At 47.7% G+C, this 67,039-nt stretch overlaps 1 protein-coding gene and 1 long non-coding RNA gene across 2 annotated transcripts; both read left to right on the top strand.

Annotated features, from left to right (window-relative positions):
* Window positions 1-22,081: 22,081 nt before the first annotated feature.
* LOC133244052 (uncharacterized) lies at window positions 22,082-31,202 on the top strand. Its single transcript, XR_009735272.1, has 2 exons — window positions 22,082-25,957; window positions 28,148-31,202. It is a non-coding gene; the product is annotated as an uncharacterized LOC133244052 (long non-coding RNA).
* A 1,279-nt stretch (window positions 31,203-32,481) lies between these two features.
* On the top strand, window positions 32,482-48,057 carry LOC133244049 (uncharacterized). Its single transcript, XM_061410727.1, has 6 exons — window positions 32,482-32,556; window positions 33,302-33,392; window positions 35,091-35,304; window positions 39,901-40,123; window positions 45,717-46,144; window positions 46,710-48,057. The coding sequence occupies exons 1-5, from the start codon at window positions 32,482-32,484 to the stop codon at window positions 45,966-45,968; spliced, it is 855 nt and encodes a 284-aa protein (XP_061266711.1). The 3' UTR covers window positions 45,969-46,144; window positions 46,710-48,057.
* The last annotated feature ends 18,982 nt before the right edge of the window (window positions 48,058-67,039 follow it).

The raw sequence follows: 67,039 nt of genomic DNA, 5'->3' as shown, positions 1-67,039 counted from the left end.
CATGTGCATCTAAGATTTATCCCTTTCAAGGTTGATGTTTCATTTCTTTCCACTGTTGAGTGTTATTCCTTTGCAGGTATATAGGAGGAAAATAAATTTCCCTCTCCCCTTCCAGGTTCTTGGTTGAGCCCTCCTTCTCCATCATTAAACACAAATTATCAGGAGAAAGAAGTTTAATGAACATGTATACCTTTTGCATAGAGAGGAGATGCCAAGGAAAACTGAGTCACTCCGTGAAATGACCAAAGACTTCACCATAAATAGCTCTTCAACCCCAAACAGAAGAAAGACCTTGAGGGGAAGGCGGAGGCCATTTATGGCAGGTTATCATGCAAAGCACAGTAAATAAACAGATGATTGTTTGCAGATTTAAGTCCTGACTTCCTCACTGATAAGTGTTCCTTCCTTGAGATGTAAGTATTCCTCTCCTAGGTTCAAAGGGGGACACCCTTACAAATGGAGATTTCTCTCATAAATGTAAATGTACCTCACAAAAGGGTAACCTCAGTCTTCCCTGGCGAGCTAGCTGCTAAAAATCTGCCTGCTAATGCAGTGGACACAGGTTCTATCCCTGATCCAGGAGTATCCCACATGCCTCGGAGCAGCTGAGCTCATGCACCACAACTACTGAGCCAGCGCTCTAGAGCTGGGGAGCCACAACTACTACATGCAGGCGCCACAACTACTGAAGCCTGCACACCTAGAGCCCACGCTCTGCAACAAGAGCAGAACCAGCTCTCCACAGCTAGAGAAAGGCCTCTCAAAGCAACGAAGACACAGCATGGCCATAAAGAAATGAACACATTTAAAACAAAATAGGGGGCAACCTCTACTCAGGTTTTTATTATTATTATTTTAAATTAAACTAAACTAACTCATGTCAGACATAATTTGGGGTGGTGTTATCTGGTCCCCTTGATATCTGTGTACACCAATTTGCTTGCACATTCATCTACTGAAAGATATCCTGATTTCTTCAAGTTTGTAGCCATTGTGAATAGAACTGCTGTGCAAAACTGCATCCTCGTTTGCATTTGGATGTAGAATTTCAGAGCAACTGCATAAATACTGAAAGCATGATTGTTGGATCCCAAGGTGAAACCTATTGAGCTTTGGGGAAAACTACCAGACTGTCTCTCATGGGGGCTGTACATGCATTCCACCAGCAATGAGGAATTGCTGTTGTTCCTCACCCTCCAGCAATTAGTATTATCTTATATTTGAAGTTTAGCAGTCCTAAGAGGTGTGGTGTGATATATCACGATTTTCATTTGTAATTCCCTGACTGTACATGATGGTGAGCCTGTGTGCTATTTATTTTTAACAACTAAGGAAATTCTGACATGTGTTGCAAATTGAGTAAAGTTTGAAGTCATATGCCAAGTGAAACAAGCTAAACAGTAATGGACAAATAATCTATGATTCCACTGTGAGATGTCCAGATAAGTCCACTGCAAACACAAAGTAGAATAAGGCTGCCAGGGGATAAGGGGAGTTGGACCTGTTGGACTTGAACAAGGGCCAGTGACCGTGCACGATGATGGTGGTGGTCAGTCAGTCAGTTCAGTCGCTCAGTCGAATCTGACTCTGCGACCCCATGAATCACAGCACACCAGGCCTCCCTGTCCATCACCAACTCCTGCAGTTTACCCAAAGCATGTCCATTGAGTCAGTGATGCCATCTAACCATCTCACCCTCTGTGGTCCCCTTTTCCTCCAGCCTTCAATCTTTCCCAACATCAGGGTCTTTTCAAATGAGTCAGCTCTTCGCATCAGGTGGCCAAAATTTTGGAGTTTCAGCTTCAACATCAGTCCTTCCAACGAACACCCAGGACTGATTTCCTTTAGGATGGACTGGTTGGATCTTGTAGTCCAAGGGACACTCAAGAGTCTTCTCCAACACCACAGTTCAAAAGCATCAGTTTTTCTGCGCTCAGCATGAGACACAGGACACAGCCAGCAGTAACACCTTCTCACAGATTTCCAGTCAGTGCCTGTCAACCTTCTACACCCTTGGTTTCTCTCCTTTGGGTCTGAGAGCTCAAGGCCTCATGAAAGTGAGGTGTTCTCCTTCTCAGAAAATGGAACTTGGCACACAGCGCCATGCCTCATTCTGCCAGCCAAGGCTATCAGCTCCTCTTACTGAAGAGCCATGTGTCACACGTGTCCTATAAAAATCCTCAAATTAACAACAATGCCAACAAGAAGACCTAGGGTGGGGGAGGGCTGAGCTTAATGAAATTATCACCAGATGTGCCAGACTGCCAGCTGCTAAGGTATGTGGCATCAACTTCCCACTGGCCTGACATCTTGGAGGTCATATCCTCAAACTGGTGACAAGACACCTATGAGGGACACTGTGGCAACATGATCAGCAGGTAGTGAGACCTGGAGGGAAAAGTGGAAGTGGACAGAAGGTGGATCCTGCAGCAAGAGTAGGTTCTCCGAGTTGCTGTGCTTGGCATGTGCTATGCTTAGTTGCTCAGTCATGTCTGACTCTTTGTGACCTCATGAACTGTGGCCTTCCATGCTCCTCTATCCATGGGGATTTTCCAGGCAAGAATACTGGAGTAGGGGGTCTTCCCAACCCAGGGATCGAACCCACGTCTCCTGCATTGCAGACAGATTCTTTTACCGTCCAAGCCTTCCTAGAAGAGAGATTGTAAATGGAACTGAGTAAAGGTCAGGTTATTTGACCAGAGACCAAGCCCTTGGCCTCTGAAAGCTCTTGGATTTTTATTTGCTTTGCTCTCACTACTGTTTCTTGACTTTCCAAGAATTTCAGAAGGTTAGGGGGTAGGGAGAGGAAAGCAGTGAATGATCAAGGAGAATTGTAGTCCTACAACTAAACTATGATCCTAAGATATTGTCTTATATCTTATATAAGACTTATATAAAAAGACTTCCACCTCCACGAACCCAACTCAGGAGATATTCAGAGTTTGAATGTTGCCAAAGAAATTTTCATTTCCTTCTTTCATATTGCATAATGCATCCTCCTTAATTTTCAGTCTCTAAAATCTAAATTAATGGGGACATCTGCTTCTAGCAAATGCAGTCAGTGTTGTCTTGCCACCACCAGTATGCAATCATAAAACCAAAAGAAGAAAAAGAGGAGTAAAAAGGACAACACGGTACAGCTTCCAGAAACCAGACCCTTTCCCAAATCACCCCCTTTCCACACCCATCTTGCTTCTTCCCATGTGTCACAATCTGCTGTCATAATTCAACTGCAAATACACATGTGTGCTCAGTCATTTCAGGCATGTCCAACTCAGTGCATCCCTATGGACTGTAGCCCACCAGGATTCTCTGTCCATGGGATTCTCCATGCAACAATACTGGAGTGGGTTGTCTTGCCCTCCTCCAGGCAATCTTCCTGACCTAGGGATCAAACTTTTATCCCTAGTCTTCTGTGCGTCCTAAATTGGCAGATGGGTTCTATACCACCAGAGTCACCTGGGAAGCACCCTGATACAAATATACTTAACAGGAAATGCACTCCAGGCCTGTTTGGTCTCTCGTCAATCAAAAACCACCAAGATTTGGTCAGAACTGAAAAATTCAAACAATAAAATCTTTGTAAAGACAAACTACACTCAAGGAATCTATATGCCCCTGACCAGTTCAGCTACAAACGACTCCAAAGGGGAGAGTCTAACTCTTTCTGGGGAGAGGGGTGCCCCACTCCCAGCCCGATGGTCGTTAGGTCCCCCAGCATTGCTTTTGCTCTAGGCCAAAGCTGTCCAGTGAAGTGTACTATGGACTACAAACTCAAGCTCCATATAATACCTTAAATTTTCTAGTAACCACATTTAAAAACATAAAGAAGCAGATGAAATTAATTTTCAAATTATATTTTAATCCAGTAAACAAAAAGTATTATCATTTCAACATGTGATCAATATGTCACAAGTCATGGCTGGCGTGCAGGTAAGTCTGACCTTATTTTGATGACTAAATACATTCCTTTCTAAGACAAAGTGCCACTCCTAGGATGGGAAGCTAAAATGGGAACCCCTTTACCTTGGGAGTAAGCCTGTCAGGTAAAACACAAGACATCTGGTTAAATTTGGTTTTCAGTGAATAATTTTTAGTATAAGTACATCCCAAGTATTGCAGGAGATGGACTTCTACTAAACAAAAGAAAAAAAAAAAGTTTTCATTGTTTCCCTAAAATTCAAATTTAACTGGGATTCGTGTATTTCTGTTTGGTAAATCCAGCCACCTAAAAAGCATGATTAGAATGGATTCCTTCTTTAGCTAAAAGAGAGTACATCAGTGGTGGGTGAACACAGCTCTCTCCCATCAGGGCCAGAGTTAACGATCACGGGAGGATGACGTGTCATCAGGTGGCCAGTAGGGTTCAGAAGTGCAAAGGTGCGTCTTCCTTGGCCCAGCACAGACCACAAGGTACTGGCACCCCCACAAAAGACCAGGCGATAAAGGCAGAGGAGATGAAGGCAGAGGGAGAAAACATGGCCAGTTCAGGAAGCAGCAGAAGGTGATGGTGCCCAGGAGGTCACAGGCCAGCCTGCTGGGGAGCCTCACAGTTCAAGGTGTGAAGCGCTCTTCCCAGGGTTCAGTGGTGATCACACCTGCAGGAAGGTGCACAGCTAAGCAGTAGGGGGTCACTGAAGCCCAGTGGCTACTCTGCTCCACCCTTGTTTCTTTTCCATGAAGGTAACAAACTATCTGTACATCCTGTACTCCCATGAACCTTGTACAAGACCTTGATCTTAATGCAGCATCTGCACCTTTCCAACCTGCTGTAGGATTTTCTTTACCAATCAAATTGTTCTTTATTTTTACTTTATGTACTAAGAACTCTCACAATGGGTGACGAGAGAGAAGTATCGTGTCCAACTTATTAGATATTCCTTAGTATCTTCCAAGAGAGAGTGGTGAAACATGCCCCCCCAAATTCCTAAATTTCCTCAGAATTGCAAAACAGTAGTACCTGGTTAAAGCTAAGGGGCACGGTGGGCCCAGAACCTTGGGGGAGATGTGTTTCAGGTTAATTTAGTATTGAGCATGTGTATGGCTTGGAGGAATGATTCAGAGCGTCCCATACAGTAGATCAGGGTGGACCTTAGGAAACCCCAGTTTTAACCACTTCCCAGGTGATGCTAACACGGCTGGTCCAGTGATGACACTTGGAGAACCACTGACTTACGCAAGGAGACAGCTTCCACAGAAACTGAAACAGCACTTTTTGAGACACTTACTCTATTTTATTCTGAGAGCTTCCTCACATGGAGAACCCAGATGCCAAGTTGAAAATTAGCAGAGTAGCTCTTCCACAACTAAGGTTGTAAAGAAAAAACAATATGGAGATGCATTGGAAGGGAGAGATAGAGTCTAGTCAGGACCCATACTCCTGATGGGTAACCCAGAATTAGGAGGGGACATTACCAACTTGGTATCTTCCCTGGGAGGACATGCTGAGCACCTGAGCCCTGGTGACCTGAATGAGGAAGACAAGCCCCCATATCTTGATTTGAAACCAGCAGAGCTACGTCTGGGAGAGAGCTGGGGGCTGTGGTAAGCCAAGACCCCATGCTTAATAGGTTAGTGCCAAACTTACTGACACTGAATGTTGTCAGTAATGACGCTCAATGCAGCCACAGGTCACATGGGAAAGGAATTATATACTAATTTTAGGACACGTGCCAAAGGGGCAAGGATTTCTTGAAACTTTATCCAGGGATGAAATCACTTGACATTTAAAAAAATCTTCCCTGTACCCAGCTGTCCCAGTGCTAGAAGGAGACTTTTCTGACATTCCTCACTTACCTTGCTAGCACTGCTTGCCCTGCTATGTCTCTGTGTTCCCTGTGGAACAGACATATCCAGCCCAGCCATGCCCACAACGCTCCTCCAAAATGGCTTTGCCCTCAAGGGCCTGGATTCCCACACAATCGCCTCCTTTCCTACCATTCACGGTGGGTGGACTCAGCTGTGACTTGCATCCCCTCAAGTTGATTCCCACTTCAGGTCAGCTCCAGCCAGAACTACACCTGCAACTGTTGAGGTGGGGCTTACATTCAGCTGCACTGGGGGCCAGCCAGACCCACCAGCATGCCCAAAGCAACGCATGCACATCTAACAGAACACCAAACTCAGCCTACACAGGAGACACCCTGGATTTCCTGTCTCTGGTGACCTGGGGGAACTGTTCCTTTGGGCCGCATAGGAGACACTCTACAAAAATCCACTTATTCAGACATAGTTCATCTACCTAATATTAATGCATAGAAACAAAAAGGCAAAATAAAGAGACAAAGAATCTATGCTAAATGAACAGCTAAGACATAAACTCAGAAAAAGAACTAAACAAGATGGAGATAAATAATCTACATCAAATGACTGCAAAGTAAGGGTCATAAAGATATTTACTGGGTCTTCCCTGCTGGTTCATTTGTTAAGATTTTTCAGACAATGTAGGCAACAAGGGTTCAACCCGTGGTCTGGGAACTAAGATCCCAGGCTGTGGGGCAAGTAAAGCTGCATGTCACAGCTGTTGAACTCATGTACCCTAGAGCCTGTGCTCCACAAGAGAAGACAGAATGATGGGAAGCCCACGCACCATAACTGAGTGCAGCCCCCACTCTATGCAACTAGAGAAAGCCAATGACACAGCAAGCCCCAGTGGACCCATTAAATAAACGAATAAAAGATATTTACTTGTATCAGGGGAAGCATGAAAGAACAGAGTGAGAACTCCACAAACAGGCAATAAGTATAAAAAAGAACTGATTATAATGGAAGAATACAATAACTGACATGAAAAATACAGCAGATGAGTCAAGAGATTGGATGATTCAGAGGACAGATCAGTAAGCTGACATACAGAGCAGTGCCGGTGCACTGGGCTGACCCAGAGGGAGGGGGCGGGGCCTCAGGATGGGGAGCACATGTGCACCCGTGGCAGATTCATGTCAATGTAGAGCAGAACCACTACCGTACTGTAAAGTAATTAGCCTCCACTTAAAATAAATACATTTATATTTTAAAAAAAGACAAAGAAATACAGAGTAGTGGAAATCACCCGATCTGAGCACCAAAAAGAAGAAAATAAGCCAAAAAATTGAGGATAGTTTAAGGCATTTGGTGGATAATATCAAACATACTAACATTCACATTATAGGAATTCAAGGAGAAGAGAGAAAGATAAACTCTCCCTTGAAGAAACAATGACTGAAAATTTCCCTATATTGTTGAAGGAACCACACCCAGGTCCAAGAAGCACAGAGAGTCCAACACAGAGTAAACCAAAGGAGAAACATGCCAAGACATATACTAATCAAACTAAGAAAAACTTAGCAAAAAGAGAAAATATTAAAAGCAGAAAGGGAAAAACAACAAAGAACAAGGGAATCCCCATAAGTTTAACAGCTGATCTTTCTGAAGAAACGCTGCAGGCCAGAAGGGTGTGGCATGATATACTTAAAGTTATGAAAGGGAAAAACTTACCAGCAAGACTACTCCAACCAGCTATGACCTCACTCAGATTCAAAGAACTCAGTACCTTTACAAATAAGCAAAAGTTAAAAAATTCAGCACCACCAAAGTAGCTTTACAAAACAAATATTAAAGGATGCTCTCTAGGCAGGAAATAGAAGGGAGTGAATAGACATGGAAAAAAACAGAATAATAAAGTATATAATAGTATCATGCATAGCAATAATTACCTTACCTATAAATGGATAAAATGGTCCAACTGAAACACAGACTGGCTGAATGGAAACAAAAACAAGCCCCATATAAATGTTGTCGATAATACATGCACCTCAGACCTAGGGACACACACAGACTAAAACTGAGGGCCTGGAAAAAAGGTATCCCATGCAAATGGAAATCAAAAGAAAGCTGGAGTAGCAATTCTCATCTCAGATAAAACAGACTTTTAAATAAATACTATTACAAGAGACAAGGAAGGACACTACATAATGATAAAGAGATCGATCCAGGAAGAGGATATTGCAATAATAATACGCATCCAACACAGGAGCACCTAAATACGTAAGACAAATACAAATAACCAAAAAACAGGGAATTGACAGTAAGAAAATAATACTAGGGGACTTTAACACCCCACTTATACCAATGGACAGATCATCCACAAAGAAAATTAATATAGAAACATAAGCCTTAAATCACACATTAGACTAGATGGACCTTATTGATATCTTTAGCATATTCCATCACCAAACAGCAGAATACATTTTTTTTTTCTCAAGTGCACATGAAACGCTCTCTGAAATGGATCACGTCTTGGGTCGCAAATCAAGCCTTGCAAATTTTAAGAAACTGAAATCACAGCAAGAATCTTTTCTGATCACACTGATACATGATTAAGGATCATTTATAGGAAAATTTGTAAAAAACACAAACACATGGAGAAATCAAACAGGTCACTGAAGAAATCAAAGAGGAAATTTAAAAATACCTAAAAACAAATGGCAATGAATAAATGATAACCCAAAACCTATGTGATGCAATAAATCAATGCTAAGAGGGAAGTTTATAGCAATACAAGAAGCCTACCTCAAGAAATGAAAAGAACATCAAATAAACAACCTAATCTAACACCTAAAGAACCTAGAAAAAGAGGAAAATGGCCACAAAACCTCCAAAGTGAGCAGAAGGAAAGAAATCATAAAGATCAGAGCAGAAATAAATGGAAATGAAGGAAACACGAGCAAAGATCAATAGAACAATAAGATACGTCTTGGAGAACATAAACAAAATTGACAAATCATTAGCCGGACTCATCAAGAAAAACAAGGAGAAGACTCAAAGCAACTTGAAATGACAAAGGAGATGTTACAACAGACCACACAGAAAGACAAAGGGTCATAAGAGACAATTAGAAATAACTGCATGACAATAAAATGGATATCCTGGAACAAAAGGACAAATTCTTAGAAAAGTACAATCTTCTAAAGACTGAACCAGGAACAACTAGAAAATATGAATAAATCAAGCACAATAATTGAAATATTATTTAAATTAAAATAAATTAAATATTAATTTAAATAAATCAATTTAATAGTTAACAGTTAATGTAATCAATATAATAAATTACTTTATAATATTAATACAATAAATAATTTAATAATTAATAATTAAATTAACTCAATAATTTAATTTAATAATTTCCATTATTAAATTAAAAAATATTCAATTATTCAAGTACAAAGGAATCGTCCCATTGGGACAATGTGGTATCCATGTGGGAAGGTAAGTTGGATCCCCACCTCACAAAACACCACCAAACCAATTAGGCACATACTAAAAACCAACAATTGAAGGAAAAACTTTACAAAATTTTGAACAATTTTTGATGAGGGAATATCTTTTCTTTAAATTGAGGTATTGTTGATTTGCAATAATTTGTTTGTTTAAGGTGTACAGCAAAGTGATTCAGTGATTCAGCCTCTCAGGTGCTTTCTTGGACAAAATTCATTCCCTTTGGGAGGCCCCTGGGCCATGCCCTCAGAACAGCTGCTGCTGCTAAGTCGATTCAGTCATGTCGGACTCTGTGCGACCCCATAGACCCACCAGGCTCCCCTGTCCCTGGGATTCTCCAGGCAAGAACACTGGAGTGGGTTGCCATTTCCTTCTCCAATGCATGAAAGAGAAAAGTGAAAGGGAAGTCGCTCAGTCCTGTCCGACTCTCTGCGACCCCATGGACTGCAGCCTACAAGGCTCCTCTGCCCATGGGACTTTCCAGGCAAGAGTACTGGAGTGGGTTGCCATTGCCTTCTCTGTCAGAACAGCTAAGAATCCTGAATAGGCAAAGCAGCATATGGTGGTGCTTGTGGGGGGTTTTAGACTGAATAAATTATTCTAACAATATAAGAAACTGGAGAAGGCAATGGCACCCTACTCCAGTGTTCTTGCCTGGAGAATCCCAGGGACGGGGGAGCCTGGTGGGCTGCCGTCTATGGGGTCGCACAGAGTCAGACACAACTGAAGTGACTTAGCAGTAGCAGTGGTAGCAATACAAGAAACAAGTCCAGAGGTTAAGAGAGGGTCTCCAAACCTACCTTCAAACAGGAAGTCTTGCTCCCTTGAAAGTGGGTGTGTGAAACAGCGCTTGGGAAAGGAAGAGGTGTGTCATGAATATTTTGTCTGCAGAGGACAAAGCGGTGTGTAGAGAGGATGTGCAGGCATGTCCCAGGACACTGAGCACACGGACACATGGACTGGACTCTCAGCCCTGCTCTGGGGGCATCACACTATCTCTACCCCTGACACAGGGTGAGCAGCTCGCACGTATCCTGGAGAGTATGGTCACATGACCTGGACCTGGCCAATCGGTGTGTTCCATCCTCCCTGGCCACCGTGAGTGGCTCAGGACTGGGGTGGTGACCAATCAGGGCCCAGGGCGGGGCCTCACACTGGAATCAAGGGAAGAGGAGGGCTGGTTCTGCCGGAAGGGGTGAGGCCAGGTGAGGTCAGGCTACAGCTGTGGGAGGGGATTGAAGTCAGCCTGGGGCAGTTGGTGGCCTTCCTGCGCCCGTCAGGGCAGAGCCGCCGGCCTGAGAAGGAGGGCGCTGCTGAGCCCAGGGGTTGAGAGCGCCGGTTCCTGCTGTGGTCCCGGAGCTGCCCTGAGGCCAGAGGGAGGCCGTCTGCCCGTGAGTCCTCTCCTGCTTGTCTGTCAGCTTGTTTGAACCACACTGGATTTTCTGTCCAGCTGGCTACGTGGAGACCCTGGAAATGCTCCTCTGTGAGTTTTGGCTGGCTTCAGGGAAGAAATGCCAGATGACACTGGGAGACTCCAGTTTAATCAGGATTCAGGTCATATCTCTTGAAAGTGAAGTGAAAGTCCCTCAGTCGTGTCTAACTCTTGGCAACCCCATGGGCTATACAGTCCATGGAATTCTGCAGGCCAGAATACTGGAGTGGGTAGCCTTTCCCTTCTCCAGGGGATCTTCCCAGTCCAGGGATTGAACCCAGGTTTCCTGCAATGCAGGAAGATTCTTTACCAGCTGAGCCCCAAGAGAAGTCCAAGAATACTGAAGTGGGTAGCCTGTCCCTTCTGTAGCGGCTCAGCATGCCCAACCCAGGAATCAAACCAGGGTCTCCTCATGGCAGGAGGATTCATTACCAGCTGAGCTATCAGGGAAGCCCAGTATCTCTTAAGGCCAGCTATTCATTGATATCTCTTAAGGCCAGCTATTCATTGATATCTCTTAAGGCCAGATATTAATTGTAGGATTACCCTAATTAGTCTTCATGGGATTAAGCTGGCAACCTGCTAAGGTAGCAATTGATGTCCTTTATCTAGAGGACAAAACGGGGGCTCACAGAAGTGGGTAACACAGCTACAGCAAGGAAGTGTGTACCTAGACAAAACCCCCAGATCTTCTGTTAGAACTCAGGGAAGCCATGTGGTGTGGCTTGTCCATGTGACGGGGGCTAAGGCACCCAGCCCGCACTGGATACTGTGGGGACCTGACTTGGTAACTGCCTTCTGGCAGCTCTGAGACTCACAAAAGCAATTTGCACTGAAGAGAGGAGGGACACCTCTCTTCATCCTCCCCACCACACCCTCTGGGTACTCCCACACCCTGCCCCCTTTCTCTTTCTTTGTGAGGGAATAAGTGTCACGCTCATGTGACCACATTGGCTGTCCACTGTTCACCAGCTACCACCTGGAGCTGCTACCGGAGAGGCCAAGAGCCTTTGCCCCCGAGTACCTCTCTTTCCTTTGCACCGTGGGGGCCCTCCTCCACACCTGCACACCAGAGGCCGTTTCTGAGACATGCAGGGACCCTCCTTCAGTTTGCAACAGGTTGCATCCATTGCTGTCCTTTCAATGCTTCCCTTGACACTCAGCTCCTGAGCTCCTTTGTCTGCATTGCGGCCCACCTGGCTGCCACGGGAGGGACAGAGCTGACCATGAATCCAAAGCTCAGATCTGACAGGCAGGAATCTGTGTGTAAAGGGCCTGATTAATCATGCTGTAGAGGCTGTAGTGGGCTCTAGGGATCCGTAACCAGGGCTTGGGCCAAAGTGACTCCACAGCTGTTTTAATGCCTGGGGAGGGTTCTGGCTACAGTGGGGGTGGGGTGAGTCTCCTGAGGTTCTGAAGGCCCACTGTGCAGGTTCATGGCACACAGAGAAGAGAAGGCGGAGTCCTTTCCTGGAGCTGGTGGGCTGCGGGCACAGCCATGGATGACCAGGAGTCTGCATCTCACTAGGGGCCGAGGCTGGCGCTGAGGGAATCCTCAGTGAGGATTTTTTTCCTTAAAAGCCATCCTAAGTGACTTCAGCTCCATTGCTTTTTGCCAAAAACCTACAATGATCCCAAGAGCTTTGTACACACCAAGGGTGGTGACTGGACATGGAGCCCAGCACAGACGGAAGTCAGTCCTGCCCTGAGTCCCACGGGCCAGCCACACCTTCCCCCTTCCATGGCCTGGCTTTCTTCTGCCAGGACCGGCAGAATGGTGGAAAGGCAAGTGTGGTCTCAAGCTGAGGGGCCCAGCCTGGGCTCCAAGCCCCTGAGCGTCCCCTTGGGACGTCTGGTGGACCTAGTTCCCCCTGCCGTGGGGCAACTGTCTCTCAGGGAATGTCATGTTTCTTTGCTTTCTGTTGTGATGGGGCACTCCAGTTATCTCAGGGCGATTGGGAAGTCTGCTAGTGTTACATGCTCCCGCCTTAGATGGGAAAACATTATTGCTGCATTGACGCTGCTCACTCGATACTGGGTATCTGTTAAACACAAATGGCAAGGGGAACAGAGCAAAACAGAAAAAAAAAAATGGAGAGTTGCTGGGTTGCCTCAAGTCTCACCTGTGATTAAGAGTGTGTACAGCCTGCATGTGAACCCCGGTTCCCACACCTGCCAGCTACCAGGTGCCAAGCGCCGATTTTAGACCCCCAGCTTCACTAAGGAGTCATTGACGGATACAGTTTGTGTGTATTTCAAGTCTACATTGTGATGACTTGATGCCCATAGACGTCGTGGAATGATTGCCCCACATTCGCATCGCCTCACACGATTAAGGCATAACATAAAAGGCACACACACACACACACGATTAACTCTGTGTGTGTGTGTGTGTGTGTGCCTTTTATGTTGTTCTTATAATCCATGAACACAATACAGATAGCTCTCCATTTTTTTAGATCTTATTTATCTTAGAAGTTTATAGTTTGCTGTACGTTTTGCACATGTTTAATTAGATAACTTGATATTTTTAGTGCCATTATAAATTCCTAATAGAGATAGAATTGACTTGTCTATATTCCCTTGGTAAATCCACTTACTTCAAATCCTTCTAATTGTATTTTTTTTGTATACACAATTATGTCTGCAAATAAGTTCTTTTTTTTCCCCTTTGCAACTGTGATAACCCTTTCCTTTTTCTTGACTTATTGTACGGACTACGATCTCCAGTACAGTGGTGAACAGAAGTAGTGAGAATAAGTATCCTTGTCTCTGTCCAATTATCAGAGGAAAAGCTTTCACTATTTCACCATCACACAGGATATTAGCTTTTTTGTAGATATTTTTATCAAAATATGTAAATTCTTCTCTGTTAGTTTACTAAGCAGTTTTTTCTTAGTCATGAACTAAAATTATTACATTAAAAATTCTTAAGTTTATCTTCTGCAGATTTTGAAACAGGTGATTTTTCTTTTATGTGGTGATTTAACTTTTAAAAATTTTGTGATTCTAAAACAACCCCAACCTGATCTCAATGTATTCTCCTTCAGTTGGACTTTACTTGTTAGTGTTTTATTTAGGATTATTTCATCTATACTCAGAGTCTGTAATTTTACTTTCTTGTACTTCTTCCTTGTTGGTTTTAGTATCAAGGTTATGCTAGTCTTGTAAAACAAGTTTGCAGAGTGTTCCTTGTTTACCCCGAGAATTCCTGTGAGACTACTGTTTTCTTCCCTAGATTTTTGGAAAAACTGATTGGCAAAACCAGTTGGTTTCATTGTGGGGAGGCTTTTAATTTCAGATGTAATTTTTTTCATGCAAATAAAATTTTCTCATATTGTATGTCTTCCTGGGTCTATTTCAGTAAAACATTCCCCCCCTGCTAGGAATTTATTGAGATGAGCAGACTCTCCAGTTAGTAAGTGAACTGTGGTTCATAATATCTTTCTTATCTGCAAGATGTGTTGTCTCCCCTTTTAAAAACCCTCGATGCTGGTGATTTGTGCTTTGTCTCTTTTTCTTAATAAGTCTTTCTAGGGGTTTATCAGTTTTTATCATTCCTTTCAAAGTGCCAACTTTTGGCTTTCTTTTTAAAGAAACTTCATATTTGCTTTCTGTTTCCTTGTTTTCTGCTCTTTCTTTTTTTTTTTTTTCCATCTGCCTTGTGTTTCATTCGCTATGGTGTTTTTTCTGGTTTCTTGGGAGGGAGGCTTAATTGATTTTTAGCCTTCCTTCTTTTCCAGTGTACGTGTTTAAGGCTTTAAGTTACCCTCTAAACATAGTTCGCTGCATCCCACAGGTTTGAATAAGCCAGATTTTCATTATCTTTTATGGAAAAGTATTTTCTAATTTTCATTGTGTTTTTTAAAATTATTAATCAGGAAATTCTTCAAGCAGTATGTCATTTAACTTCCGAATGTTTGGGGAGGTTTTTCTAGTGACCCTTGTTTGATTTCTAGCTTAATTCCATGAAGAGCCCTGTCTTCGTCTTTTTGGGCTACTGTTATAAATCCCGTAGACTAGCTGATAAACAACAGAAAGTTGTTTCTTGTAGGCCTGGAGGCTGGGGAGTCCCAAGATCACCAGCAGGTGCCTCGTCTGGTGAGGCCTGTTTCCTGGTTCCTAGACTGCCTGCTGCTTCTCCCTGTTCTCGCAGCACAGGAGCCCATTCCCTCCTGGCCTGACCCCTCCCAGAGTGCCTGCCTCCTTGGATCATCACCACCTGCCGGATGAAGTTTGAGGGCCCATAAACCATCAGCCCATTGCAATCGCTAAGTATACCCTGCATTATTTCAGTCCTTTGAAATAATTTGTGCTTTCCTAATGGCCCAATATATATTCTTTTTGTTATATGTTCCTTTGGCTCTTGAAAATAATATGTATCAGTGGGATGCAATGTTCCATGTGTATCAGTCAGATCAGGCTTGTCACTCATGTAATTCAGATTCCAGTAGCCACATTGAGTAAAAGCAGAAGTAGGTGAAATTACCTGTAATATATTTTATTTTAGCACACATAAAATATCATTTCAGTGTGTAATCAACATGATAAAACCTAATGAAATAGTTCACATTCTTTTTTTCATGCTCAGTCTTTAAAATCCAGTATGTGTTTTAGGCTTGCAGCGCATCTCATTGTAGAGCCAGCCATATTTCAGGTACTTCATGGCTGCAGGTGACTACATACCAGGGGGCCCAGTTCCACGAGAGAGGTGTCTTTAATATCTCCCACTGGGATTATGAACTCGGCTGTTACTCCTTTTCTATTTCTGTCAGTTTTTATGTATTGATATTTTGAGGTTATGTTATTAGGTACATTCAAATTTAGAATCCTCATCTTCTTGCTAGACTGAACTTGTGTCAGTATGAGATGCTCCTTTTTATCACTAGAAATGCTTCTTTCTTTAGAGACTATTTGACAGTGATGTTGCCACATCAGTTTTCTGTCCTTGTTGGCCTGGGTATCTTTTAGTTTCACCTGTCTAAAAGATATTCCATCTTAACATGTAGCTCTGTGAATAGTGTACAGTTTTCATTGGAATCAGTATGACACTTTATCTTTTAATGAGAGTGTTTGCTGTGTTTATAATGTTGATATTCAGTGTGTAGACACCATGTTGCTGTGTGTTTTCTGTTTGTCCCACCTAGTCTGTGTTCTTTGCTCTTGCCTTCTTTTAGAAGTTTGAAGTGTTTCTCTAGTTCTGTGCTCCTCTGTCAGGTTGTTAGGTGCATATTTGCAGACACAGCGTGTGTTTTACACTCAAGCCTAACTTAGTACTTTACTGCCTCCCTGACTCGACTGTTTCCTCCTTGTCACTGTTACACTTTGAACTGTTAGATATATATTTGGCGTTAACATCATTGTTTTGTAGAGTTAATATTTACCCTCACAGTTACCTCGTTGTTGGTCTCTACTTGTTTTTTATATTTCCGTCATAGACTACTTTTCTTTTTCCCAAAGCACTGCCTGAATATTTTTTTAGTTCATGTGTGTGGGTGATGAATTGTCTCATTTCCATTTGCCCTCAAAGTCTCTATTTTGCTTTCACATTCGAAGAGTATTTTTGTTGAGTATAGAATTCCAGGTTGGTGGTTATTTGTTTTTCAGCATTTTACAGATGCCAGTCCATTATCTTCTGACTTCCTTGTTCTTGGAAAGTCAGCTCTCAGTGTTGCTGTGCCACTAAAAGCCACACCTTTTTCCTCTGAGCGCTTGAACATGCTGTTCTTGCCTTAGGCACCTGCAGAGCTGCTGAAACCAATGTGTGGTTTCATTTTTGAGTCAGTGGTCTGATTCTTGAACCAACTCTTGCCACTGTCCCTGTCAGCCAGTTCAGTCGCTCAGTATCTGCCCCGTTGCGACCCCATGGACTGCAGCACGCCAGGCTTCTCTGTCCATCACCAACTCCCCGAGCTCGCTCAGGCTCATGACCATCGAGTCATTGATGCCATCCAACCATCTCATCCTCTGTCGTCCCCTTCTCCTCCTGCCTTCAGTCTTCCCCAGCATCAGGTTCTTTTCCAATGAGTCAGTCCTTCGCATCAGGTGGCCAAAATATTGGAGCTTCGGCATCACTCTTTGCAGTGAATGTTCAGGTCTGATTTGCTTTAGGAGTGACTTGTTGGATCTCCTGGCAGTCCACAGGTCTCTCAAGAGTCTTCTCCAACTCCCCAGTTCAGAAGCATCGATTCTTTGGCGTTCAGCCTTCTTCATGGGGCAACTCTCACATCCATACATGACTACTGGAAAAACCATAGCTTTGACTAAATGACCTTTGTCGGCAAAATAATGTCTCTGCTTTTTAATATGCTGTCTAGGTTTGGCATAGCTTTCCTTCCAAGGAGCAAGCATCTTCTAATTTCACTGTCTACAGTAATTATGGAGCCCCAAAAATAAAGTCTGTCACTGTTTCCATTGTTGCCCCATTTATTTGCCATGTAGTGCTGGGGCCGGATGCCATGATCTTCATTTTTTGGAATGTTGAGTTTTGCCAGCTTTTTTACTCTCCTCTTTCACTTTATCAAGAGGCTCTTTCGTTTCAACCCCTGGAGGCATTTCTTATTCCCCTTTCTCTTTTCTCCACCATGAGGGTCCCCATTTATACTTTTTAACAACGTAGTTTAACATGGGGCTCCTTCAATATATTCTATCCTTTTTTTCTCTCTTATATATATTTTTACCTGACCCATCCTTCAGTTCACTGATCATCTCTTCAGCTATGTCCAATTTGATGTTAAGGCCAGAGACTGAGTTCTTAAATTCAGTCACTGTTATTGTAAAGTTCGAGAGTCAGTTTCGATTCTCAGAAAGTTTTCCTTTCGTCAAGTATATTTTTCAACAGGTGACATTTGCATCTAATACCTCTAGCATACCTCTGATATGCTGATATACATCTGATACCTCTGGATCTGGTTCAGTTTTTTTTTTTTTTCTCTTGGTCCTGTTTGTTGTTACACCCTCTTTTGCTTTTTTGATTGCATGTTGGACATTATGTTTGGAAAACCCTAGAGGTTCTGAGTGATGCTGTCTTCTCCAGAGTCTCCTCTGACACAGACCTCCAGTGGGGACAGAGCTGTCTGTTCACTCAGGGCCTGAGGGACTTGAGGCTGGGGGTTCCTTGTAAGCTCAGTTTCAGCAGCCTTCACCCACCTTTCCCCCCGAGCCCAGGGAGGAGCTTTCCAGCGTCTCCATCTGGAAGCCTGGGCTGCCTTCCAGGGCCGCCCTCTTCTCAGCACGTCCTGAAGCCCACCATCTGTCTCCTGAGCACCACGAGGTGACAGATAGTGCTCAACCAGTTCGGGCAGAGTGTTGGGTACATTTTCTGATATCCGAACTGATTCTCTAGGCCTGCACACAAATTTTTGTCTTCCCAGCCCAAGGAACCATCCAGAGCTGTGTTATCCAGTCCCCTCTGCTTGACTTTTTCCCTGCCTTTTCTTCGCAGAGTCGGCTTTGTTCAGATGGCCCAAGGGAAGGAGCGGGCCTCTCAGTCTTCAGTTCCCTCACTGGGCTTCCCTTTTGTTTGAAATCTTGGATTGTGGCTGCCTAAGGACCTCTTTTTAAACTGTATTTAGCTTTTCTAGTTCTCGGTAGGCTGACCTACAAGCTGCTTGCATCTGTCACTGGATGTGGGGACACCCTGGGTGTAGTCTGTCATCTGAAGCCACATGCAACAGTCACAGTACTTGTATTGATCAACTTTGATACTGGGGAAAACAAGAACCAGGTGTCCTTGCTTAGTACCCATGGTTGTGTTTTTGGTCAGAATCCCCAGCTTGCCCAGGCTGTTTCAGTGCCACGTGAACTTGGGAAGGAGGTGGAGCAAGCAGCCGACGTGGCCTGGAGACAGAGGAGCCGGTCTCCCCTCTTCCCTTGCCCCTGCCGGCCCAGGGCAGGCCTTGCGACGACGGGCTGCTGGTGGTGGAGGCCAAGGCTGAGGAGGGAGGGGTTACGTGACCTGTATTCTGTGACATGGTCACATGTGGGTTTTCTTTTTCAGTTTGAAAAAATGACTGCTTTTAGTTTTCCCTCCAGTTTTACTTTAAGGTGGAAAATGAAGATTTTATTCTTAAAGTTGAGCACAGTGATTTTACAGTCTTTTTGAAAGCAACAGTTGAGGTTTTAAAAACACATCTCAGAGAACTCCAGTAGATAAAGCCAAAAAAAGAGAACGTGTTCAGGGTGAACTGTGGGCAGGACCCCAAACTGTACTCTGTCTCTCCCAGAGTGTGTAATTGGTGAGATGGGTGGATATAGGACCCCAAGCACCCTGGGGACTGAGGCCCTCAAGTGACAGCAGAGGTCCAGGCTGAGCCAGGAGCAAGTGGCCTGTGCCCTGGCAAGTGGAGAGCCGCAAGGGTGGGAGTGGGGCCAGGAGAGGGGTGGGAGACTCGGGGGCGGAGGGTGGGGCAGCACCTGGTGGCGTCTGCGAGGCACTGGCTGTCACGGCTCGAGGCAGGGACATCCCTGAACCTCCACCTTGCAGCCCCCACGGAGCAGAGTCATCTGACAGCCCAGGGTTGAAGTTAAAAGGGTGAGTTCACAGCAGGTTGAATGAACCCCTGTACCCACTGTGGGTTCATTTTAAGTACCTGGAGCGAGGTTGGTCAAGCCCTTGCTGAGCTTGAGTGAGGGAGTCAGTCAGGGAGGACTGAGCTCAGGGTGAGAGTGAGGGGCAGCTAGCGTGGTGAGTCCTCCTCAGCCGGGTGGATTCTGGGGACGCCCTTGAGTTCATGGGTGCCCTTTCAGTAGCCTCACTGGAGGCTTGTTTGGGGCTTAAAGGGGTGCAGAAGCCCACTTAGAAGACGTGCTCATTCCCAGGGGTGGTGGTTTCTGAAGGAGTTTATACTGGTTGGTTCGACTGTGACCCAGTACCTTGCAGGGTCATGTTTGACAGGGGGCCTGAGCCATGGGCACGGCCTTCCTTCTCCCGCACCCCACACTCACCTGTCATCTTTTTGGCAGCCCGTCCCCCCTCTCTGTACCCTTGACGGTGGGCCTGAGCCCAGCCCCCTGTTACGACAGAGCCCCTTGTGACTGAGTGGGTTCCGGTTCTGGGCTCCTGGGAGACGTGCTGGAGGCAGAGCCTTCGTGCCATTTCTCCTTGAGACAGTGGTGCTATTGGTCATAGTGTGAGAGCAGTGGTCATAGTGTGGGAGTGGTGTGTGTGAGAGCGGTGGTCATAGTGTGAATAGCAGTGGTTGTAGTGTGAGATTGGTGGTTATAGCTCAGGAGCGGAGGTATCCTACCGTGAAACAGCAGTTGCCCCCGAGTGGGGGGCTGCCCCCATCCGCGAGGATGGGTTGCAGAAGGGCCCGCCTGTGGGCGCTTTTTCAGTGCTGCAACCCCAAGGCAAAGGCCAAGACAAGGAAGAACTTGGCCTCGGCCCAAGTCCTGTAAGGAGAGTGGCCTGAGGTGATGTCAGGATGCATTTAACAGGAGGCTTCCTGTGTGCTGTTTTGGATCTGTCAGGAATTCTCTGCTCCTTATTAATTCCTGAATACTCAGGAATTAAGAGGAGAGGCAAGCCTCTCCTGCTGGCCGAAGAATCCAGGCATTTCCTTCATTAATTTTTCTATACAGTGATAAGTACCCTCTTCCTTCTTGTGAACCATACGGTAAAAGTGACTGTTTACAACTCTCTCTCTCTTTGATATGGTTCGCCTATGTTTTGTAAGTCTGGAATTTTAATCTTTATCTTTGCTGAGAATAACTACCTTGTAAGACAGTATATATTTCCACACCATGTTGATTAAAACACCTTTGTTCCATCAGAGCTCTGGTCCCCGTGTCTTTCTCTCTCTCTCTCTCTATCTCTTTTTCAGGCTGATCCCTTGGAGCTCTGCAGAGGCTCTCTGAATTCACTTTCCTGCCTGGGCTTCTAAGACCCTCTCGAGAAGGCACTTTGCATGTTCACTCCATTGAGAGGGCACCTGAGGCCTCTGTGAACAGAGCAAGCCCTGTGTCGGGGGCTTTATTGGCTTTCTGCATAAGCCAAGGAATATCAGCCTCTTTCTGTCCCTTACCTTCTTATCGTCAACTCCGGACCACCAAGTTCCGGTCCATTAAAGGACCTCAACAAGTGGCACCCAGAACAGGGACTTGGTGCACGTAGGCAGATTCTTGGACGGAGTGACCCCAGGGCCTATTGAGGCCGGTAAGTACTAAGACATGGGTAAAAAGGCTGGAAAGCCCCATCACTTTTCTACTTTAATTCATCACTTATTTAAAGTTCAGGGATCTAACGAAATGCATGCTGATTTTTTAGCTAGATTAGAAACTGCTATTTCCCGTAGTGTATTTGGAGAAGCCAAAAGGCACCTAGAGAAATTATTTGCTTTACAACTCTCTCTCTCTCTTTAATATGGATTGCCTATGTTTTGTAAGTCTGGAATTTTAATCTTTATCTTTGCTGAGAATAACTACCTTGTAAGACAGTATATATGCCCACACCATGTTGATTAAAACACCTTTAATTACTTGCAAATTACCTGCATTATGTGATAATGCAAATCAGGGATGTCAAAAAGCTATGGCTCCAATTCGTGAGAAAGGGACTATTGATTATTTGAAGGCTTGTCGCAATCTAGGATTAGAAACTCAAAAGATGCAAATGGTAGCTGAAACAATAGCTGCTGCCTTAAGAAAGGGAAATAAAGGATGCTTTACATGTGGAAATAAGAACCATTTGAAAAGGGACAGCCCTAAGAAAGCTTAAAAAAAAAAAAGAAAAATATATAAAGATAAAAGACCTCCAAAAATCTGCCCTCGCTACAGTAGAGGAATGCATTGGGCAAAAGATTGTAAGTCTAAATCTGACATTGAAAGGAAACCTATTCCAGAAAACTGCAAGCAGGGACCCCCCAGGTCCCCTTCAGCAAAAACCTGAGACAAATTCCATCTTTTACCTGAAACCCTCAACATCTGGCAGTGCTGCCATCGATATACCAGCTTTGGTTTTAGATACTATGAAGTTAATGAGCTCTATTTAAATTCAAATTCACATGAACTGAAAAATATTAAATATATATAATTATTTACATATGAGTATAATTTAAATATAATTGTTTGCTAATCTAATTAAGACATGTCTTAAATCATCAACATTATATAATACTTTTATTATGCCTAGGTTTAAGGTAAACTAAATTTGTCAAAAAGGTAACTCTTTATATATATATATATATATATATATATATATATATATATATATATATATGAGATAAAAACTTTTGGATAAACTATTAAAAGTTATTATATTTTTAGTAGAATAATCTATTATTATAATCTGTTATAATAATCTAAAATAGTCTCTTAGGATTGGAATAACTTAAATTTCTAGAGTTCTACTAAACTAAATAATAAAAGTTTATTAAAATAGCTAGGTCATTTCCAAATAAAATAAGATTTTAAAACATTAATTACTAAACATTAAATTCCTCTTACAAAAAGTTTTTCTTACAGAAAGACTAAAGAGATTTTAAACTATTAATAAATATATTTTATAATGTATAATATATTGATATATATAAATATAAATATATATTTATATGTAATAAATATATTCACCAATCTATAAAATGCTAATGTACAAGACACTTCATAGTTGCTAAGGAAAAGTGAGATATATGCTTTTAATAAAAAGATATAAGATATGACATACTCAGATATACATTCCACATTTTCCCTGGGGGCCCCTCCTCATTTAACAAACAATACAATTATTAAAATAACTTGGAAGAATGACGAGCCTATTTGGACAGAGCAGTGGCCCCTCACGAAAGAGAAATTACAGGCAGCTAAGGAACTTACAGATGCACAACTAGAATTAAAACATATTGAAGAGTCTTGTTCTCCTTGGAACTCTGCTATCTTTGTAATAAAAAAAAAAAAAATCCTAACAAATGGCGTCTCCTAACAGACCTTAGAAAAGTTAGTGCATCTGTGAAACCTTTGGGTGCATTGCAACCAGGACAAGATTGCTTTTTTAATAAACCTTTACACCCTTTAGACCAATAGAGATTCGCTTTCTCTCTCTCTTATCCTAATCATATTAGACCTCATAAACGGTACCAATAGACTGTACTGCCACAAGAGATGATGAATTCTCCCACCATGTGTCAGTACTACGTAGCCAAAACCCTTGAGCCTGTGAGAAAGCAATTTCCTAACTTTCTTGTTATTCAGTATATGGATGATATATTGTTTTTGGCTCCATCTATCTTAAACACTGAACACATGTTTGATATAGCTCAACTATGCTTTAAAAACTCTAGATGAATCATTGCCCCTGAAAAAAATTCAAACCTCTACACCATACTATTACTTGGGGTTCGTTGTTAATAGGCAACGCATTACTCCCCAACTAACTCAGATCCGTGCTGATAAATTATCAACCGTAAATGATTTTCAAAAGCTCTTAGGGGATATTAATTGGATTAGACCTTCTTTAGGCATTGCTAATTATCAACTGAATAGTCTATTTAGTACTTTAAAAGGAGATCCTGATTTAAATAGCCCTTGTTCACTTTCTCAAGAGGCACGAGAAGAACTCTGTTTGGTGCAAAATAAATTACAAAAACAATTTCTTACTCGCATCAAAATAGATTTACCTCTAGAATTGTTTATACTCCCCTCTCATTCTCCCACAGGACTTATTGCCCAACAAGAAGACCCAGTAAAATGGATCTATATCCGTTTTATGGAAATAAAGTCACTTACACCCAACCTTGATTTAATTGCTCTAATCGTTATCAATGGAAGAATTAGGACTAAAACTCTAATTGGCTCCGATCCTCATAAAATTGTAATACCTATCAATAAATACATATTACAGGTATTCCTTATAATCCACAGACACAAGACATAGTCAAAATAAACACATCACACACTAAAGTTACAAATAAAAAAATTAAAAAGGGGAATACACAGGTACACTACTGTCTTCCTTATCTAAAGCAGACTTTACTAGCTTCTAACATATTTTCTAAACCTATAACTATTGTTACTACAGCTTTATTTGTTTTAAATTTTTTAACCTCTTCTTAAGATTCAACCCAAGGGGGCCCCCGGCATTCAAAATGGAGATGAAATAAGAACCCCAGGAAGAAGAAATTCCAATACGGGCCATGTCTGCTCCAAAGATCTCCAGAAAGCACCGCCTTCGACGGCATCACCCCGATGATCTCCTCACTTGGAGACAAATAAAAGCCCTACTAATCAAGCTGAAAATTTGGTCTCTCAACAGGGGTTGCCTCCGAGTCCTGAGTACATTCTCCCGGCAATGCTCAGTCTTTTGGCCTGTACCTCCCCCTGCTCAAGCTCAGACTAACACCCAACCCCCTCTATTGCAGGTGGTCGAATGGACGGAGAGAGGACCAATCATTTCAACTAATGACTCTATACATATGCTTTCTCCCTAGTACATGAAAGGGCCTTCATACCCTGGGCAGGAAAGAAAACTTATTAATATTTCTTTAGGCTATGAAGTCCTTCCCTTGTGCACGGGCCCAGCAAAATTGTGCATAAACGTCAGCCGACAAATTTGGGCTGACAAATTTGGGCTTTCATCCTACCTCCAAAAGAAGACTTTCAGACACTGCTTGGATTATTTACTGCCCTTTCGTTGTCTGTAAACCATGTTTATACTACTGAAACTTTCGGGAAAGAGTTAGGGAAAGAACAAAGAACTTTATGCAAAGGGCAAAGGGTTTACTTATAAAAACTTTACTTATACTCCCATTCCTTGGGACAAATGTCAAACCAATCAAGAAAATCAATGTTTGTGGCTAATCATACAAGTGTTGCTTGGGGACCCCATGGTATGTGGTTATCTGACTGCTCAGATGATATTAACAACACTGTGTGTGATATGGAAGGTCACTGACACTATGATGGAACATTACTATGACAAACGACTTCTTGAGTGACTTGACCATGGATTAGCCCCACCTCCTCCTAAGATCGTCCTCCATAAACAGAGTGGGCCTGAACAATGGGCCATTTGGAAACTTGCTGCAAGCATCAGAGCACAGAACAACTTGGAACTTGGACCGGACATTTCATAGGGACCGGTCGTCACAATAACTATTTCTTTCGCTACAGTCAGTCATATTTTATACAGGCCTGTGTCCCACTTCCTTTTGTTATAGCCATAGAAAATTTACAATTTAATAAGACTTTTACATTCTGTAACTTGTATTAATTGCAAACTATATACTTGTATTAACACCTCTATTTCTTTAAGCTTTTTGTGTTATTCCTGTTCACGTCAATCACAGTGCCTACAACTGGGAACAAATCAAATTTCATTTAATAAATATACGTGATAATGCCTCTCTGAATGTACAATTACTATAAAAGAAAATCTTTAAAACTTTTTTCTAAAAATCTGCCCTCTTCCCCTAATTTGGAAACTTTAGCTGAACAAATTACCTGGGCTAGACCCACGAGGATGGTTTCAAAGTATTACCCACAGTATCGGGTCTGGAACTGTAGCTTTGGTGATTGTCTTGATAATTTTATTTGTTGTTTACCGTCACCTTTCTATAAGGTTGGTTAATACTAACCAAATTCATTTGGTCAAGACCTTTTTTTTACAAATATAATAAAATAGAGGGAATTGTCAGGAAGCATTTAACAAGAGGCTTCCTGTGTGCTGTTTTGGATCTGTCAGGAATTCTCTGCTCCTTATTAATTCCTGAAGAGGAGAGGCAAGCCTCTCCCACGGGCTGAAGAATCCAGGCATTTCCTTCATTAGTTTTTCTATACAGTGATAAGTACCCTCTTCCTTCCTGTGAACCATACGGTAAAAGTGATCGTATACAACTCTCTTTCCCTTTAATATGGATCACCTATGTTTTGTAAGTCTGGAATTTTAATCTTTATCTTTGCTGAGAATAACTACCTTGTAAGACAGTATATATTTCCACACCATGTTGATTAAAACACCTTTGCTCCATCAGAGCTCTGGTCCCCATGAATTTCTCTTTCTCTCTCTCTCTCTCTCTCTTTCAGGGTGATCTCTTGGAGCGCAGAGGCTCTCTGAGTTCACTTTCCTACCCGGGCTTCTAAGACCCTCTCGAGAAGGTGCTCTCCGTCTTCACTCCATCGAGAGGGCACCTGAGGCCTCCGTGAACAGAGCAAGTCCCATGTCGGGGGCTTTATTGGCTTTCTGCATAAATCAAGGAATATCAGCCTTTTTCTCTCCTTTACCTTCTCATCATCGACTCTAGACCACCAGGTTCCAGTCCATTAAAAGACTTCAACAAGGTGAGAGCAGCCAGGGACTACGCCCGTCGGATTGGCCCTCACCCAGTGAAGCGTTGGGGTTGTGTTTCATTTTGTTAGCATAGTTGTGGGCCCTGCTGGCCAGGGCATTTTGGCCTTAGTGGGCAGGATCGACCCCAGCAGTTTACCTTGTAAGAGGTTGTGCAGGTGCTGCATAGAGGATGGGCGGGGGCCCCACAAGAAGGGAAACACTGGCTGGAGGAGTCACGGGGGCATGTGGACTGAGCTATCAAGTCAGTCCTTGAAGCAGAAAGGCTAAGCCCCTTAACGTCTCCCTTCTTCCAAGGAAAGAATACACTGGCTGGAAGAGTCTCTGGGGCATGAGGATCGAGCTAGAGAGTCAGTCCTTGAAGCAGAAAGGCTAAGCCCGTTAATGTCTCCCATCTTACAAACCACGGACCAATGTGTCCAGTATTTTAATGACGGGTACCTACTGCTTACGTGTATGACATACACCCTCATAGCTTCACATGTCTACTACATGCCTCTTACAAGTGCTGGGCACTGTTCTGGGTGCTGGACACTCAGTATGTAGTAGGGGATATGTAGTCCAAGATCTTTCTATTTCTGCAAAGAAAAATAGAAGAACAAAAGACTCCGTGTGGTTCAGCTTGAGCAAGTTCACCACGTGGACGGCCCTGCATGCATGTAAATTGTGGTAAAATACATATAACATAAATTTAACATTTTAACCAGTTGACTGAATGACTGGGTGGCTTCAGTGGAGTCAGGCTAACAGATGGCCTTGGGGTGCCATCCACCTTTGTCCCAGAGGAACACTCCAAATCTTGGTGGCCTTGTAGACCTTCCCTTTATTCTTCACTCTCCCCAGTGGCTCTAGGTCATTGGTCTGTGTGTCATTTAAGAATCTCTTTATCCACTTTGTTGTTAGGTTTATGTTTTGGAAAGCTTCTCAGACGTCCCTGGGACTTGAGAAGGCAGGCTTGGATTCTGGGTTCTCCCCTGCCACGTGCCTGCCAGGTCGAGGTGGAGGCCAAAGGCCAGTCTGAGTTGTGGTGGTCTATGTGGTCTTGGGGTCAGTGGACCCCCTCTTCTCTGGAAGGGCAAGGAGATCCTTTGTGTGAAGCCTGGAGAGACTTGACAGGGTCAGTCTTCACAGTCTCTCTCTCTTTTTAATTTATATTTGCATTTAGTTTCTCCTTTAACTGTTTTCTAGGAGTTTCCAACTCCTAGTGTAGAACTCAAAATATGCAGGGAGCAGCTTCTTAAAAGAGAAGAGGAAATTGCTGAACTGAAAGCAGAAAGAAGCAACACCAGGGTCAGTAGGGGGATTCTCATGTGTTGACATTTGCCCCACGTGGGTCACCGCTAGCCTCCGTGTTGCTGTCTTTAAACTCTGTCTGATTTTCAAGTCATTTTTCACATCTTCCCACTGAGCAGACCAGGGTGGATCAGTTCGGGGTTCTCATACCTTACTCCAAATTTATGATGAGAGCTAATGTAATTTTAGTACCTTTGAGAGGGGAGTTCTCAACTTACATTTTTGTCCACGCTACACTTTGTGTGGGATCTTAGTTCCCCAATCAGGGATTAAAACCCATGACCCCTGCAGAAGGGTGGAGTCTTAACTACTGGGCCCCTGGGGAAGTCCACTCTTAACTTTAGACTGAACTGGCAGGATTCCAACGTGCCTTAGCATGTTTCCAGCTGTAGCGTGAGGCTGAAAGGAGTTATCGGCCCTGAAGTCAAGCATGAGGTTGAAAGTGCCCCTTTGGCCCTGCCCTGCAGCTGCTGTTGGAACACCTGGGGTTACTGGTTTCCCGGTACGTTCCATCCCTCTGGATTACAGTGGGCAAGTGGCAGGCACAGTCCCCAGCTAACATGACCAGTGAGGTGGAGGTGCTCAGGGCACTGAAATTGCTGTTTGAGCACCACAAGGCCCTGGACGAGAAGGTACCAGCCACCCATCCATCCTGGATTTGTACACTTAGTGCCTTGTTTTGACCTCACCGATTGCCTGGAAGTGCTGTGTTCCTTCCCTGTCAAAACAAGGCTAAGGCTTCCTTTCCCCCTTAGAGACCCTCCTACGGCTCTCTAAGCCACGAGTAAGACCTGACTAAGGAGATCGCACTCAGGAAGTCATAGAAAAGCAGTCACAGGAGGAGAGCCAGTTGAAGGAGTGCCTGGCAGCCCTCTCTTTCCACGTTACAGATCTGGAGGAAGACCTGGACACGGCCAGGAAGAACCTCCTCAAGTCCAAGGACATGAACACGAAACTGCAGTGGGACATCCGCGAAGTGAGTGATGGCGGTCCTGTCTGCCTGAGGTGGACTGTGGGTCCCTTCTTCTCCCGGTGATCTCAGCCTTGGGATGGCTGCGTGAGTAAGAGCAGAGCACTGGAGAGACCACAACTGGCTGCCTCCTCACCTCTGCGTTGAGGTCTCTGGGGTAGAAGAGGCCTGGTCCAGGCAGTCCGTTGGCAGTGGACCGACATGAGGGCAGCCCTGGCGCTGTGCCGCACCCTGGGTGTGGACTCCTCCTTTCCACAAGTTCTAGGGGGCCCATTGTGCTCCTTTTGTAAAAATTCATTCATCCATTCATTCATTAATTGGTGTATAGTGGCTTTACACTGCTATGTCAATTTCTGCTGTACAGCAAAGTGAATCAATCATCTATCTATCTATCTGTCTATCTATCTGCCTCTCTTTTAGATTTCCTGCCCATTTACTTCACCACAGAGCACTGAGTAGACTTCCCTGTGCTGTACACTAGGTCCTTACTCATTGACTTTATGTGTAGTATCAGTACTGTATATATGTCAACCCCAGTCTCCCAGTTCATCCCCGCCTCCACCTGCCTGTTGAATGCTGAAATTTCCTTCTGATTCCCTCAGACGAGTCTGGTGACATCTGTGGAGCCCGTTCTCTCAGAGAGATGGGAGCATGCTGTGTGGGCTCTGCTGAGGCAGCTTGCCTGGCCATCTTCTCGAGTTTTCTGAGGTTCCGCTCCTTGAAGGGATGTGTGACAGTGATACAGTCAGACAAGTCGAGTGATGTTTGCTCACCCTCAGATCTTCAGGCCCGAAGAAATGTGGAATCATGATGTTTCTGGCGGTCGTGTCTGTGGGGGTCATGATTTATGAAAAACATTCCAGGGATGTGGTGCTGCTACGGGAATCGTCCCCACTGCCAGCCAGCCAGCCAGTCAGCCACCTTGTCCTTCTGGTGGGAAAGTGTTGCCCCGCACTGCCGGTGGGCACTGGCTGGTGATGAAGAGTCAGGCGGGGTTGTGCTGGCGTGGCTGTTGGGAGCGTTGCCCGGAGCTCAGTGAGCAGCTGAGGGGCCGTCCATCCGTTGGTGGGTGGTGGGCGGTGTCGGGTGCTCGCAGACCCTCCCAGAGCAGGGTCACTAACAACCGCCAGGGGGCGCCCTTCTGCCTGTGATCTTCTCCAGGCTTGGTTTCTCCTCCCCGCTGGCATCTCTGCTGTCCTTCCCCGGTTGGCCTCGTAGTCCGACCTTTTGTCTTCCAGAAGCTCTGCCACTAAGGAGGCTAAACGGTTCAAACTTCCTTCCCAGCTTAGGAAGGTAGAATGTGTGCCTCGCGCGTCCTGCACTTGGCGCTGCCTGCTGCCTGCGCTGGCTTGCCACATGCAGTCCGAGGAGGGGGCGCAGTGGCGGCGGTTGCGGCGCCCAGGGCAGAGGGGAGCACGTCTTCTCTCACGAGCCGGTCACCAGCACCCTCCGTGAGCCACGCGTCACACACAAAACTGCACAGGCTGCGTGAGCAGGCATGCGGGCATGCCCCCCACGAACCTGGGGCCGGTGGTCCACACAGAGCATGGTCTGCTTGCCGCCCCTGCGGTCACAGCCCGCGTGCCGTCAGGACAGGGTCGTTGAGAGCGGAGCTGATGCTGTTCTTGGCGGACAGGCGGGAGAGAGTCATGGCAGCATGGAGAATAGGCTGTGCCAGATGGAGGCCCAACTGGAGGAGAACAAGGAGCTGCAGCGGGTGCCTGTGCTGACGGGGAGGCGACGTCTGGGCAGGAGACACGGCTTGGGCAGGGGCCAGAGCTGCCTTTCTCCGCCGCTCCCTTCTCTGCCGCCGAGTGTGTGCATGTGTGGCCCCATCTGCTGATCCGGGCACCCACCTCCTCGGGAGCAGGGCCAGAGGTGGTCGCCCATAGGCGGTGGGCAGGAGCCAGGGCGTCCCCACGTTCAAAGAGGCTGCTTGTTGCTCTGACCAGCCAGTCTGGGAGCTGCTTGGGATACAGGTGGACCTCCCAACTGCCCCTCAGACAAACCTGAGGGTGCCAGCCCAGGGCCCATGAAACTGAAGGCATGGTGCCCAGGTGTGGAGCCTGCTTGCCTCGGACGTGGCGCTGGAGTCCCACATGCCAAACTGCTGGTCCAGACACGGTGTATGTGTAGGATGGCTGCTCCTAGGCAGGACGAGAACCGTAGTTGCGCTGCGACAGAAGGTGCGTCAGGAAAGGGTGATGGTGGAGGCTCACATCACCGAGTCCTGAGAGAGGTTTCCTGGAAAGGTTGGCCACACGGCGATACAGACCATTCAGGAAATGGAGTGGGGATCCCAGGTCCAGCCTCACATGTTAGTACTGTCCCCACTATGCCTGTGTTCTTGGGCCTGGACTGCAGAGCCTCAAAGACGGGCTCCCAGGGGGCAGTGGTTCTGACTCCCATTGTGAGACCTGTGGTGAGGCGCCTTCCCGGCTTAGGCAGAGAGCTCAGTGGCTCCGGATCAGGGGTGCTCTTCCTTACTTTCAGAACTGCTGTTCAGAGGCTGTTGAGATCAGGATGCTGTTTATGACTAAGCCAATTCAAAGTCAACTTTTGTTTTGCTTTAAAAATCTTTGAATGCCGATGCCTTATTGTGGAAGCTGTGACAGGTTTTATTTCCTTGGGCTCAAAAATCACTGCAGACGGTGACTGCAGCCATGAGATTAAAAACTGCTTGCTCCTTGGAAAGCTATGACAAACATAGACAGCATATTGAAAAGTAGAGACATCACTTTGCTGACAAAGATCCATATAGTCAAAGCTATGGTTTTTCCAGTAGTCACGGATGGGTGTGAGAATTGGACCATAAAGAAGGCTGAGCCCTGAAGAACTGATGCTTTCGAATTGTGTTGCTGGAGAAGATTCTGTTCTAACAGAAAATAAACTGTTTTTAAATGTATTACAATGGAAAATTTCAAACATGCACAAAAGTGGATGGAGTAGTATAATAAATACCCATGACCCATCAATTAATCTCAGCAATTTTTAACACAAAGCCAATCTCAACTAGATCATTCTTCTCTCCATTTCTTTATACAGTAGATTCTAAAACAGCTTTTTAAACCTTGAAATTGAATTGATGCTCATTTTATAAAACACAGCCTTGCCAACTTTGTTATTACATTTAAAAAATGCTTGAGGTAATTATTTCCAGTTTTTTAATATGAATTTTCATATTGGAAAAGACCCTGATGCTGGGAAAGATTGAAGGCAGGAAGAGAGTGGATGACAGAGGATGAGATGGTTGAATGGCATCACCAACTCAATGGACATGAGTTTGAGCAGATGCTTAGCAGAAGTCAAGTTACATTTTCCTTATGCTAATCCACTGCTGTAACACGTATAGCATTTCTGGTTTTGAACACTGAATGTGTTTGCATTATAGTTGAATTTAGAGTGTGTGGCTGTTATGTGTGGTTCAGAATTCTGAGTAGTCCTTTCTGGGATCACCTGAAAGCTGAGACAAAGCGTGAGCCCTTCACGTGGACTGTGCTGTGCGTCAGAAAGATAATACGAGCCACCTACACAATCAAAAATTTCCTAAAACCCAATGGGCTCCTTGACATCCTTCTTTCACTGTGAGTCTTGAAATCTTCTGTGTGATTTCCACATCTAGTGTTGCACCAGCCTGTCTCACGTGCTCAGGGGCTGCACGAGGCGAGTGACTGCCATGGCCGACAGCACAGAGCTTCCAGGTTGAGTCGAGTGACTCGGAAACTTGGCCCGTTTGACTTGTTTTACCCCATAAGGAAGTGAAGTGGGCTGTAGAGGAATGAATGTGAGGAATGCCCAGGAATGCAGGTGAGCTCCATGGAGACCGTTTAAAGCAACGAGAGGAGTGAGGGCAATAGAGTGAGTTGTGTCCCCCTGACCCGAACCCCCGCCTGAAGTCGAGCTTCTCTCTACAGACTTCATCGTTGTTAATGGCTTGCCATGTTTCCTCCAGAGAAACCTTTTCTGCGCCTGAGATGGAACTTTCTCCTCATTGTGGTTTATGGGTGAATATTGTTCTGAGTGTTTATATTTTCTAGGGACTCCTAGAGAACATTTTCTCAGAATTAAAATGTTCGGAGTGGATACCTACTCACATAACCTGTTCTGCACATTTTGGTGCAAGTCATTTTACATCAGGAAAGCAAGCGGTGCAGGCTGTGTCATTTGCTGTTTCGTAGGACCAGCTGATTCTAAACCTGGAAACCCTGAGAGCTGAACTGGACCAGATGAGAGTGCGAGGGGCTCCCTTCCACTATGGGTAGGCTGCTCCCCCGGGCAGCTCCCCTCAGCGCTGTCGAGTGTGACAAGGGCCTGTCTGGTGTGTGGACAGTATGACTGGGTGTTGCTCATGGTCGCACCTCAAGGAGCCTGTAGCTTCGTGGCCAGCGAGAGGGAAGAGACAAGCATCGTTCCTTAGGGTCAAACTTGGTACCATGGAGTGGTAGTCACAGTATTGACAACACTCAAAACCACAGGCAGAGATTTGGAAGTGTGGGGGCGACCAGTTGATATTTGGGTGTATTCATTTGAGGGGCCTGACAGACTGTGACACTGATGTTTCGGAAGAGTCGCAGAAGGTTAATGACCTGTAGTCTTTTTTACATGAATGGAGACTGAGACATGACTTGCCGTTGACTGTGGTGGGAGGAATCACCTGGCTTGTGAATGAGGCGAGCAGATTACTGAGCATCCTGATTTTTTCTTCCTCATTGTTCGAGGGGTGGTAATTCTTATTAAGTATTTAAATGTTTCTTTGGCTTCTTCACGGAAAAATGGTCACAAGTGAGAGACAAACTTTAGCAAAGGTCATTAAGTGCTTAACTGGTGACATTCATTCATCTGTAGGAAATCGACTACTGCTTGAAGCCTGACTTAGGAGACAGTTTGGAGCCCATACGCATATTTCTGTGTTTGTGTACTTAGGGGATCCTCACAGTCCAGGGCCCCAACCCAGCCTTCTTCTAGAGTAAGGGGATATCATTTGAGACAAAGGCAGAGCCAGAAACTGGCAGGTGGAGTCCGAAACCACAGTGGGTGGAGTTCAAGGAGAGCACGTGCCCTGCAATATGGATAGGGGACATGGCTGGACTTGCTGGTAGAGCTCCCCCAAGGTGAGAGGCTGGTGCTGTCAGAAGTGGGGAACCCCTGCTCCCGGGATGGACAAGGTGAGTGTGAGGCAGACTGTGTAGACAGTGGAGAAAGAGGAGGTGGACATGGCCTCCTGCTCTTGGGGGTTTTTGGGTAATGAGGAGGGCCCTGGTGCCAGGACCCGAGGCCTGGCATGGTTGGGGGGCTCAGATGGAGAAACCTGGGGCCTGGTCACCAGTCCCCTGTGTGTCAGTGAGTGTGAGAGACAAGAAGAGGAAGCAGCCGCGGGGCAGGAGGGCCTGCTGTGCTCTGAAGACAGGTGTGTCTTCAGGGGTGTCTCCAGGAGGCAGCTCTCGAGGGGTCACGGCAGTGACGTAGCAGCACAGGTGGGGCTTCGGAGTGGGGCTTGCGGGCACTGTGGGCTGGGTGGGGAGCACTATGCTGGCTCAGGAGAAAGGGAGTGGGGACTGAAAACCTGGCTCACAGGCAGGGCAGGCACAGCATATTTAGTGGGCCTCCCAGAGGAATTGGTCACCTTGTCTCTGAGACCTTCTCCGGGGGGGATAGAGCTTCGGGTGATGAGGGGGAAAGAGATGGAGGCTGCATCCCGTGAGGGGACTGGGAGGTGATGGTTGGGTGGCGACCCAACCCGGAGGCCTCTGTGGCCCTCAGAGGACCCTCGAGGGTCCGCAGTCCACAGTGGGACTGTGTCGTACCCCCTACCCAGTTCCCAAGTGTGTTCTGGCCCCAGGCCCTTGGGTGCAAGTGGGGCAGAGAAGGGAGCAGTTCTGTCAGGAGGGAGAGGAGACAGGAGGGAAGACAGGTGTGGCTCCGGGAGATTCCAGACTTCCATCTCCTATGCAACACAGTGTTCCTTGCAAAACCGTCGAGCAGAGCAGCGGGTGACCCCGAGCAGGCTGAGCTGGTGGTCGGCCCTGGCCACTCTGCAGACGTATGGGGTGTCCTGTCCTCGGAGGAAGGTCCTGTCTCCCAGGTTTAGGGACTCCTGCACGTGAAGGCACCACCCTCTTCCCAGGGACAAGACTGAGCACAGCCCGGGCGGTCCTGCAGTGCAGGTGGCTCACAGTCAAGGCGGGGCCACCCTGCCTCTCAGCAGGCCCCTGCTGAGTGAGCTCCTGGCACCTGCAGGCCCAGGCCTTAGTGCTCAGGGCCTGAGCATCTGTGCTGGGCCTTGTTCAGCCCAGAGTCCAGTGACACGCTCGCCTTTGTTTTAATGGGAGACACCAGTGGTGCTCAGCTCCGAGGTGTGGGTCCGAGCCCTTTCTGCTGCGGGTTGTTTGAGACACCTTTAAAAACAATGAGAGCAGTGCAGACAGTGTTCCAGGCAGACTGGTGATTGTGATCCACAGACTTCCCGTGGGAGAGGGAGGTCAGAGCAGGCGTGGGCCGAAGGGGAGGTGGGGTGCCAAGGGGAAAGCAGAGCAGGTGCAGGCCCCGCCCTGGGACCTGAGAGTGGGCTCCAGAGGGACCCTGGATGCCCCAGCCTCAGACAGCCGATCCTGTCCTAGTCAGCTCCACACCCTCGCGTCAGCACTGCCTTCCCCACATATGGGAGTTTTCCAGCTGCTGGGGATGAGCCCTGAGTGTCTGTGGAGCAGCGGGTGGCCTGTTGCTGTTGGAGCCAGAGGGCAGTGCCCTCCCGGGGGCCCTTTCGCTGTGAAATTGCCAGTCTTCCAAATGGACAGGCTCTGGCTCGACTGACAGAGTGAGCTCTCTTTTCTTCTAACAGCGCTGCTCTTTGCCGTGTGTTTCAGCTGACCCCACTTGGGCAGTGCTCTGGACCTCAGGTTCCCTGTGGCACACTGGTCAGCAGACTACTCAGGAGATCGGGCAGTGCTACAATGCCCCCAGAAAGGCCAGCTGGCAGCGCTGCACGATGAGCTGTCAGAGGCAAGGACCCCGCGGCCCTCTTCCCGTCCCTGGTGGGCACCTTGTGAGGCACCTGCCCCCTCACACTGTGGTCCTGAGGTGGGTTTGGAACAAAGCGCTGATAGGTCGCTTTATGTCTTCCCATTTTCCTTTTTCTGGCTAAGAGTTTACTTTTAAGGCATGCTTTTTTTTTCTTAAAATAACCAATTTGGATAACTTGTGGCCTACTGTGAGCTCCAGCATGGTACTAATTACCACAGTTTTGAAATCATCCTACGAGTAAATGGATACACATATCCATCAGCTTATAGTGAGAAGAATTCTCATTGGGAGTTTAAGTGCCTTTATCTTTTCACCTCATTCATGCCATGTGTTTGTTCATACATGTCTGTGTTTTGAGCTTCCATATTCAGTGAGCAGTTAGTTTGGGCCAGACATGGTCAGAAGTAGGACTCCAACAGTGAATTAAAAACCGTGTGTGTCCTTTATCCACTGCTACGTAACGAATCATTGCAAAGCTTAATGACTTCCTAGGGAGCAGCTCACAGTCCACAGTGCCTGTGCATTGTAGCAGGCGGGCCTGGTTCAGGGCCTCCTGAGGGCACAGACACAGGAAGGCCCCCCAGGGCTGGATGGCAGGCTTTCAGATTCACTTGGCTGCTGGGGACAGGCCCAGGTCCCTGCCGTGTGGCTTTCCCATATGGCCTGACTCTCCTCGGAACACCCTCTGAGAGTGAGAGCGTGGGGTTTAGCCCGGGGCCTTTTGCACCCTGATCCCGAGGCCGCACACCTTCACTTCTGTTTGCAAGAGTGAGCTGCACAGTCCTGCCTCGCTTAGGGGCTGAGCAGGAGTTGCCCCTTCTGCCGCTTGAAGGGAGGAGGAGGGAAGAATTTGTGGACCCCTTTTTAAACCCGCACAGCCTGTCGAACAGTAATGAGCAGGGAAAGGAGACCAGAGTGCCCGAGTTGTCCAAGGAGGAGGGGACGATTGTGTGTGAACAGGGTGGCCAGCAAGGTGACACCAGGAGGGTGACCTTGAACCAGAGACCCCGAGGCAGGAAGAGAAGTAGCCACTTGGAGATAGAAAAAGGGTCGTGTCAACCAGTGGGGACAAGGGAGAGAGCGGGCCGCATCAGGGAGGAGCCCGGGCTCAGGCCTCAGCAGCTTGAGGCCAGAGCCTGTTTCCTGAGGTGAGGAGGGCTGCTGGGACGGGGAGCTAAGAGCTGGGCCTCGGCCCTGTTGAGGTGGACAAGCCCATGGGGGTGTCCCAGGGACTTGTGAGGAGAGCAGCTGAGTGTTCCGGCCTGCATCCGGGAGAGGACTCACTCAGCTCAGGGTGGACTTGGGGTCGTGGGCATACAGATGGCATTGAAAGCCACGAGCACGGTAAAGTCACCAGGTGGGTGCCCGTGGAGAGAGATGGGGTGCAAGGGTAGAGCTGTGGGGAACCCTGCATTCCAAGGTTGAGAAGGGGTGCAAGCGACAGGAATAACTGCAGGGAGGGCAGGGCCTGGATCCCAGGGAGAGACATGCTGGGGCGGGTGTGGGGGAGGGCAAAGAGGGGAGGGGGCTTGGTAACATGGGTTCTTCAAACCCCCGGGGAGCTGCCCTGCAGGTTGGGGCACACCCACCGCCTGCTGGCAGAGAGCTAGGAACCGGGCGGGAGGGGACCATAGAGGCTGCTCCCAGGGAGCTTTCAGAGACCCACAGTGGGTGCTGCAGGGAGCCCTGGAGGAGGACTCTGCTGGTTCCCCTTGTGCTATTGGAAGGCGAGAGAAGGGAGAGGATTTGCTGACCGGGCTGATGGGGGTGAACCCATAGGCAGCTGGTTTGCTAGAGCGGAGCAGGAATGATGGCAGGTGGTCCTGGAGCCAGCGAAGGGGGTAGCCCAGGCCTGGGGTGGGGTTGTGATGAAGACAGGAGGCGAGGGCACTGGCCACAGGGGACAGGGAGCCAGCAAGCCAGCACCTCGAGGCTGCCCCTCAGTTCCTTTGAGGTCATGTTTGGGAAAGAAGGCAGGACCTGGGTGACAGTGTGGCAGGGGGGACGTTTTCAGAGAGAAGGGTGTGAGGTGTGAGAGCCGGAGGGCGGGACGGGGCCCCGTGGGCCCTCTCCCGTGTGTCTCTGATGACAGAGCCACACTTGTGGTGCGAGGGGCCGTCCCCCAGAACAGCCCGAGGGCCTGTGCCCAGAGAGGAGAGCCGCAGGGGGGCTGGCCCTCCTGTCTCCTGGCTGACCCTGCTCGCTCCTGTCTGTGGGTGTTCAGACCAGCCTGGGAAATGGAGGGCTGGAAGCCTGCGAGGATGGCACTCTCTGGTGAACTGGTACCAGAGGTGACCGCTGATAGGGACCCAGTGGCTGCCGAGCTGAAGGGATCTTTTTTCTTATTTTCCTCCAGCCTGGCTGATGGAGGCATGGATGTATTTTTGTAATTTTCAGTTTCTGTCTCTGACTCCATCAGCCCACCCTTTTGAATAACCTCATAGAATGCCTGCCGTCCTGGGTGTCACCAGGCCATCTAGGAACTGGATTCTCCCCCTGCCCGTTTCTTCAGTCCTGCTCGATTAAGAGATGGCAGTGTCTCATGAACATGGCCCATTTATCCACAGTCAGGGTTTCCATGTAAAATTGGGTTCAGTTCCTGATAGACTTGAGCTGCCCTGAATGTTGCTGACGAGACGTGGTCCTCTCGTGCCCAGATGCAGACCCTGAAGGAGCAGAACTGGGAGCACGCGGAGCAAGCCAGCATGCTGGCCGACGTGGCCCAGGCGTTTGAGAGTGACGAGGGCGTGTCTGACGACGAGGGCGACAGGGTCACCCTCTTCAGCTCGGCCACTCAGCTGTCGCCCAGCGGGCAGGCCAATGCCAAGACTCTGACTGTGATGCTTCAGGAGAAGCTGGACACCATCAATGAAGAGATTCAGTGGGTGATTGCGAACTCGGCTCCCCAGAAACTCTGTTTCTCTGAGGAGCTGTCTTCTAGGGACATCTGAGTGTTCCATAGCAAGAAACCTGACCTCAGGTCTGCTTCAAGAATTTTCAGTTTTTAGATTGCCCTTGCTTATAGAGCTCGGTCAGCCAGGGCGTTCTATCCACGGTGTGGTGTCAGCACTCTGTGGGGGGGCGTTGTGGGGTGTTCCCCGTCAGCTCTGAGCCCCAAGGTGGGTGAGGTGCCGAGGCGGTGTCCCCTATGGCCCTTGCACCCTCCTGTGTCCCTCGGAGCCCCCCACGTTCTGGTGAAAAGCCACCTGGTGAAAGCTGGAGTTTTGGGGTTGGCAAATTCCCACTCAGATCTGCATTTTCCTTTTTAACTTAATGCAGTGTGAAGATTGGCTTGTTGTAAGACAGTGGTCCAAGGACATGTGTTTGAGTTTTTCACATCTCATCAGTATATTTAAGATGTTTTCTTTAGACACCATCTTGGCAGTTATAACAATTTTCAAAACGGGATAGAATCCAAAGGCCTCCCTCGTGGTGAGCAGGGGGCCTTGGGTCTGGGTGCGGCCGGGTGGCTGGGGGCCCCGAGGCCTGCCTGGTGCCACACCCGCACAGCTATGCCCGTGTCCCGAGTCCACGTTCAGAGTGGCCGCAGGCTGGTGACCCTGCACAGGACCAGGCAGAGCTGCTGCTCAGACTGTTCTCGCCACGTCAGCCCAGGCTGAGGTGCCCGTTCCTGTCGGCCGAGTGCGGGGATCCCGGGGAAAGGCAGGGGGTGAACGGGACAACCAGCAAACGCAGGTGGTGTCGCCTGCCCATTTGATGCCAAGACAGACAGCTTTGTGGGCCGTGTTTGAGCAGAGACGAGCTCAGAAAGATGATCTTTCTGCATCCCTGCAGGAAGTATGGAATGGTTATATATTAATATTTTTATTTTTACAGCAAGTTGTCAGGTAAAAGTGATTTTTCCTTATTTGACAAGTTGACTTGATGTAAATGGTAAATTCTGTCCATCAACTTGTAATCAACAGTGAAAAACTTTCAAGATGTATGAGTAGAAGTGAAGCTGGAGAGTTTACTGTCTGTAAGAATCTTGTATTTTAATTTGAAAATCATTTTATTTGCATAATCGTGTATTTAAACTGCTATATAAAAACATCCACCACACATTAGGGGAGAAGAGCAGAAACTGTGAATTCTAGGTTAATGCAGCACATTGACATGAACCCAGAAACTCACACAAAGCTGGTGGAGAACTTCATCAAGTGATGCGTTTGTATATACACAACCTTAAAAAAAAAAAAAATCAACTCAGCACTTCATCTGGTCTGGAGACTTGTGTTTAGAAACTGCAGCTTGTTCGTGAATTGCTGTTTTGATTATACAGAGTTCCTGATTCCCAGTGGAAAAGACTTGAGGCACTGACATGCATCTCTGCCCTGAGAGCAGGGGAAGTAAGGGTTGTCAACTTGAGGTATCTCCTCAGAGGAAGAGAGTTGCCACCAGGGTCCCTGCAGAAGGTTAGAGTAAATAAGTGAAATCAAGCATGAATGATCAGGGGCCAGTAAGACTCAACGCTAAGTTATTCTAAGTTTGAGAATATTCAAAAGAGGAAACGTAGAACCTTTTGGCTGAGATGTTCATTGAGCAACTGTTTCTGGAATTTGCTAATCATGACACAGAATGCCAGCCCAAATTTATTGTCCAGATAGGTTCCTCTGCTGACAAAGGCAGGTGACGTATTTTATTCTATTTTAGGTTGATCGAAGAAGAGAAGGAGAACACGGAGCAGCGGGCCGAGGAGACTGAGAGCAGGGAGGGCAGGGGGAGCTTAGGCAGCCTCTGTCGTTTTAAATCAGTGAGCTCCCTCAACCTGCTTCCCACCTCCTCGCATGCTGGCTCCTGCCCGCCCCTGCCCAAGCCCAGAACGAGGCGGCACAGCCCGGCACAGGAGGGAGACCAGCTGGGCATCATGACTCTGGTATGTGTCTGCCTCCTCCCTGCCGCATCCCTCCCCCAGCACGCTGTTTTTTGTTTGTTTTTTGTTTTTTCTCTTTATACCCAGAAGAAAATCAGGTACATTTGCTACGCTCAGAGGTCTAAAAGTTTTTAAACCGCCTAGTCTTTAATCATTCCACAATGGCACAGTGACAAATTAGTCTTGATATTTGGACCACTACTTAGCACGTCATCATGAACTCAGCCAGAGCCTGCCTCTGTAACGTTGGGCCTGGCCTGTGCTGGGCACAGCAGCTGCAGGGAAGTTTCTGTTCTCAGGGAGCAGACAGCTTTGTGAAAGTAACTATAGGCAGCTGTCATGGCGTGGGAAAGTCGTGCAGCACATTTTCCATTGGGAATGCCTGGCTACAGGGTACAGGGCATGCGGTGGGAACAAAACCAAGAATCTACACTGGTCTGCTTGCTGATGGACCTGGCCACGCACTCCGGCCAGCTCTGCGTGTGAAACCAGGTTAAAAGCCCAGTGCCCCAGGGCCCCAGGGAAGATGTCAGGCTGCCTCACTTTTCCAAGTCTAAAACTGGGATGACGACCTAGGGCTTTTGGTGACAAAGTGTGCAGCTCTAAAGCACATGTTCCAGCTTTCTTGGGTGTTTAGCGTAGGTGTTGTGAGTGCATTGCTGTTTACCCCATGAAATCACGTGTACAACACTCTGCTTTGTAACTGGACTTGTATTATCCCTTTTTTCTGTTACCACCCATTTCATGTTAGCTGCATTGTTAGTCAGCTTATAATTAAATTAACCGTGAATCATTTTAGAGGCCTGTGAAGTGGTAACTAGTCCATTTTGTGGTCTTTTGACACTGTTTTTATAATTTGCATCATTGGCTAATTAGTTGATATTTTAAATTCTTTGACGATTTCTCTGTGGTTTCATGCTTGATTTCTTTTCGAATATTTATGAAAAGAACAGTTCTGTATGTTTTCCTTGCTGTTGGAGTTCTCTGACAGTGTGTCTGCTTTCATCATTGGTTTTGATTTCCTGTCTCATCCTGTTGTCTGCTTAGTCGTCCTCAATCCAGATCCCCCCCAGCCCCCGAGGCTGTAGTTTACTCATCCATCTCCCCTCCCCCGTCCCCCCACTTCCGCTGGTCATAGCAGTGCTGTGGTCCACAGCGTGAGTCCCCTTAGTCGGGTTTGTGCTTTGTCTTCCTGTCTCGTTAAATGGTGTTTTTCCCCCATAGCAGTAATTTGAATTGGTGTATCACTATGCATTTACAGGAGAAGGCAATGGCAACCCACTCCAGTACTCTTGCCTGGAAAATCCCATGGATGGAGGAGCCTGGTAGGCTGCAGTCCATGGGGTCACACAGAGTTGGACAGGACTGAAGGGACTTAGCAGCAGCAGCACGCAGGTATAAGCATAATGTAGATGGATCCTAAACTACATATCATGTGTAATTCATAAATGAGATTGTGCTTACATAAAGAAATGATCCTCTTAAGTGTAGAATTAATGGACTTTTAGATATGCAGATGACACCACCCTTATGGCAGAAAGTGAAGAGGAACTAGAAAGCCTCTTGATGAAAGTGAAAAAGGAGAGTGAAACAGTTGGCTTAAAGCTCACCATTCAGAAAACTAAGATCATGGCATCTGGTCCCATCACTTTATGGGAAATAGATGGGGAAACAGTGTCAGGCGTTATTTTTGCGGGCTCCAAAATCACGGCAGATGGTGATTGCAGCCATGAAATTAAAAAGACGCTTACTCCTTGGAAGGAAAGTTAATGACCAACCTACATAGGATATTAAAAAGCAGAGACATTACTTTGCCAACAAAGGTCCATCTAGTCAAGGCTATGGTTTTTCCAGTGGTCATGTTTGAATATGAAAGTTGGGATGTGAAGAAAGCCGAGCGCTGAAGAATTGATGCTTTTGAGCTGTGGTGTTGGAGAAGACTCTTGAGAGTGAGTCCCTTGGACTGCAGGGAGATGCAACCAGTCCATTCTAAAGGAGATCAGTCCTGGGTGTTCATTGGAAGGACTGATGCTAAAGCTGAAACTCCAGCACTTTGGCCACCTCAAGTGAAGAGTTGACTCACTGGAAAAGACTCTGATGCTGGGAGGGATTGGGGGCAGGAGGAGAAGGGGACGACAGAGGATGAGATAGCTGGATGGCTTCACCGACTCGATGGACATGAGTTTGGTTGAACTCGAAGTGTTGGTGATGGACAGGGGGGCCTGGCGTGCTGCGATTCATGGGATCACAAAGAGTCGGACACGACTGAGCGACTGAACTGAACTGACACAATATCCTTTCTGTGTTGGTGCTTGTATTTAAGACTGTAAATCTCATCAGCTTTTGCACAGTTAATGTCTCTATTAGACTCGTTAAGAAAGTATCTTCTATAGTTAATAAAATGTAAAGACTGCACCTGCTATTATGCTAGCTTTCATTCTTACATATTATCACAGGGAACTTGCTTTAATGAATTTATTCTGAGAAGTTTTAAATCAAATTCTATGTCAGGATTTTACATTAATGTCCAAGAGCTGGTTAGATTTGTTCAATGTTAAACTAGGTATTATGGTAACTTCCTCATCAGTTAAATTACTAATTTAAAGTATAACATGTTTTTGATTAAGAGAAACTAACTTATAGAGAAATTTGGCTGAGAATAGACACCTGTTAAGGCCCTTTGTTGTACAGAATGCTGTGCTTTAATAAATCATGATGTTGTAATAGAATGGTATCTTCCTGAGTAATAATTTATAGTGTTTCTCTAGTAAATCTTGAATAGCTTATTTATCTTCTGTGGTCAAAAAAAATGTTCTGCTTCCAGTCATATGTTCTGTAAATCTTCATGTCACTTACATGTTTGCCATCATTTTTGCTTTACTGTATTTGCCTCTACGGATTCTTGAAATTTTAGCTTCAGAGTCGCAATGAATCTGGTTTCTCTTCATTTCTTTGCATGCATCTATCAGCCTAGTGATTTAAGGAAGCAGTGTCGAAAGGTAAACTATTTAGTAATGTAGCACGCCTTTGTTTCTCTGTGAAGTATTAAAGAGTCCTTATCGTTTAACGTGAATGAACACTGTGTGATTATGTCCTGGTGAATAATTGACGTTTTAATGGAAGTGATGAAACTCACCCACCACTTAAAATGTGCTGATGGTTCTGTTGGAAATAGGTCATTCGTTGGGACAGTTGTAACAGTGTGCCTTTCTCCCACTTGTTTGCCTTCTGATCATCTCATGCATGTTTATAATAGACATAGTATTATTTCTTATTTTTAAAATGTTCTTTACTTATGTTTTTGGCCATGCTACGCAGCTTATGGGATCTTAGTTCCCCAAGCAGGGATCAGACCAGTGTCCCGGCAGTGAAAGTGCCAAGTCTTAACCTCTGGACCACCATGGAATTTCCACTTAGTGTTTTCATGTAAGAAATGACTGAATCAGAGCCATAGATGTTAGATTTGCGGGAAGCCAATTTAATGATGGTGGGTAGCAGTGTGCAGGAGACTCTGTGTGCCGGGCACGTGCTTTCCGAGTCTGTCATCTCAGCCCCAGGTGAGATCCAGATTGCTGCTATCCCCATTCAGCAGACATAGACACTGAGGCTTAGCGAGGCCGGGCACCCTGCCCAGGCTCTCACACCCAGCAGCACGGTGCAGACTGGTCTGATCAGAGCCTGGACACTTAAACGTGGTGCCATCCAGCCACCTTTCCTCCAGAGGCTCTCGTGTGCATCACGGCATCCCTGATGGAGGGAGCATCAGGAGGGAGCTCGCTGCCTCTCCCCTCGGGTCACTTGGATGAGCCCCTGTTGTTGGAGTCCAGTGCCCCAAGGGCTGGCCTTCCTTGTCCCTCTCCTGCTCCCAGCCCACTGACCGAGTACTCCTGGGCCTTCCCGCAGGACTGGGGTGGCTGTGCTCCAGTTCAGGCAGCTCAGTGCCCAGGAGCCCTTCTCCTGGGCACAGCAGACCAGCGCTGTCCCCCTGGGGTTGGTGACCTGGGTGTGCTGCTCGCCTGCTCTGTGGCCTGCTTTGCCCTCCTGTTAAGTGGACACGGTGCTGCCCATCCTGGCCATGTGGGCACCAGTGGTGTGGCTCCCATCCTGGGTAGGGCAGCCAGGCTGTGGACCCAGAGGCCTTCCTCAGGAGAAGGCCCAGGCGAAGGGGCTGGCCACAGTCCCTGACTTTGAGGCAGGTGTTTGTCTCCACTGAGTCCATAGTCAACCCAGGTGTGTCACTTCCCTGCTCTGTTCGTTGCTGTTTTCTGATTTTTATAAATGCTTATTTTAACTTGAATTTGAGATCGATCCCTGTTCAGTTCCATGTGGATAATTTCTAGCCTTTGTAGCCTTCTGTTGTCTGAGGGTTGTTGTTAGAGCTCAGGAGAGGGTGCCCAGTTTATCCAGCTGCTGTTAAACGAGTTCAGCTGTATTTTGCACTGTCACTTTGTTGTCACCAAGCTCCCGTGGGACTGCATGGGATCAGTATTCTTTACAGAATCCCACTAAAAAGGCACAGGTTAGTTGGTTAAAACAACACACTTATTGTTTATAAAAATACATGCCATGCATGTCTCCTAAAACCTCCCCTGGCTTAACCACACACCCAGATGTGTCAGTGAGACCTGTCTGGACCGTGAGGGGTTAATCTGTTCCCCACACTGTTGCCACCACTGTCTTTCCTGTCCTCACACCCAGGACCAGCAGAAACGCTGGGAGTCCAGGAGAGATCATCTCTCTCTCTCTCTTTTTTTTTAATTTGTTTATTTTTTAGTTGAAAGATAATTGCTTTACAGAATTTTCTTTTCTATCCAACCTCAACATGAATCAGACATGGGTACCCATATATCTCCTCCCTCTTGAACTTCCCACCCCTCTAGGGTGATACAAGATCATCTCTTAGTGAAGACCAGGGGGTGCTTTATGGAAACCACTGTGAGCGAATGACACTCAAACTGCGTGTAAGTACTTCAGTGAGTAGCCCCGAGTCTGTATGTTACCGAGAAATACGATCCAGGCACATGGTGTTCTCGTGGAGGGGTTAGGTACCTTTTCTGTGTTTCTCTTGTTGTCATGGGTTCCAGTAACCTGCATCATCACTACAATTGATCTTGGATGGTGGCACAAGCTGTATCTTTTTCTCCTTCAAACAGAAAGTTCTGGACGGCTTTGCTGAGAGGTTTTGTACTCTAGCTGTGGTGCTTCTGAGCAACATCTGGCAATGAGCAAAGTCCTTTCATCAGGGCAGTTCATGCCGTGCAGGGTCCACAGTGCTGGCGTCACTCTGCTTTCCTGCCCGGCAGGGCCATCTGGTCACTGGATTCTAGAGAGGGTGGAGCCCAGCTGCAGGGAGGCTCCCATCCAGGGTCTCTGCACTCAATCGGATGCTCTCGCTGCCCCATAGCCCTGCTTCTCTTGAACAAGACAGTCCTTTAAGATGGCATTAAGCTAGAGCAAGGGTTTTTTTTTGTACTTGGGGGAAAGCATAGCTAATAGATTTTCAAATAAGTTTTTGGTTATAATGTAACGCCTATGTGATTGCCATTTTCAAAACAGTCTATTGTTAGCCAGTTGGACACTTACCTCACTCCCTCAGCTGCCAGCTTTATGGGAAGAGGTAGGAGATGACAAGACCACCATCAAATGTGAAACCTCGACCCCCGCCTCGCTGCGGTCCCTTTGGCTGGACCGCCTGCACACGGGGGCGCTGCGCACAGCCCACCCACGAGGACCTCAGGGATGCCCACAAGTAAGCGGCCTGTGTGCGCGTCATCAGTTTCAGGAGCCCTGCGCCTCTTGTCTTGAAGGAGTTGCAAGGATGATTTTAAAGGAATACCCTTGGGTTTAGTGCCTGTGTTTAGTGGTGAACTTCAGGTGCTGGGGAAGAAGAGCTCAGTGACCTCAGTGATTTTAGAAAACGTCCTTCTCTACAGATTGACTCCTGTGGGAGCTTCTTCCTGATCTTGGTAGAGGTCTGCCCGGCCCGGGGCACGTTCCTGACAGTGATGGCCCTGTGCCTCTCAGGTTCGCTCTTGAGGGTCCCTCCCTTTTCCTCAGGGGTCTCCTCTCAGGAGACTCTGTCCCCTCCTGTGACTGACACTGTCCTCATTGAGACCACCACCTAAGCTCCCGTCCTGAGCCAGGCAGCACTCGATGGAGGACACATGTGGTCACTTGGCCAGCAGACCTGCACGGTGACCGTCGCTCTCCTGCCATGGCCGGGGACAGTCACCCTGCAGGAGGTGGGGGGAACTGCCCAGAGCAGGGGAGCTTGCCTTCTGCTGGAGTGTTTTCACCTGCTGAGCAGTGACCCTGATGGAGGGTCGGAGTGCCCTCTGCACCAGCTGGCCTGGAGTCAAGCCCTCCTCGGGGAGAGCTCGAGGCAGAGAATCTCAACTTCCTGGGGTGGTTCTCTGTGTCTCGGAGCCTGCATTGCTCGTGTGGAGTGTGTTTGGTGAAGGAGACTCCACTGTCTGCTTCGAGGTTGAGGTGCGGGTGTTGCTGGGTGCCCATTTCTATCAGTAGCTCTTGTGGAGGGGTGTGTGTTTGCACGAGGGTGCCAGTTAAAGGTCCTTTTCTCTCCCTAAAGCTCGACAGGCTCTCAGGACAGCCCCGGGAACAACCCCAGCAGCGGCACCAGCAGGCAGGACTCGCTGCACAAAGCCCCAAAGAAAAAGGGCATCAATTAAGTCCTCCATCAGCCCCTTGTTTCTTGTTTCTCAAGAAGGAAAAGGGCCGTCCTGAACACCCCAACAAGGAGGCATTAGGACCAGGTGGGTGCTTCACCTTTCAGAGGGAGGAGGGCCTGCAGGCATCTCCCTTCTGTGTCTCCCCTGTTGTCCCCACAAGGCTCCAGTCACTCACGCTGGGGGTCCTCCTAGGAGCAGGAGTGGAAGAGGCGTCTGTCTTCTCAATGGGTCTGAGATGGTCAGATGAGTTAATGAGTGGACGGATGGATTGATTAGTGAGTGGATGGTTGGATGAACAGATGGCTGGCTGGATGGGTGGATGGACGGAGCATGGAATGAATAAAGCAGATGATTGTACTCCAATGCTAGAAACATATTGTACGAAATCAATTGAGTAGGAGCTAGGCAATGATTGTTTCCTCCTAACAGTGACATGTGTTTGGAAACTGCCTAAGTGCTCATCAGTGAGGGGTGAAGTACAATCTGTGGACACCCCACAAGGAACAGCCCGCCCTCCTTCCTGCCACCTCCCCATCCAGGAGCTCATCTGCCCATGCCCCCACCCCACCCCACAGCCACGCAGGTCCTCCTGGGGTCCCCTCATCACACAGGGTTATCATTAGGCCCTCATCTCGCTTGGCTTCATCTCCTTGAAGACAGGGTATGTTCCTGCCTCTTCAGCCACAAATTTGTTGAGTCTTGTTTCTGCTGGGTGTGGGATTTACCGGGGTAAGTAAAGCAGATGTGATCTGGAGCACAGTTAAGTGACAAGAGAGAAAAAGGAGCAGGTTATTAAATGTGATCCCTGTTATTAATATATACAATGCTGCGATGGATGGTGCATTGATTATATACCAGATGCTGTGTGTGCCCCTTCCCAAGCAGGTGTTGCCCCCTCCAAATTTACAGAGGAGGACACAGTGACAGTCACACGGTCAGGGAGTGGTGAGGGCAGGTTCACACCCACGCAGCAGGACCAGGCACTTTGCCAAACCCCAGCCACCTCTCTGGTGGATGCCACCGGAATGAGATGGTTCTATGGCATGATGATTCAATGGACATGAGTTGGAGCAAATTCCAGGAGATACTGAAGGACAGGAAAGCCTGGAGTGCTGCAGTCCACGGAGTGGCAAAGAGTCGGACACACCTGAGTGGCTGAACTAAAACCTGAGTGTGTGCTAACCTGCTTCAGTCGTGTCTGACTCTGCGACCCCAGGGACAGTAGCCCACTAGCTCCTCTTTCCATGGGATTCTCAAGGCGAGAATACTGGAGTGGGTGGCCACGCCCTCCTCCAGGGCATCTTCTCGACCCACGGATCAAACCCACATCGCTTGTTATCTGATGCACAGGCAGGCAGGATCTTTACCCCAAGCACCACATGGAAAGACCCAGTGAACGGTGACAACTAGAAATGCAGAAAATAAGGGCTGCTCCTAAGTTAAACTGGAAGAGCAGCAAGCACAGGTTGTAAAGAGGAAAACACATGCCACCCCACGGCAACCGCGTCAGCCAGACAGAGGCGGTTGCCGTGGGGCGCCCTAAGAGCCTTGCTCTTCACCGCCCTTTCACTCTGACCTGCAGGTCGGGCCAACAGGCCGCACCTCTCCTTGGGGGGCGTGCTGTACTTGAGCTGCACGACCCGCGACCGGACTCCAGCCTGCTGATGCCGGCCCGCCCCCCGAACACCGCCAACACCAGACCAGGAACCACCTGGTCAGGCCCGGGGGCCCGAAGGGATTCCAGGACATCCCAGTGACCGGGAGGGTGGGCGTGCTTGCGTGTGGGGCCTGGGGGGTGGGCTGAGGGGTGCGGAGGTCTTGGCGCATTCCCACCCCTAGCCACTCCAAGCCCGGCTGCGCTCGCTGAGCAGGGCCTCCCCCCGATCCGGTTCGCTGATCAGGGCCACGCGGCCCTAGAGGTGTCGATCTTCGGGGCCTGCCGTGACCCGACACCGGTGGCCCGCTGGACTCAAAACCTCCTTCGGGCCTAGGCGCAGGGAATCTTGAGCGCCCATCCTGCCCGGCACCTGCCTGGTGCTCAAACACACCTGGAGCCACGGAGGCGAGGTCGACTGGAGCACCTCAGCCCCGCCCCTTCGCACTACCGAGGCCCCCCTTTGCCCCCACGCCGCCCGCCAAGCACTCGACCTTCCTGAGAGAGCAGACGAGCCACAGGCAGGCACACAGACAGACACACAGACACTCGCATGCACCCACGCCAAGGGAGACAGCTGGCCTGCGCAAGCTCCTCAGCCAGAGCCAGAGCACCTGGCGGACGCCGGGGCCAGATGAACGGGCCGGCGGCTGGCTGTCAGGAGATACAGAGGCAGAAATACATGAAGATTCCGAGACAGACTCCAAGACGGCAAGAGGAGATACACACACACACACACACACACTTGAGTGTGGTCTTTGGAAATACTTCTGTTCGTAGTTGCTGGGTTGAGCCCAACTTTGATACGACCCATGGACTGCGGCCCATCAGGCTCCTCTGTCCGTGGCATTTCCCAGGCGAGAATACTGGAGTGGGTTGCCATTTCCTTCTCCGGGGTGATCTTCCCGACCCAGGGATCAAACCCCAGTCTCCTGCGCGCGGATGCCTTGCCATCTGAACCAGGACATTGCTAATTCCCTAGGCCAAATACAAAGAATAGAGCTCGTGTTCTACTAAATGGAAAGATGATTTCAGAAACAGAAGCTGTCCTTTGTTGGTATCTTTGAATCTTTATGTAGTTTTCGTTGATTTTTACTATTAAGGCTACTGGAACAAGGCAAGAGAGAAACCCCAGAATTGAAAAGCAGTTGACGTTTTTGAAAGAAACATGTGCAGGTGAAGCTCTCTTCCTTTTTGAGAGATGGTTAAATGCAAAATCTTGATTCAACACATATGACTTTTGTGAACTTTATTTCAAATCTCCATGATGAACCCCTAAGGCGTCCAGGAAGAAAGGAGTAGAGGGGCAGACAAAAAGAGCAACCTTTCCCCTTGGTGCCATCTCAACCAGCTGCTTAGTTCCTTCATCTCAAGGACTATCATCTGGGCTTCTCTGGTTTGTCTGATTCTTGTTTCGGGGACCATTTCTAGTCACAAGGCTGTCAACAGTGGGGGTGGGGTGTGTGTGTGTGTGGGGGGAAGCCCTTCTTTCCATTCCACATGAGACCCAGTGGACGATCCAGGCCCTGCCCACTGCATTGAGTGTGCAGCAACAATATCAATGGTAATGCGGGTTAACAACGCATATTCCTGGAATCCACTCCGTTGGCTACTGACTGTGTGTGGTGGTGGTCTGGATCCTAGACCTGGAAGCTTTCTTGATGATTGCAAATGACACCAAAGTCTGAGGACGATGGAAGATCTTCACATTTCTGCAAGAGCCACACACCTCCAGAAGGAACCACAAGACTTGCCTGAAATGGTCAACGTATAAGTATTGGACTAAACGTTGGAAGGTCTCCACCTTTGCTATGGAAGTCAAACGATCTTTCTTTGAAATGAAAATGGAGCATACTGAACATTCACATTCTTCTAGAGCATTTGAAAAGCCCTAACTTGTAGAAATCTACTGTACGAGTTCCTTGAAAGCAAGAACCTATATGTATGGATATGTCTTCATGCCTTAGATTGTGCCTCAAATATAGTGTACACATCAACCCAGGAAAGGAAAGAATTGCATGATGCGTGCCTGCTCAACTCTGTGATTACTGACTGCTGAGGCACAGGATCAGTGCATGATGGCCACGTGATCAGCGCATGATCATTCACATGATCAGTGCCGCTCAGTCACGTGATCACTGCATGGTAGCTACGTGATCAGTGCATGCTCAGTCACGTGATCAGTGCATGATCAGCCACGTGATCAGTTCCTACACAGTCACGTGATCAGCTCCTCTCAGTCACGTGATCAGTGCATGCTCAGTCACGTGATAAGTGCATGATCAGCCACGTGATCAATGCGTGCTCAATCACGTGATCAGGGCCTGATGAGTTATAGGATTAGCGCCTGCTCAGCAGCTTGAAAATTGCCAGCTGAGCTGCGTGATTCCTGCCTGCTCATCCACTTGATAATAGACAGCTGAGCTGCGTGATTCCTGCCGGCTCAGCTGCTTGATAATTGCCAGCTGAGCTGCGTGATTTGTCCCAGCTGAGCTCCATGATTATTGCCTGCTGATTGCGTGATTCGTGCCTGCTCAGCTCTTTGATTATTGACTGCTGAGGCACATGATCAGTGCATGGTGGCCATGTGATCAGTGCATTATCAGTCACATGATCAGCACCTCTCAGTCACGTGATCACTGCATGATAGCCATATGATCACTGCATAATCAGCCACGTCATCTGTGCCTGCATGGTCGTGTGATCAGTGCCTGCTCAGTCACGAGATCTGCACCTCTCAGTCACATGATCAGTGCATGATAGCCACGTGATCAGTGCATGCTCAGCCACGTGATCAGTGCGTGCTCAGAGACGTGATCAGGGACTGCTGAGTTACGGGATTAGCGCCTGCTCATCTTCTTGATAATTGCCAGCTCAGCTGCGTGATTCCTGCCTGCTCAGCTGCTTGATAATTGCCAACTGAGCTGTGTGATTCCTGCCGGCTCAGCTGCTTGATAATTGCCAGCTGAGCTGGGTGATTCGTCCCAGCTGAGCTCCAGGATTATTGTCTGCTGAATGCATGATTCGTGCCTGCTCAGCTCTTTGATTATTGCCTACAGAGGCACATGATCAGAGCATGATGGCGAGGTGATCAGCACATGATCAGTCACATGATCAGCACCTCTCAGTCACGTAATCACTGCGTGATAGTGACGTGATCAGTGCATGCACAGCCACGTGATCAGCGCCTCTCAGTCACGTGATCAGTGCAGGATAGCCACGTGATAACTGCATGTTCAGTCACGTGATCAGTGCATGATCAGCCACGTGATCAGTGCCTGCACAGTCACGTTATCAGGGCCTCTCAGTCACGTGATCAGTGCATGATAGCCACGTGATAAGTGCGTGCTCAGTTACGTGATCAGGGGCTGCTGAGTTACGAGATTAGTGCCTGTTCATCTGCTTGATAATTGCCAGCTGAGCTGCGTGATTACTGCCTGCTCATCTACTTGGTAATTGCCAGCTGATCTGCGTGATTCGTCCCAGCTGAGCTCCATGATTATTGCCTGCTAATTGCGTGATTCCTGCCTGCTCAGCTCTTTGATTATTGCCTGCTGAGGCACATTATCAGTGCATGATGGCCACGTGATCAGCACATGATCAGTCACCTGATCAGCGCCTCTCTGTCACGTAATCACTGCATGATAGCCACGTGATCAGTGCATGCTCAGTCACGTGATCAGTGCAAGATCAACCACGTGATCTGAGCCTCTCAGTCACGTGATCAGTGCATGATATACACGTGATCAGTGCGTGCGCGTTCACGTGATCAGGACAAGCTGGGCTGCGTGATTCCTGCCTGCTCAGCTGCTTGATAATTGACAGATGAGCTGCGTGATTCCTGCCTGCTCATCTGCTTGATAATTGCCAGCTGAGCTGTGTGATTCCTGTCTGCTCAGCTGCTTGATAATTGCCAGCTGAGCTGCGTGATTCCTGCCGGCTCAGCTGCTTGATAATTGCCAGCTGAGCTGCATGATTTGTCCCAGCTGAGCTCCATGATTATTGCCTGCTGATTGCGTGATTCGTGCCTGCTCAGCTCTTTGATTATTGACTGCTGAGGCACATGATCAGTGCATGGTTGCCATGTGATCAGCGCATTATCAGGCACATGATCAGCACCTCTCAGTCACGTGGTCACTGCATGATAAACACGTGATCAGTGCATGAGCCGTCACGTGATTAGTCATGATCAGCCACGAGATCTGCGCCTCTCAGTCACATGATCAGTGCATGATAGCCACGTGATCAGTGCGTGCTCAGACACGTGATCAGGGGCTGCTGAGTTACGGGATTAGCGCCTGTTCATCTTCTTGATTATTGCCAGCTTAGCAGCAAAATTCGTCAAACCTGAACTCCATGATTATGGCCTGCTGATTGCGTGATTCGAGCCGGCTCAGCTCTTTGATTACTTCCTCCTGAGGCACATCATCACTGCATGATAGCCACGTGGTCAGCGCATGATCAGTCACATGATCAGGGCCATTCAATCACGTGATCACTACATGATAGCCACGTGATCAGTTCATGCTAAGTCACGGGATCAGTGCCTGCACAGTAACGTGATCAGGGCCTGCTGAGCTGCGTGATTCCTGCCTGCACATCTGCATGATAATTGCCAGCTGAGCTGCGTGATTCCTGGCTGCTCATCTACTTGATACCTGCCAGCTTAGCTGTGTGATTCCTACCTACTCATCTGCTTGATCATTGCCAGCTGATCTGCGTGTTTCCTGCCTGCTCATCTGCTTGATTATTGCAAGCTGAGCTGCGTGATTCCTGCCTGTTCATCTGCTTGACAATTGCCAGCTGAGCCGTGTGATTCCTGCCTGCTCAGCTGCTTGATTATTGCCAGCTGAGCAACATGATTCATCACAGCTGAGGTCCATGATTATTGCCTGCTGATTGTGTGATTCGTGCCTGCTCAGCTCTTTTAATATTGCCTCCTGAGGTACATCAACAGGGCATGATAGCCACGTGATCAATGCATGATCAGTCACATGATCAGCGCCATTAAGACACATGATCACTGCATGCTCAATCACGTGATCAGTTCATGATCAACCACGTCATTAGTGCATGATCAGCCACGTGATCAGTGCAAGATCATCCACGTGATCAGTGCAGGCGCAGTCACGTGATTAGTGCATGATCAGTCACGTGATCAGTGTATGATCAGACACGTGAATAGTGCGTGCTCAGTCATATGATCAGAGCCTGCTGAGCTGTGTGATTCCTGTCTGCTCCTCTGCTTGACAATTGCCAGCTGAGCTGGGTAATTCCTGCCTGTCATCTGCTTGACAATTGCCACCTGTGCTGCGTAATTCCTGCCTCCTTAGCTGCTTGAGTATTGCCAGCCGAGCAGCATGATTTGTTACAGCTGAGCTCCATGATTATTGCCTGCTGATTGCGTGATTCGTGCCTACTCAGCTCTTTGATTATTGCCTCAAAAGGCACATGATCAGTGTATGATAGGAAACAAGATCAGCGCCTGATCAGTCACATGATCATCGCCTTTCAGTCACGTGATCACTACATGATAGTCACGTGATCAGTCCATGCTCAGTCACAGTATCAGTGCATGATCAGCCACGTGATCAGTGCCTGCACATTCACATAAGCAGCGCCTCTCAGTCACGTGATCACTGCATGATAAACACGTGATCAGTGCATGATCAGCCACTTGAACAGTGCATGCCCAGTCACGTGATCAATGCATGATAGCCAAGTGACAGTGAATGATAGCAACATGATCAGTGCATATTCAGTCACGTGATCAGGGCTTGCTGAGCTGCGAGATTCCTGTCTGTTCATCTTCTTAACAATTGTTAGCTGAGCTGCGTGTTTCCTGCCTGCTCGTCTGCTTGATAATTTCCAGCTGAGCCGCGTGATTCCTGCCTGCTCCTCTGCTTGATAATTTCCAGCTGAGCTACGTGATTCCTGCCTGCTCATCTGCTTCACGTGATCAGTGCATGATAGCCAACTGATCAGTGCACGATAGTCACGTGATCAGTGCATGATCAGTCACGTGATCAGTGCATGATCAGTCACGTGATCAGTGCATGATAGTCACCTGATCAGTGCATGATCAGTCACGTGATCCGTGCATGATCTGTTACGTGATCAGTGAATGATCATCCACGTGAACAGTGCATGGGCATTCACGTGATTAGTGCATGATAGCAACGTAATCAGTGTGTGATCAATCATGTGATCAGTGCATGATCAGTCACGGGTTCAGTCCATGAACAGCCACGTGATCAGTGCATGATAGCCAGGTGATGAGTGCATGATCAGTCACGTGTTCAGTGTATGATCATCCACGTGGTCAGTGCATGGGCAGTCACGTGATCAGGGCCTGCTGAGCTGCGTGAATCTTGTCTGATCAGCTGCTTCAAAATTGCCAACTGTGCTGCGTGCTTCCTGCCTGCTCATCTGCTTGATTATTGCCAGCTGAGCTGCGTGATTCCTGCCTGCTCATCTGCTTGATATTTGCCAGCTGAGCTTTGTGATTCCTGCCTGTTCATCAGCTTCATAATTGGCAGCTGACCTGCGTGATTCCTGCCTGCTCATCTGCTTGATAATTACCAGCTGAGCTGGTGATACCTGCCTGCTCATCTGCTTCATTATTGACAGCTGAGCTGCGTGAAACCTACCTGCTCATCTGTTTGACAATTGTCAGCTGAGCCGTGTGATTCCAGCCTGCTCAGCTGCTTGATTATTGCCAGCTGAGCAGCATGATTCGTCACAGCTGAGTTCCGTGATTATTGCCTGCTGATTGCGTGATTCGTGCCTGCTCAGCGCTTTGATTATTGCCTCCTGAGGCACATCATTAGTGCATGATAGCTAAGTGATCATCGAATGATCAGTCACATGATCAGCGACATTCAGACACGGGATGACTGCATGCTCAGCCACGTGATCAGTTCATCATCAGCAACGTGATTAGTGCATCATCAGCCATGTGATCAGTGCATGATCAGTCCCGTGATCTGTGTATGATCAGCCACGTGATCAGTGCATGATAGCTACGTGATCAGTGCATGATCACTCACATGATCAGTGCATGATCAGCCACGTGATCAGTGCATGATAGCCACGGGATCAGTGCATACGGTTATGTGACCAGTGCATGCGCAGTCCCATGATCAGTTTATGACCAGCCACGTGATCAGTGCATGATAGCTACGTGATCAGTGCATGATCTGTCACATGATCAGTGCATGATCAGCCACGTGATCAGAGTATGATAGCCACGTTATAAGTGCATGATCATTTACATGATCAGGCATGCGCAGTCACGTGATCAGTGTATGATCATCCACGTGATCAGTGCATGCACAGTCACGTGATCAGTGCATGATAGCCACGTGATCAGTGCATGATCTGTCACATGATCAATGCATGCGTAGTCAAGTTATCAGTGCATGATAGCTACGCGATCAGTGCATGATCAGCCTCGTGATCAGTGCATGACAGCCACGTGATAAGTGCATACAGTTACGTGATCAGTGGATGCGCAGTCAAGTGATCCGTGCATGATAGCCACGTGATCAGTGCATGATAGCCACCTGATGAGTGTGATCAGTCACGTGATCAGTGCAAGATCTGTCACGTGATCAGTGTATGATATCCACGTGATCAGTGCATGCGCAGTCATGTGATCAGTGCATTGTAGCTTCGTGATCAGTGCATGATCAGCAACGTGATCAGTGCATGAGAGCCACGTGATCAGTGCATGATCAGTTAGGTGATCCGTGCATGATGAGCCACGTTATCTGTGCCTGAACAGCCACATGATCAGTGCATGATCATTCACGTGATCAGTGCATGCACAGTCACGTTATCAGTGCATGATAGCTATGCAATCAGTGCATGATCAGTCACGTGATCTGTACTTGATCAGCCACGTGATCAGTGCCTGCAGAGTCACGTGATCAGGGCGTGCTGAGCTGCGTGATTCCTGCCTACTCATCTGCTTGATAATTGCCAGCTGAACTGAGTGATTCCTGCCTGTTAATCTGCTTCATAATTGCCAGCTGAGCTGCGTGATTACTGCCGACTCATTTGCTTGATTATTGCCAGCTGAGCTGCATTATTCCTGCCTCCTCATCTGCTTGATAATTGTCAGCTGGGCTGCGTGATTCTTGCCTGCTCATCTGGTTGACAATTGCCAGCTGAGCTGCGTGATTCCTGCCTGCTCAGCTGATTGAAAATTGCCAGCTGAGCTGCATGATTCCTGCCTGCACAGCTGCTTGATAACTGCCAGCTGAGCTTCGTGATTCCTGCCTTCTCATCTGCTTGATAATTGCCCGCTGAGCTGCGTGAATCCTGCCGGCTAATCTGCTTCACAATTTCCAGCTGAGTTGTGTGATTCCTGCCTGCTGAGCTGCTTGATTATTGCCAATTGAGCAGCAGGATTCGTCACAGCTGAGGTCCATGATTATTGCCTGCTGAATAAGTGATTGGTGCCTGTTCAGCTCTTTGATTATTGCCTCCTGAGGCACATCATCAGTGCATGATAGCCACGTGACCAGCGCATGATCAGTCACATGATCAGTCTCATTCAGTCACGTGCTCAGTGCATGCTCAGTCACCAGATCAGTTCATGATCAGCCACGTGATCAAGGCAAGATCATTCACGTGATCAGGGTATGATCAGCCACGTAATCAGTGCATTATAGCCACGTGATCAGTGCAAGGTAGCCACCTGATCAGTGCATGATCAGTCACGTGATCAGTGCATGATCTGTCACGTGATCACTGTATGTTCATCCACGTTATCTGTGCATGCGCAGTCACATGATCAGGGAATGATAGCCACGTGATCAGTGCATGATCAGTCTCAGGATCATTGTATGATCATCCAGTTGATCATTGCATGAGAGGTCACGTGATCAGTGAATGATAACCACGTGATAACTGCATGATCATCCAAGTGATTAGTGCATGATAAGCCAAGTGATCAGTGCAAGATCAGCCACGTGATTAGTGCATGATCAGCCACGTGATCAGTATATGATCAACCACGTGATTAGTGCATGATAAGCCAAGTGATCAGTGCATGATCAGCCACGTGATTAGTGCATGATCAGCCACGTGATCAGTGCCTGACTATCCACGTGATCAGTAGATGGGCAGTCACGTGATCAGTGCATGATAGCCTGGTGATCAGTGTATGATAAGTTACGTGGTCAGTGTATGATCAGCCACGTGATCAGTGCATGATAGCCACGTGATCAGTTCACGATCAGTCACGTGACCAGTGCATGCACAGTCACGTGATCAGTGCATGATAGCCACGTGATCAGCGCAAGATCAGTCACATGATCAGTGCCATTCAGACACGTGATCACTGCATGCTCAGTCACCTGATCACTTCATGATCTGCCACGCGATTAGTGCATGATCAGCCACGAGATCACTGCATGATCAGTCACGTGATCAGTGTATGATCAGCCACGTGCTCAGTGCAGGATAGCCAATGATCTGAGCATGATGGCCACGTGCTCAGTGCATAGTCAGTCACGTGATCAGTTCATGGGCAGTCACGTGATCAGTGCATGATAGCCTCAGGATCAGTGCATGATCAGTCACATGATCAGTGTATGATCAGCCACGTGATCAGTGCCTGCAGAGTCACGTGATCAGGGCGTGCTGAGCTGCGTGATTCCTGCCTACTCATCTGCTTGATATTTGCCAGCTGAACTGAGTGATTCCTGCCTGTTAATCTGCTTCATAATTGCCAGCTGAGCTGCGTGATTCCTGCCTGCTCATCTACTTGAAAATTGCCAGCTGAGCCGTGTGATTCCTGCCTTCTCAGCTGCTTGATTATTGCCGTCTTTGCCACATGATTTGTCACAGCTGAAGTCCATGATTATTGCCTGCTGGTTTCATGATTCGTTCCTGCTCAGCTCTTTGATTATTGCCTCCTGAGGCACATCATAAGTGCATGATAGCCACGTGATCAGCACATGATCAGTCATATGATCAGCGCCATTCAAACATGTGATCACTGCATGGTCAGTCACGTGATAAGTTCATTATCAGCAATGTGATTAGTGCATGATCGGCCACTTGATCAAAGTATGATCAGCCGCGTGATCAGGGCATGATCAGCCACGTGATCAGTGTATGATCAGCCACGTGATCAGTGCATGCGCAGTCACGTGATCAATGTATGATCAGCCAAGTGATCAGTGCATGATAGGCACATGATCAGTGCATGATCAGTCACGTGATCAGTGCATGATCTGCCCTGTGATCAGTGTATGATCATCCACTTGATCAGTGCATGCCCAGTCATGTGATCAATGCATGATAGTGATGTGATCTGTGCATGATCAGTCACGCGATCAGTCCACGGTCAGCCACGTGATCAGTGAATGATAGCAACGTGATCACTGCATGATCAGTCCTGTGATTACTGTATGATCAGCCACGTGAACAGTGCATGATAGCTACGTGGTCAGTGCATGATCAGTCAAATGATCAGTGCATGGTCATCCACGTGATCAGTGCATGATAGCCACCTGATCAGTGCATGATCCGTCACGTGATCAGTGCAAGATCTGCCACGTGATCAGTGTATGATATGCACGTGATCTGTGCATCACAGTCACGTGATCAGTGCATTATAGCTTCGTTATCAGTGCATGATCAGACACGGGATCAGTGCATGAGAGCCACGTGATCAGTGCATGATAAGTTACGTGAACAGTGTATGATCAGCCACTTGATCAGTGCATAATAACCACGTGATCAGTGCATGATAGCTACGTGATCATTGCATGATCAATCACATGTATAGTTCATGATCAGCCTCCTGATCAGTGAATGATAGCCACGTGATCAGTGCATGATAGCCACGTGATCAGTGCATGATCAGTCACGAGATCAGTGCATGGGCAGTCACGTTATTAGTTCATGATAGCTACGGGATCAGTGCATAATCAGTCATGTGATCAGTGCATGATCAGCCACGTGATCAGTGCATGATAGCCACGTGATCAGTGCATACAGTTATGTGACCAGTGTATGCACAGTCCCATGATCAGTGTATGATCAGCCACGTGATCAGTGCATGATAGCCACGTTATCACTGCATACAGTTATGTGACCAGTGCATGGGCAGTCACGTGATCAGTGCATGTGCAGTCACGTGATCAGTGCATGATAGCCATGTGAGCAGTGCATGATGAGTCACGTGATACGTGCATGATCAGCCAAGTTATCTGTGCCTGATCAGCCACCTGATCAGTGCATGATCAGTCACGTGATCAGTGTATGATCAGCCACGTGATCAGGGCATGATAGCCACGTGATCAGGGCATGATAGCCACGTGATCAGTGCATGATCACTCAGGTGATCAGTGCATGCACAGTCCCGTTATCAGTGCATGATCAGCCACGTGATCAGAGTAGGATAGCCACGTTTTAAGTGCATGATCATTTACATGATCAGGCATGCACAGTCACGTGATCAGTGTATGATCATCCACGTGATCAGTGCATGCACAGTCACGTGATCAGTGCATGATAGGCACGTGATCAGTGCATGATCATCACGTGATCCGTGCATAATCAGCCACGTTATCTGTGCCTGAACAGCCACATGATCAGTGCATAATCATTAACGTGAACAGTGTATGATCAGTCACGTGATCATTGCATGATAGCGATGTAATCAGTGCATGATTAGTCATGTGAACAGTGCATGATCAACTACGTGATCAGTGCATGATAGCCAGGTGATCAGTGCATGATCAGCGACGGGATCAGTGTATGATCAGCCACGTGAACTGTGCGTGCTCAGTCACGTGATTAGGGCCTGCTGTGCTGCGTGATTCCTCTCTGGTCAGCTGCTTGACAATTGCCCGCTGTGCTGCATGATTCCTGCCTGCTCATCTGCTTGATAATTGCCAGCTGAACTGAGTGATTCCTGCCTGCTCATCTGCTTGATAATTGCCAGCTGAGCTGTGTGATTCCTGCCTGCTCATCTGCTTGATATTGCCAGCTGAGCTGAGTGATTCCTGGCTGTTCATCTGCTTGATAATTGCCAGCTGAGCTGTGTGATTCCTGGGTGCTAATCTGCTTGATTATTGCCAGCTTAGCTGTGTGACTCCTGCCTGCTCATCTGCTTGATAACTGCCAGCTGAGCTGCGTGATTCCTGCCTGCTCATCTGCTTGATAATTCCCAGCTGATCTGAGTGATTCCACCTGCTCATCTTCTTGCAAATTGCCAGCAGAGCCGTGTGATTCCTGCCTGCTTAGCTGCTTGATTATTGCCAGCTGAGACACATGATTCGTCACAGCTGAAGTCCATGATTATTGCCTGCTAATTGCATGATTCGTGCATGCTCAGCTCTTTGATTATTGCCTCCTGAGGCACATCATCAGTGAATGATAGCCAGGTGATCAGCACATGATCAGCGCCATTCAGACATGTGATCACTGCATGCTCAGTCTCGTGATAAGTTCATGATCAGCAACGTGATTAGTGCATGATTGGCCAAGTGATCAGTGTATGAGCAGCCACGTGATCAGTGTCTGATCAGCAACGTGATCTTTGTATGATCAGCCACATGATCAGTGCATGCGCAGTCATGAGATCAGTGTATGATCAGCCACGTGATCAGTGCATGATAGCCACGTGATCACTGCATGATATCCAACTGATCAGTGCATGATCAGTCACGTGATCAGTGCATGATCTGTCATGAGATCAGTGTAAGATCATCCACGTGATCAGTGCATGCGCAGTAATGTGATCAGTGCATGATACCGACGTGATCTGTGCATGATCAGTCACTCGATCAGTCCAGGATCAGACAGGTGATCAGTGAATGATAGCCACGTGTACAGGGCATTATCAGTCCCATGATCAGTGGATGGTCAGCCATGTGATCAGTGCATGATAGCTACGTTATCAGTGCATGATCAGTCACATGATCAGTGCATGATAGCCATGTGATCAGTGCATACAGTTACGTGATCAGTGCATGATAGCCACGTGATCAATGCATGATAGCCAGGTGATCAGTGCATACAGTCACCTGATCAGTGCATGATCTGTCACGTGATCAGTGCATGATAGCTACGTGATCAGTGCATGATCAGTCACGTGATCAGTGCATGAGCAATCATGTCATCAGTGCATGATCAGTCATGTGATCAGTGTATTATCATCCACGTGATCAGTGCATGATCAGACACGTGATCAGTGCATGAGCAGTCACGTGATCACTGTATGATCATCCACGTGATCAGTGCATGCACAGTCACATTATCAGTGCATGATAGCTACGCGATCAGTGCATGATCAGTCACGTGATCAGTGCATGATCAGTCACGTGATCAGTGCATGATAGCCACGTGATCAGTGCATGATAGTCACCTGATCAGTGCATGATCAGTCACGTGATCCGTGCATGATCTGTTACGTGATCAGTGAATGATCATCCACGTGAACAGTGCATGGGCATTCACGTGATTAGTGCATGATAGCAACGTAATCAGTGTGTGATCAATCATGTGATCAGTGCATGATCAGCTACGAGATCAGTGCATAATAGCCAGGTGATCAGTGCATGATCAGCCACGTGATCAGTGTTTGATCAGCCACGTGAACAGTGCCTGCTCTGTCACGTGATTAGGGCCTGCTGAGCTGCGGGATTCCTGTCTGCTCAATTGCTTGTCCATTGCCAGCTGAGCTGCATGATTCCTGCCTGCTCATCTGCTTGATAATTGCCAGCTGAGCTGCGAGATTCCTGGCTGTTCATCTGCTTTATAATTGCCAGCCGAGCTGCGTGATTCCTGGGTGATAATCTGCTTGATTAATGCCAGCTGAGCTGCGTGACTCCTGCCTGCTCATCTGCTTGATAACTGCCAGCTGAGCTGCGTGATTCCTGCCTGCTCATCTGATTGATAGTTGCCAGATGAGCTGCGTGATTCCTGCCTGCTCATCTGCTTGATAATTGCCAGCTGAGCTGTGTGATTCCTGCCTGCTCATCTGCTTGAGAATTGGCAGCTGTGACGTGTGATTCCTGCCTTCTCAGCTGCTTTATTATTGACAGCTGAGCCGCATGATTCGTCACAGCTGAAGTCCATGATTATTTCCTGCTGATTGCATGATTCGTGCATGCTCAGCTCTTTGATTATTGCCTCCTGAAGCACATCATCAGTGCATGATATCCACGTGATAAGCCCATGATCAGTCACATGATCAGTACATTCAGTCACGTGCTAACTACATGCTCAGTCACCTGATCAGTTCAAGATCAGCGATATGATCAGTGCATGATCAGTCACGTGATCAGTGTATGATCAGCCACGTAATCAGTGAATGATAGCCACGTGATCAGTGCATGATAGCCACCTGATCGGTGCATGATCAGTCACCTGATCAGTGCATGATAGCCACCTGATCAGTGCATGATCAGCCACGTGATCAGTGCTTGACAGCCACGTGATCAGTGCACGATCATTTACCTGATCAGTGTTTGATCAGCCACGTGATCAATGCATGGGCAGTCATGTGACAAGTGCATGATAGCGAGGTGATCAGTGCATGATCAGTCACTTGATCAGGGCATGATCAGCTACGAGATCGGTGCATGATAGCCAGGTGATCAGTGCATGATCAGTCACGTGATCAGTGTATGATCAGCCACGTGATCACTGCATGATAGCCACGTGATCTGTGCATGGTCAGTCACGTGACCAGTGCATGCGCAGTCACGTTATCAGTGTATGACAGCTACGCGATCAGTGCATGATCAGTCACGTGAACAGTGCATGATCAGCCAAGTGATCAGAGCATGATAGCCACGTTATAAGTGCATGATCATTTACATGATCAGTGCATGGGCAGTCACGTGATTAGTGTATGATCATCCATGTGATCAGTGCATGCCCAGTCACGTGATCAGTACATGATAGCAACATGATCAGTGCATGATCATCATGTGATCCGTGCATGATCAGCCACATTATCTGTGCATGATCAGCCACATGATCAGTGCATGATCAGTCCCGGGATCAGTGTATGATCATCCACGTGATCAGTGCATACGGAGTCACGTGATCAGTGAATGATAGCCATGAGATCAGTGCCTGCACAGTCACGTGATCAGGGCCTCCTGAGCTGCGTGATTCCTGCCTGCTCATCTGCTTGACAATTGCCAGCTGAACTGTGTGATTCCTGTCTGCTCTTCTGCTTGATTATTGCCAGCTGAACTGCCTGATTCCTGCCTGCTCATCTGCTTCATACTTACCAGCTGAGCTGCGTGATTCCTGCCTGCTCATCTGTTTGACAATTGCAAGCTGAGCTGCGTGATTCCTGCCTGCTAATTCGCTTGAAAATTGCCACCTGAGCTGCGTGATTCCTGCCTGCGCATCTGTTTGACAATTGCCAGCTGAGCTGCGTGATTCCTGCCTGCTCATCTGCTTGATTATTGCTTGCTGAGCAGCATGATTTGCCACAGCTGAGCACCAGGATTATTGCCTGCTGATTGCATTATGCATGCCTGCTCAGCTCTTTGATTACTGCCTCCTGAGGCACATCATCAGTGCATGATAGCCACGTGATCATCCCATGACCGGTCACATGATCAGCGCCATTCAGTCCCGTGATCACTGCATGATAGCCACGTGATGAGTGCATGGTCAGTCACGGGATCAGTACTTGATCAGCCACGTGATCCGTTCCTGCACAGTCACTTCATCAGGGCCTGCTGAGCTGCGTTATTCCTGCCTGTTCAGCTGCTTGATTATTGCCATTGAACAGCATGATTCATCACAGCTGATGTCCATGATTATTTCCTGCTGATTGCATGATTCGTGCATGCTCAGCTCTTTGATTATTGCCTCCTGAGGCACATCATCAGTGCATGATAGCCAGGTGATCAGCACAGGATCAGTGACTTGATCAGCGCCATTCAGACATGTGATCACTGCATGCTCAGTCACGTGATAAGTTCATGATAGGCAACGTGATTTGTGCATGATGGGCCACGTGATCAGTGTATGATCAGCCACGTGATCAGTGCATGATAAGCCACGTGATCAGTGCATGCACAGTCCCATGATCAGCGCCTCTCAGTCACTGATCACTGCATGATAAACACGTGGTCAGTGCATGTTGAACCACGTGATGAGTGCCTGAACATCCACATCATCAGTGCAGGTGCAGTCACATGCTCAGTGCATGATAGCCACGTGATCAGTGCATGCTCAGTCACGTGATATGTACTTGATCAGCCACGTGATCAGTGCCTGCAGAGTCACGAGATCAGGGCCTGCTGAGCAGCGAGATTCCTGCCGGCTCATCTGCATGATAATTGGCAGCTGAGCTGCGGGATTCTTGCCGGATCATCTGCTTGACAATGCCAGCTGAACTGCGTGATTCCTGCCTGGTCTCCTTCTTGATTATTGCCAGTTGAGCAGCATGATTCGTCACTGCTGACCTCCATGCTTATTGCCTGCTGATTGCGTGGTTCATATCTGCTCAGCTCTATGACTTTGCCTCCTGAGGTCCCTGTTCGGGCGCCACCTGCCGGGGACAAGCCCCAGCTGATCCAGGGTATTCGAAGGAGAGATGGCCTAGGCGACTATTTATTTGCTAATCAGAGATATCAAGAATAATAGTATGAGGAGAGCTCAGTAGGAAAATTCGGTGGAGAAAAGAGACAGAGTAGCTTGGTTTACGCGGGAGAACAATAAAACTTCAAGACAAGAAGTTTGCACCACTTAGGTAGGCCGCAAGCAGCCTCTCGAATAGCGTAAGGTGCCTCACCCTAGACACCTTCTCGAGTGGGTCTTAGCAGCCCAGGCATAATTAGAAAGCGTGGTGGGTTTCGAGCTCCAGATGGAGACTCAGCTGGAAGTTAAAGGGAAGAATGACAATGAACTTTATGAACTGGAGCTGTAAGTTAACACTTTGACAGAGAGAGCGAGATGGTGCTGGGGGACAGCCCCCAGTGAAATCAGAGGTGAGAGTACAAAGCAATAAAGTAGGCAGACTCTGTTCTTTTTGGGGGGGGAGATGCTCGCGAATATCCCGGTGGACACCTGAGGCTCGATCCCGCATTTGCGTATGCCGAGCCTCCTTCCTCATGACCTTTGTCCAGAGTGGAATGCCTCAGCTGCTCCCGGCACATGATCAGTGCATGCTCAGTCACGATATAAGTGCATGACCAGCCACGTGAACACTGACTGCACAGTCACGTGATCAGCGCCTCTCAGTCAGGAGATCACCGTATGATAAACACGTGACCAGTGAACGATCAGCCACGTGATCACAACATGCTCAGTCAGGTGGTCAGTTCCTGATCAGCCACGTAATCAGTGTGAGCACAGTCACATGATCAGCGCCTGTCAGTCACTGATCACTGCATGATGATCACGTGATCAGTGCCTGATGAGCCACATGGTCAGTGCCTGATCATCCACGTCATCACTGCATGCGAAGTCACGCGATCAGAGCATGATGAGCCACGTGATCCGTGCATGCTTAGTCACGTGATCTGCACTTGATCAGCTACGTGATCAGTGCCTGCAGAGTCATGTGATCAGGGCCTGCTGAGCTGCGTGATTCCTGCCAGCTCATCTGCATGATAATTGCCAGCTGAGCTGCGGGATTCCTGCCGGCTCATCTGCTTGACAATTGCCAGCTGAGCTGCGTGATTCCTGCCTGGTCACCTGCTTGATTATTGCCAGTTGAGCAGCATGATTCGTCACTGCTGAGCTCCATGCTTATTGCCTGCTGATTGCGTGGTTCGTGTCTGCTCAGCTCTTTGACTATTGCCTCCTGGGGTCCCTTTTCCGGCGCCACCAGCCGAGGACCTGGCCAGCTGATCCAGGGTATTCGAAGGAGAGATGGCCTAGGCGACTATTTATTTGCTAATCAGAGATATCAAGAAAAATAGTATGAGGATAGCTCAGTAGGAAACTTCAGTGGAGAAAAGAGACTGAGTAGCTTGGTTTACACGGGAGACCAATAAAATTTCATGACAAGAAGTTTGCACCACTTAGGTAGGCCGCAGGCCCCCTCCCAAATAGCGGAAGGTGCCTCACCCTAGACATCTTCTCGAGTGGGTCTTAGCATCCCAGGCAAAATTAATAAGCGTGGTGGGTTCCGAGCTCCAGATGGAGACTCAGCTGGAAGTTACTGGGAAGAATGACAAGGAACTTTATGAATTGGAGCTATAAGTTAACTCTTTGACAGAGAGAGCGAGGTACTGGTGGGGGACAGCCCCCAGTGAAATCAGAAGTGAGAGCACAAAGGAATACAGTAGGCAGACTCTGTTCTTTTTGGGGGGGGAGATGCTCGCGAATATCCCGGTGGACACCTGAGGCTCGATCCCGAATTTGCGTATGCCGAGCCTCCTTCCTCATGACCTTTGTCCAGAGTGGAATGCGTCACCGGCTCCCGGCACATGATCAGTGCATGCTCAGTCAGAATATCAGTGCATGATCAGCCACGTGATCACTGACTGCACAGTCACGTGATCAGCGCCTCTCAGTCACGTGATCACAGTATGATAAACACGTGATCAGTGAACGATCAGCCACGTGATCACT

This window comes from Bos javanicus, unplaced genomic scaffold (assembly GCF_032452875.1).
Source record: "Bos javanicus breed banteng unplaced genomic scaffold, ARS-OSU_banteng_1.0 tig00004394_1, whole genome shotgun sequence".
NCBI lineage: Eukaryota > Metazoa > Chordata > Mammalia > Artiodactyla > Bovidae > Bos > Bos javanicus.
The sequence above is the reverse complement of the archived record's forward strand: the minus strand, read 5'-3'. Positions and strand labels throughout refer to the sequence as shown.

Coding starts and splice junctions, on each gene's coding strand:
- LOC133244049 (XM_061410727.1), top strand. CDS start 32,482: ATGGGTAGGCTGCTCCCCCGGGCAGCTCCCCTCAGCGCTGTCGAGTGT. Junction 35,305..39,900: donor CCTCACACTGTGGTCCTGAG/GTGGGTTTGGAA, acceptor ATTCTATTTTAG/GTTGATCGAAGAAGAGAAGG. Junction 40,124..45,716: donor AGCTGGGCATCATGACTCTG/GTATGTGTCTGC, acceptor TCACTCCCTCAG/CTGCCAGCTTTATGGGAAGA.